Source organism: Pecten maximus, chromosome 11 (assembly GCF_902652985.1).
Source record: "Pecten maximus chromosome 11, xPecMax1.1, whole genome shotgun sequence".
NCBI lineage: Eukaryota > Metazoa > Mollusca > Bivalvia > Pectinida > Pectinidae > Pecten > Pecten maximus.
In genome coordinates, this window is record NC_047025.1 from 25907953 (window position 1) to 25968900 (window position 60948).

The 60948-nt window shown below is 38.3% G+C and overlaps 2 protein-coding genes across 3 annotated transcripts in view; one reads left to right on the forward strand and one right to left on the reverse strand.

The window, feature by feature from the left end:
- Positions 1 to 13735, forward strand: part of LOC117337233 (ranBP-type and C3HC4-type zinc finger-containing protein 1-like) — a gene marked incomplete in the record, with an annotated part of 127172 nt that extends 113437 nt beyond the window's left edge. Inside the window, 4 exon segments of the mRNA XM_033898106.1 lie at positions 4270 to 4381; positions 6374 to 6652; positions 10288 to 10431; positions 13585 to 13735. Coding sequence (XP_033753997.1) covers positions 4270 to 4381; positions 6374 to 6652; positions 10288 to 10431; positions 13585 to 13665 — 616 coding nt within the window.
- Positions 13736 to 33519: 19784 nt separating this feature from the next.
- LOC117337505 (ranBP-type and C3HC4-type zinc finger-containing protein 1-like) lies at positions 33520 to 60670 on the reverse strand. Of its 2 annotated transcripts, none has more exons than XM_033898513.1 (10): positions 60468 to 60665; positions 59834 to 60211; positions 59137 to 59233; positions 57952 to 58150; positions 57323 to 57603; positions 54759 to 54902; positions 46341 to 46454; positions 41228 to 41309; positions 38864 to 39010; positions 33520 to 35890 (listed from the first exon to the last, which is right to left on the reverse strand). In XM_033898513.1, the coding sequence occupies exons 2-10, from the start codon at positions 60001 to 60003 to the stop codon at positions 35718 to 35720; spliced, it is 1407 nt and encodes a 468-aa protein (XP_033754404.1). In that variant the 5' UTR covers positions 60004 to 60211; positions 60468 to 60665; the 3' UTR covers positions 33520 to 35717. The 2 variants fall into 2 exon arrangements, with proteins under 2 accessions (XP_033754404.1, XP_033754403.1); XM_033898512.1 differs by having other exon boundaries at positions 35664 to 35890; positions 60589 to 60670.
- Between the last annotated feature and the right edge of the window lie 278 nt (positions 60671 to 60948).

A 60948-nucleotide genomic window follows, 5' to 3' on the forward strand; every position in this document is an offset into this window, starting at 1 on the left:
AGAAATCCTTTATCATCTTTGAACACACCAACATCCTTATCATTTATTAGCCCACCATCATCAAATCTCCCTATGTCTGTTGTCTGTCATCTGTCTGTCCTCTGCCTGTCGTCCATCCCTCCCTCTATAAACAATCATTGTTAATCACTATTTCTTGAAAAGCACTGGAGTGATATTCCTAAAACTTCATGTGAAAATTCAATGTAGATTTTTGATCAGGAAAACAAAATGCTCGACATCTTGGATTTTGAGAATTGAAGTTTGTTATCACTACTTATTGAAAAGTGCTGGAGGGATACCCTAAAATCTAAATAATAAGCAGCGAATCGGCATCACAAAGGATTGTAATTGATAAATGTTTAAGCTGGCAAAAATATTTCAGACACCCATCAAAGGGTTCATTTGTAAAAATACTTACCTCTGTTATGTAGTCACTGGATTCTGATGAGTATCGAGTGGTAACCATGTCTCGACTCGGGTTAATACACAAAGCCTTTAAATAACCTCACTAATACCGTATAGCGGGAAATTTTAGCGGGGCTTTAATTTGTCGATTTGGCAGGTCCGTTTATAGATCGCCAAAATTTAACCCGTCACATTTTAACACCGCAAATTGAAAAGACGCGAAAATTTCAATTTCACCAATAGTTTCCGTTCCGACCGTCATTTACCTTTGATAACCTCCGAGAGTAACGAGTGATGTGTAACGATAATACATAACACACTTACCCATAATCAACATGGATAGGATGTATGGACATAACATAATTACATACTGGTAGGTAATGCACATTGTATATGCTCAACGCCAAATTAAAACCCTAGATTTATGGGAAATTGCGAAATTTTAACCCGCCAAAATTTAACTTTCAGTTTTCATGACCAAATCGCCAAAGTTTATGACTGCTAAAATTTCCTGTTATACGGTAATTATCTGACATGCAAAATTCAATTAAAAACTACCATGATATGGACCATTGTTTGCATAAATGATGGAAAGTGTTGTGGGGGTGCTGACCCCTTGAAAGTAATGTTAGGGGTTCAAAAGTCACATCAATTCAATCAATTTCATAATTTTGAACTCATGTATTGGATTTCGTGAGAATGTTAAGTACCGTATTTGACCTAATAAGGGCGCAGGGCGCGGGTAATTGACAGTGGGGGCGCCCTTATTAAGATTAGTTATTCTGAAGTTTTATGAAACAGACTATACCTTATAGCAGAATACCCAAGGTTGTGGAAACGGTAAAATATTCAGTCATAAAAATATTCCAGATGAAGATATCTATTCATTATCATATATTAAGCTTAAACATCACTTGAATACTCCTGTAAACTTGTAAACCATGCCAGCTGATCTTTAGACCAGAGAATGCGTGTTCCACCATTTATGTTCAAATGGAACTCTTTTGTGTTCTATTTATAGAAACAGGTGATTTCCCAGATCATATCAGACATCGTTTTCTTTGACCTAATAATTGATTTACAATGTCTTTTACTAGCTTTCTGTTCTGAACAAAAGTTATTTATCAACAAGAATGAAGTCTTTACTTTATCTTCAAATAAAGATGGTAAGTTAGTATGTGTATGTGTGTTTAGTTTTGGGTGCTCTTTGCACTGACATGTCATCTGTAGCCTGTAGGAGTACACAAAATGTGGCGAAAACATGTGTTCCAGTTACTTAATTTGCTGAAGAAAATTGAACACATAAAGTAGCAAAATATTTCACATGAATTATTACTTTTGAACACCATTTTGACACTCAGTCAAAAGATTTATTTCCTTGAAAAAAGGTAGGGGCGCCCTTATTAGGGCAGGTGCCCTTATTAGGTCAAATACGGTATATGTGTATATTCTTAACCATGTCAACAATTAATAGGTCACAAGCAGGTAACAAGAAACCTCAGGGACTAAAACATACATCAGCGATGTCTACCACCTACAATTTGAGGAGATTATTATGAGACAATGTTGGATAATGTTAGAGATTGTGAGGGACTTGGATAATGTTAGAGATTGTGTGAGAATGTTGGATAATGGTAGATATTGTATGAGAATGTTGGATAATGTTAGAGAGTGTGAGAGAATGTTGGATAATGTTAGAGATTGTGAGAGAATGTTGGATAATGTTAGAGATTGTAAGGGAATGTTGGATAATGTGAGAAATTGAGGGAATGTTGGATAATGTGAGAAATTGAGGGAATGTTGGATATATATATATAATGTTAGAAATTGTGGGGGAACGTTTGATAATGTTAGAAATTGTGAGGGAATGTTGGAGATTGTTAGAGATTGTGAGAGAATGTTGGATAATGTTAGAGATTGTATGAGAATTCTGGATAATGTTTGAGATTGTGAGAGAATGTTGGATAATGTTAGAGATTGTGAGGGAATGTTTGATAATGTGAGAAATTGTGAGGGAATGTTGGATAATGTTAGAAATTGTGAGGGAATGTTGGATAATGTTAGAAATTGTGAGGGAATGTTGGATAGTGTGAGAAATTGAGGGAATGTTGGATAATGTTAGAGATTGTGAGGGAATGTTTGATAATGTGAGAAATTGTGAGGGAATGTTGGATAATGTTAGAGATTGTGAGAGAATGTTGGATAATGTTAGAGATTGTATGAGAATTTTGGATAATGTTTGAGATTGTGAGAGAATGTTGGATAATGTTAGAGATTGTGAGGGAATGTTTGATAATGTGAGAAATTGTGAGGGAATGTTGGATAATGTTAGAAATTGTGAGGGAATGTTGGATAATGTTAGAAATTGAGGGAATGTTGTATAATGTTAAAGATTGTATGAGAATGTTGGAGAATGTTAGAGATTGTATGAGAATGTTGGAGAATGTTAGAGATTGTGAGGGACTGTTGGATAATGTTAGAGATTGTGTGAGAATGTTGGGTAATGTTGTGAGGGAATGTTGGATAATATTAGGTAATATGTCTGATACTTCCTGTTGATAGGGACTGTCTCCAGGTAATATGTCTAATACTTCCTGTTGATAGGGACTGTCTCCAGGTGATATGTCTGATACTTCCTGTTGATAGGGACTGTCTCAAGGTAATATGTCTAATACTTCCTGTTGATAGGGACTGTCTCCAGGTAATATGTCTGATACTTCCTGTTGATAGGGACTGTCTCAAGGTAATATGTCTAATACTTCCTGTTGATAGGGACTGTCTCAAGGTAATATGTCTAATACTTCCTGTTGATAGGGACTGTCTCAAGGTAATATGTCTAATACTTCCTGTTGATAGGGACTGTCTCCAGGTTATATGTCTAATACTTCCTGTTGATAGGGACTGTCTCCAGGTAATATGTCTAATACTTCCTGTTGATAGGGACTGTCTCAAGGTAATATGTCTAATACTTCCTGTTGATAGGGACTGTCTCCAGGTAATATGTCTGATACTTCCTGTTGATAGGGACTGTCTCAAGGTAATATGTCTGATACTTCCTGTTGATAGGGACTGTCTCAAGGTTATATGTCTAATACTTCCTGTTGATAGGGACTGTCTCAAGGTGATATGTCTGATACTTCCTGTTGATAGGGACTGTCTCAAGGTGATATGTCTAATACTTCCTGTTGATAGGGACTGTCTCCAGGTAATATGTCTAATACTTCCTGTTGATAGGGACTGTCTCAAGGTAATATGTCTGATACTTCCTGTTGATAGGGACTGTCTCAAGGTTATATGTCTAATACTTCCTGTTGATAGGGACTGTCTCAAGGTGATATGTCTGATACTTCCTGTTGATAGGGACTGTCTCCAGGTGATATGTCTAATACTTCCTGTTGATAGGGACTGTCTCAAGGTTATATGTCTGATACTTCCTGTTGATAGGGACTGTCTCAAGGTTATATGTCTAATACTTCCTGTTGATAGGGACTGTCTCCAGGTAATATGTTTGATACTTCCTGTTGATAGGGACTGTCTCAAGGTAATATGTCTAATACTTCCTGTTGATAGGGACTGTCTCCAGGTCATATGTCTGATACTTCCTGTTGATAGGGACTGTCTCCAGGTAATATGTCTAATACTTCCTGTTGATAGGGACTGTCTCCAGGTAATATGTCTAATACTTCCTGTTGATAGGGACTGTCTCCAGGTAATATGTCTAATACTTCCTGTTGATAGGGACTGTCTCCAGGTAATATGTCTAATACTTCCTGTTGATAGGGACTGTCTCCAGGTAATATGTCTAATACTTCCTGTTGATAGGGACTGTCTCCAGGTAATATGTCTAATACTTCCTGTTGATAGGGACTGTCTCCAGGCAGCTGTACAACACAATGAGGAGCCTGTTATCCGATGTCCATACATGGATTCAGAAACTGTCTGTAATGCCCCACTCCAACAGCGTGAGATCAAATCGGTATGAGGAAGTAGATAAGTGCCAAATTAAATCACTGATATGTTTTGTGTTTCAACTAATGCCAGTGTTAACAACTGTTTGAAAGATTCCATGATCAGGTCAATGAATCATCCTTGACTGAAGTTGTTATGAATTGATATAACACTAGCTACTGTACACATGTTGGTACATGTAGATTCTCTCAACAGATGGTGGTGCAATATGAAACCTTGTTATTTAAAGGAGGATTTTGCACTGAACAATTGATCCTTGGTCACAGTAACCAAATGTATTTATCACTAAGGCCAGGACCCACTGTAGTTAACCATTAGGTCAGGACTCACTGTATTTTACCATTAGGTCAGGATCAACCATATTACACCATTAGGTCAGGACCCACCATATTACACCATTAGGACAGGCCCACCATATTACACCACTAAGTCAGGATCAATCATATTACACCATTAGGTCAGGACCCACCGTATTACACCATTAGGTCAGGATCACCCATATTGCACCATTAGGACAGGCCCACCATATGACAACACTAGGTCAGGACCCACCATATTACACCATTAGGTCAGGATCCACCATATGACAACACTAGGTCAGGATCAACCATATTACACCATTAGGTCAGGACCCACCATATATACCATTAGGTAAGGACCCAAAATATTTACCATTTGGTCAGGACCACAATATTTACTACTAGATCAGGACCCCTCATATTACACCATTAGGTCAGGACCCATCATATATACCATTAGGTAAGGACCCACCGTATTACACCATTAGGTGAGGACCCACCATATGACAACACTAGGTCAGGATCAACCATATTACACCATTAGGTCAGGACCCACCATATTACACCATTAGGTCAGGACCCACCATATTACACCATTAGGACAGGCCCACCATATTACACCACTAAGTCAGGATCAATCATATTACACCATTAGGTCAGGACCCACCATATTACACCATTAGGTCAGGATCCACCATATGACAACACTAGGTCAGGATCAACCATATTACACCATTAGGTCAGGACCCACCATATATACCATTAGGTAAAGACCCAAAATATTTACCATTTGGTCAGGACCACAATATTTACTACTAGATCAGGACCCCTCATATTACACCATTAGGTCAGGACCCACCATATATCCCATTAGGTAAGGACCCACCGTATTACACCATTAGGTGAGGACCCACCATATTACACCATTAGGTCAGGACCCACCATATTACACCATTAGGACAGGCCCACCATATTACACCACTAAGTCAGGATCAATCATATTACACCATTAGGTCAGGACCCACCATATTACACCATTAGGTCAGGATCCACCATATGACAACACTAGGTCAGGACCCACCATATTACACCATTAGGTCAGGATCCACCATATGACAACACTAGGTCAGGATCAACCATATTACACCATTAGGTCAGGACCCACCATATATACCATTAGGTAAGGACCCAAAATATTTACTACTAGATCAGGACCCCTCATATTACACCATTAGGTAAGGACCCACCGTATTACACCATTAGGTGAGGACCCACCATATGACAACACTAGGTCAGGACCCACCATATTACACCATTAGGTAAGGACCCATCGTATTACACCATTAGGTGAGGACCCACCATATGACAACACTAGGTCAGGATCAACCATATTACACCATTAGGTCAGGACCCACCATATACACCATTAGGTCAGGACCCACCATATATACCATTAGGTCAGGACCCACCATATTACACCGTTAGGTCAGGACCCACCATATTACACCATTAGGTCAGGACCCACCATATTACACCATTAGGTCAGGACCTAGGGTGCGAAAAAAGCCGTGAGATGACCTCCTACAGGGCATCGTTAGATCGTGTATTGCAGTGTATCGTAGGGTATTGTAGAGGAGTAGAAATTACAAGTCTAATTTTAATTAGATTGACTTGTTGCTGTACTGTACTTCCTGTTTTAGCTGGTGCCAGTGGAACTGTTTGAGAAGTATCTCCAGCGAAGTCTGAGTACTGCTGAGAGCCAGGAGAGGAACAGTTTCCATTGTAAGTCTCCGGATTGTCCAGGCTGGTGTATCTATGAAGATATGGTCAACTTTTTCCAGTGTCCAGTATGTAACCATGAGAACTGCCTTACATGTAAGGCCATCCACACTGGACTAAACTGTAAACAGTACCAGGACGACTTGCAGATCCGTGCCAAGAATGACGAGGATGCGAGGAACACTCAGCAGATGTTAGAGGTAGTGTTCCTGTCCTTATACACAGTCTTACAGGTAGAGAGGTAGTGTCCCTGTCCTTATACACTGTCTTACAGGTAGAGAGGTAGTGTCCCTGTCCTTATAGACTGTCTTACAGGTAGAGAGGTAGTGTCCCTGTCCTTATACACTGTCTTACAGGTAGAGAGGTAGTGTCCCTGTCCTTATACACAGTCTTACAGGTTGAGAGGTAGTGTCCCTGACCTTATAGACTGTCTTACAGGTAGAGAGGTAGTGTCCCTGTCCTTATAGACTGTCTTACAGGTAGAGAGGTAGTGTCCCTGACCTTATAGACTGTCTTACAGGTTGAGAGGTAATGTCCCTGACCTTATAGACTGTCTTACAGGTAGAGAGGTAGTGTCCCTGTCCTTATAGACTGTCTTACAGGTTGAGAGGTAATGTCCCTGTCTTATACACTGTCTTACAGGTAGAGAGGTAGTGTTCCTGTCCTTATAGACTGTCTTACAGGTAGAGAGGTAGTGTCCCTGTCCTTATACACTGTCTTACAGGTAGAGAGGTAATGTCCCTGTCCTTATAGACTGTCTTACAGGTAGAGAGGTAGTGTCCCTGTCCTTATACACAGTCTTACAGGTAGAGAGGTAGTGTCCCTGTCCTTATACACTGTCTTACAGGTAGAGAGGTAATGTCCCTGTCCTTATAGACTGTCTTACAGGTAGAGAGGTAGTGTCCCTGTCCTTATACACTGTCTTACAGGTTGAGAGGTAGTGTCCCTGACCTTATAGACTGTCTTACAGGTTGAGAGGTAATGTCCCTGACCTTATAGACTGTCTTACAGGTAGAGAGGTAGTGTCCCTGTCCTTATACACTGTCTTACAGGTTGAGAGGTAGTGTCCCTGACCTTATAGACAGTCTTACAGGTAGAGAGGTAGTGTCCCTGTCCTTATACACTGTCTTACAGGTTGAGAGGTAGTGTCCCTGTCTTTATACACTGTCTTACAGGTAGAGAGGTAGTGTCCCTGACCTTATAGACTGTCTTACAGGTAGAGAGGTAGTGTCCCTGTCCTTATAGACTGTCTTACAGGTTGAGAGGTAGTGTCCCTGTCCTTATACACTGTCTTACAGGTAGAGAGGTAATGTCCCTGTCCTTATAGACTGTCTTACAGGTAGAGAGGTAATGTCCCTGTCCTTATAGACTGTCTTACAGGTAGAGAGGTAGTGTCCCTGTCCTTATAGACCGTCTTACAGGTAGAGAGGTAGTGTCCCTGTCCTTATAGACTGTCTTACAGGTTGAGAGGTAATGTCCCTGTCCTTATAGACTGTCTTACAGGTTGAGAGGTAGTGTCCCTGTCCTTATAGACTGTCTTACAGGTGGAGATATAGTGTCCCTGTCCTTATACACTGTCTTACAGGTAGAGAGGTAGTGTCCCTGTCCTTATACACAGTCTAACAGGTAGTGAGGTAATGTCCCTGTCCTTATAGACTGTCTTACAGGTAGAGAGGTAGTGTCCCTGTCCCTATAGACTGTCTTACAGGTTGAGAGGTAGTGTCCCTGTCCTTATACACTGTCTTACAGGTAGAGAGGTAGTGTCCCTGTCCCTATAGACTGTCTTACAGGTAGAGAGGTAATGTCCCTGTCCCTATAGACTGTCTTACAGGTAGAGAGGTAGTGTCCCTGTCCTTATACACTGTCTTACAGGTAGAGGGGTAGTGTCCCTGTCCTTATACACAGTCTTACAGGTAGAGAGGTAGTGTCCCTGTCCCTATACACTGTCTTACAGGTAGAGAGGTAGTGTCCCTGTCCTTATACACTGTCTTACAGGTAGAGAGGTAGTGTCCCTGTCCCTATAGACTGTCTTACAGGTAGTGAGGTAATGTCCCTGTCCTTATAGACTGTCTTACAGGTAGAGAGGTAGTGTCCCACTCCTTATACACTGTCTTACAGGTAGAGAGGTAGTGTCCCTGTCCTTATAGACTGTCTTACAGGTAGAGAGGTAGTGTCCCTGTCCTTATAGACTGTCTTACAGGTAGAGAGGTAGTGTCCCTGTCCTTATAGACTGTCTTACAGGTAGAGAGGTAGTGTCCCTGTCCTTATAGACTGTCTTACAGGTGGAGAGGTAGTGTCCCTGTCCTTATAGACTGTCTTACAGGTAGAGAGGTAGTGTCCCTGTCCTTATAGACTGTTTTACTGGTAGAGAGGTAATGTCCCTGTCCTTATAGACTGTCTTACAGGTAGAGTCCCAGTCCTTATACACTCTCTTACAGGTAGAGAGGTAGTGTCCCTGTCCTTATAGACTGTCTTACAGGTAGAGAGGTAGTGTCCCTGTCCTTATAGACCGTCTTACAGGTAGAGAGGTAGTGTCACTGTCCCTATACACAGTCTTACAGGTAGAGAGGTAGTTTCCCTGTCCTTATACACTCTCTTACAGGTAGAGAGGTAATGTTCCTGTCCTTATAGACCGTCTTACAGGTTGAAAGGTAATGTCCCTGTCCTTATACACTGTCTTACAGGTAGAGAGGTAGTGTCCCTGTCCCTATAGACTGTCTTACAGGTAGAGAGGTAGTGTCCCTGTCCTTATACACTGTCTTACAGGTAGAGAGGTGGTGTCCCTGTCCTTATAGACTGTCTTACAGGTTGAGAGGTAGTGTCCCTGTCCTTATAGACCGTCTTACAGGTAGAGAGGTAGTGTCCCTGTCCTTATAGACTGTCTTACAGGTTGAGAGGTAATGTCCCTGTCCTTATAGACTGTCTTACAGGTTGAGAGGTAGTGTCCCTGTCCTTATAGACTGTCTTACAGGTTGAGAGGTAATGTCCCTGTCCTTATAGACTGTCTTACAGGTTGAGAGGTGGTGTCCCTGTCCTTATACACTGTCTTACAGGTAGAGAGGTAATGTCCCTGTCCTTATAGACTGTCTTACAGGTAGAGAGGTGGTGTCCCTGTCCTTATAGACTGTCTTACAGGTAGAGAGGTAGTGTCCCTGTCCCTATAGACTGTCTTACAGGTTGAGAGGTAGTGTCCCTGTCCCTATAGACTGTCTTACAGGTAGAGAGGTAGTGTCCCTGTCCCTATAGACTGTCTTACAGGTAGAGAGGTGGTGTCCCTGTCCTTATAGACTGTCTTACAGGTAGAGAGGTAGTGTCCCTGTCCCTATAGACTGTCTTACAGGTTGAGAGGTAGTGTCCCTGTCCCTATAGACTGTCTTACAGGTAGAGAGGTAGTGTCACTGTCCTTATACACTGTCTTACAGGTAGAGAGGTAGTGTCCCTGTCATTATACACTGTCTTACAGGTAGAGAGGTAGTGTCCCTGTCCTTATACACTGTCTTACAGGTAGAGAGGTAGTGTCCCTGTCCCTATAGACTGTCTTACAGGTAGAGAGGTAGTGTCCCTGTCCTTATACACTGTCTTACAGGTTGAGAGGTAGTGTCCCTGTCCCTATAGACTGTCTTACAGGTAGAGAGGTAGTGTCCCTGTCCTTATAGACTGTCTTATAGGTTGAGAGGTAATGTCCCTGTCCTTATAGACTGTCTTACAGGTTGAGAGGTAGTGTCCCTGTCCTTATAGACAGCTAAACCTGCCTTTAAGGTCTCTTATATATAATGAAATCCTGTCTGATCAGGTCACCTGTTTCAGCAATACATATACCTGTTGTATTTTACAGAACTTGGTGAAGTCTGGTGATGCAATGAACTGTCCAGGCTGTAAAGTAATTGTGCAGAAGAAAGATGGTTGTGACTGGGTCCGATGCTCCATTTGTAAACTGGAGATATGCTGGGTGACAAAAGGACCAAGATGGGGGCCTTTGGTGAGTATATTAAGGACTCTGTATATTCAATAAGAGACCAAGATTGGACACTTTGTTGAGTATATTAAGGGCTCTGTATAGACAATAATGAACTAAGATGGGGGCCTTTGGTGAGTATATTAAGGGCTCTGTATGGTCAATAAGGGAGTGCCTTTGGTGAGTTTATTAAGGGCTCTGTATAGTCAATAAGGGACCAAGATGGGGGCCTTTGGTGAGTTTATTAAGGGCTCTGTATAGTCAATAAGAGACCAAGATGGGGGCCTTTGGTGAGTATATTAAGGGCTCTGTATAGTCAATAAGAGACCAAGATGGGGGCCTTTGGTGAGTATAATAAGGGCTCTGTATAGTCAATAAGAGACCAAGATGGGGGCCTTTGGTGAGTATATTAAGGGCTCTGTATAGTCAGTAAGGGACCAAGATGAGGGCCTTTGGTGAGTATATTAAGGGCTCTGTATAGTCAATAAGGGACCAAGATGGGGGCCTTTGGTGAGTATATTAAGGGCTCTGTATAGTCAATAAGGAACCAAGATGGGGGCCTTTGGTGAGTATATTAAGGGCTCTGTATAGTCAATAAGAGACCAAGATTGGGGCCTTTGGTGAGTATATTAAGGACTCTGTATAGTCAATAAGGGACCAAGATGGGGGCCTTTGGTGAGTATATTAAGGGCTCTGTATAGTCAATAAGGGACCAAGATGGGGGCGTTTGGTGAGTAAATAACAGAGATGGTGAGTTTTAGGTCATAAAGAGTCCAGAAAGTGTAGTCAATATGATACTAGTATAATAGGGCCAAGTCACTTTCTGTAGTGGGTGTTTGGTAGAGGTCTACTGGGTAGTCAATAAGTTACTAGTATAATAGGGCCAAGTCACTCTCTGTAGTGGGTGTTTGGTAGAGTCTACTGGGTAGTCAATAAGTTACTAGTATAATAGGGCCAAGTCACTTTCTGTAGCGGATGTTTGGTAGAGGTCTACTGGGTAGTCAATATGATACTAGTATAATAAGGCCAAGTCACTCTCTGTTGTGGATGTTTGGTAGAGTCTACTGGGTAGTCAATAAGTTACTAGTATAATAGGGCCAAATCACTCTCTGTAGCGGGTGTTTGGTAGAGGTCTACTGGGTAATCAATAAGATACTAGTATAATAGGGCCAAGTCACTTTCTGTAGCGGGTGTTAGGTAGAGGTCTACTGGGTAGTCAATAAGATACTGGTATAATAAGGCCAAGTCACTTTCTGTAGCGGGTGTTTGGTAGAGGTCTACTGGGTAATCAATATGATACTAGTATAATAAGGCCAAGTCACTTTCTGTAGCGGGTGTTTGGTAGAGGTCTACTGGGTAGTCAATAAGTTACTAGTATAATAGGGCCAAGTCACTTTCTGTAGCGGGTGTTTGGTAGAGGTCTACTGGGTAGTCAATAAGTTACTAGTATAATAAGGCCAAGTCACTTTCTGTAGCGGGTGTTTGGTAGAGGTCTACTGGGTAGTCAATAAGATACTAGTATAATAGGGCCAAGTCACTCTCTGTAGCGGGTGTTTGGTAGAGGTCTACTGGGTAGTCAATAAGTTACTAGTATAATAGGGCCAAGTCACTTTCTGTAGCGGGTGTTTGGTAGAGGTCTACTGGGTAGTCAATAAGTTACTAGTATAATAAGGCCAAGTCACTTTCTGTAGCGGGTGTTTGGTAGAGGTCTACTGGGTAATCAATAAGATACTAGTATAATAAGGCCAAGTCACTTTCTGTAGCGGGTGTTTGGTAGAGGTCTACTGGGTAGTCAATAAGTTACTAGTATAATAAGGCCAAGTCACTCTCTGTAGCGGGTGTTTGGTAGAGGTCTACTGGGTAGTCAATAAGTTACTAGTATAATAGGGCCAAGTCACTTTCTGTAGAGGGTGTTTAGTAGAGGTCTACTGGGTAGTCAATAAGTTACTAGTATAATAAGGCCAAGTCACTCTCTGTAGAGGGTGTTTAGTAGAGGTCTACTGGGTAGTCAATAAGTTACTAGTATAATAAGGCCAAGTCACTTTCTGTACTGTAGTGGGTGTTTGGTAGAGTCTACTGGGTAGTCAATAAGTTACTAGTATAATAGGGCCAAGTCACTTTCTGTAGCGGATGTTTGGTAGAGGTCTACTGGGTAGTCAATAAGATACTAGTATAATGGGGCCAAGTCACTCTCTGTAGCGGGTGTTTGGTAGAGGTCTACTGGGTAATCAATAAGATACTAGTATAATAAGGCCAAGTCACTTTCTGTAGCGGGTGTTTGGTAGAGGTCTACTGGGTAATCAATAAGATACTAGTATAATAAGGCCAAGTCACTTTCTGTAGGGGGTGTTTGGTAGAGGTCTACTGGGTAATCAATAAGATACTAGTATAATAAGGCCAAGTCACTTTCTGTAGCGGGTGTTTGGTAGAGGTCTACTGGGTAATCAATAAGATACTAGTATAGTAAGGCCAAGTCACTTTCTGTAGCGGGTGTTTGGTAGAGGTCTACTGTGTAATCAATAAGATACTAGTATAATAGGGCCCACGTCACTCTCTTTAGCGGGTGTTTGGTAGAGGTCTACTGGGTAGTCAATAAGATACTGGTATAATAGGGCCACGTCACTCTCTTTAGCGGGTGTTTGGTAGAGGTCTACTGGGTAGTCAATAAGTTACTAGTATAATAGGGCCAAGTCACTTTCTGTAACGGGTGTTTGGTAGAGGTCTACGGGGTAGTCAATAAGATACTGGTATAATAGGGCCACGTCACTCTCTTTAGCGGGTGTTTGGTAGAGGTCTACTGGGTAGTCAATAAGATACTGGTATAATAGGGCCACGTCACTCTCTTTAGCGGGTGTTTGGTAGAGGTCTACTGGGTAGTCAATAAGTTACTAGTATAATAGGGCCAAGTCACTCTCTTTAGCAGGTGTTTGGTAGAGGTCTACTGGGTAGTCAATAAGATACTGGTATAATAGGGCCACGTCACTCTCTTTAGCGGGTGTTTGGTAGAGGTCTACTGGGTAGTCAATAAGATACTGGTATAATAGGGCCAAGTCACTCTCTTTAGCAGGTGTTTGGTAGAGGTCTACGGGGTACATAACCAAATCTGGCTAGTCACTATTACAGCTTGTTTGTTTGTCTCTGTTCTAGAGTACAATGACTTATTGTTTTGTTTTGCAGGGTACTGGAGACATCAGTGGAGGCTGTGGATGTCGTATAGGAGGACGGCGATGTCATCCACAGTGTAACAATTGTCATTAACTTCATGTTATTTATTTCTACAACAGAAATTTCATGTTCATCAACATTAAATTATCATTGTCATTTCTAATATGTCTTAGTTTTTCTGTTTGTCTGTCTACCACCATTTATGTATGGGTGGTTTATAGAAACAACAGTTACACTATAAGTGTAACAAGATACAGGTGTGTTGTTTATAGAAACAACAGTTACGAAATGAAGGTTACAGAAATGAGAAATAAAAGAAAACATAACTACTTGTGACAGAAATATATGCTGAAACCTTTTCTTCAAAAGTTTTTTTGGTTACCACACAAATTAACAAGAATTCTCAAGTCTTGTATGAAGAACAATGTCATGACTTTCATAGTAAATGTATATTATAAGTTATGATTTCTTTGGATATGTAATATTCTCTTCTGATTAGTCAAAGGTGGCTGATGTGGGTGTTATTTTATCAAGTGATTTTTAGTGAATTGTAATGTAGTGACGTGGAATACAAGTCTAGAGAGCACTCCTAATTACAGGTATATCTTCAGATCTTATGGTCTTTTCTTTGGTTGATAAATCCAGGTATCCACCTCAGTTAAATTAACATCAATATCAGATAGTTACCATAACATACAGTGAAGGAGGACAATGCTATTGGATTGCTCAGCAACTGTCTGGTGAACCTAGTAGTATGGGATAACAACAAAACCCATGTACTGAGCCGGTTAATCAAATCTTCACTCAACCTTTGTACACTTCACAATAGCATTGATATTTCTACACCTATACATGAAAAGATATCTTTTTATAAAAATGTGTTTCTTGTTTTTCACGATTGGTGTCCTGTCGATATATACAAGTTAGATTTTGAAACTGAACACCACTTTAAGATCATCTCAGATCACCATCATATCAGATGAAGGACTGTTAAAACCACATTTCACCCAAGGTCCCTCATTCAATCCCCCTAAAAATTAAGTCTCTTACTACTATGACCAAAAATAAAGTCTATTACTGCTATGACCATAAATTAAGTCTCTTACTGCTATGACAAAAAAAATAAAAGTCTCTTACTGCTATGACCAAAAATAAATTCTCTTACTGTTATGACCAAAAATAAAGACTCTTACTGCTATGATATGCTATTACTGCTATGACCATAAATAAAGTATCTTACTACTATGACCATAAATAAAGTCTGTTACTGCTATGACCAAAAATAAATTCTCTTACTGTTATGACCAAAAATAAAGACTCTTACTGCTATGATATGCTATTACTGCTATGACCATAAATAAAGTATCTTACTACTATGACCATAAATAAAGTCTGTTACTGCTATGACCAAAAATAAATTCTCTTACTGTTATGACCAAAAGTAAATTCTCTTACTGTTATGACCTCAAATAAAGACTCTTACTGCTATGACCAAAAAAATAAAGTCTCTTACTGTTATGACCTCAAATAAAGACTCTTACTGCTATGACCAAAAAAATAAAGTCTCTTACTACTATGACCATAAATAAAGTCTCTTACTACTATGACCAAAAATAAAGTCTCTTACTACTATGACCAAAAAAATAAAGTCTCTTACTGTTATGACCACAAATAAAGACTCTTACTGCTATGATAAAAAAATGAGTCTCTTACTACTATGACCTAATATAAAGTCTGTTACTACTATGACCTAATATAAAGTCTTATTTTGCTTACTTTTCCATCTGCCAAGTGACCATAAATAAAGCTGGCTGTACACAGAGATCGAGATAAAACTGATATACTTACGGTTTCCTTTGTAGACAATGAAGGTTGATTGGATTAGATTTTTTATACATGTTCTGTCTTTAAGTCTGAAGCTGTGCTTGTTTAAGGACATGTCTAAAGCCATGCCCATCAAGACTTGTTTCAATTCAAGTCTGAAGCCATGCCTGTTAGAACTTGGTAAATGAAGTCTGAAGCCGTGGCCTTATTGGTAAATGTTATAATTTAATTATGTTGTATTATTTGATATTAATGACATTGAACTTATTTCAGACTCCATACCGATATATATACTTCAATATAAGTGTGTTGATTACTTAAATTTCTAGCCCACATCATCAGATGGTGGGCTATGCAAATCGCCCTGTGTCCGTAGTCCGTACGTCCCTTCATAAACAATTTTCTTATTGCTATATCTCAGAAAGTACTGAAGGGATCTTTCTAAAATTTCATATGTAGGTTTCCCTTGGTCTCTAGTTGTGAATATCACATTTTGGGACCGATCATAAACAACATGGCCGACAGATGGCAGTCTTGGATTTTGACAATTGAAGTTTGTTATCGTTATTTCTCAGACAATTATGAAAGGATCTTTTTCAAATTCTATATGTAGGTTTCCCTTGGTTCTTTGTTGTGCATATCGAATTTTGGACCAATCGGAAAACAACATGGCCGACAGGTGGCCATCTTGGATTTTGACAATTGAAGTTTGTTATCATGCACTATTTTTCAGAAAGTACCGACAGGATCTTTCTCAAATTTCATATGTAGGTTTCCCTTGGTCCCTTATTGCGCATATTGTATTTTCGGACGATTGGAAAAAACATTGCTGACAGGCGGCAATCTTCGATTTTTCACAATTGAAGTTTATCGCTATTTCTCAGGAAGTACTGCAGGGATCTTTCTCAAATTTCGTATGTAGGTTTCCCTTGGTGCCTAGTTATGCATATTGCATTTTAGGACCAATCGGAAAACAACATGGTGAACAGGCAGCCATCTTGGATTTTGACAATTGAAGTTAGTTACCGCTAGTTCTCAGAAGTACAGGAGGGATCTTTCTCAAATTTCATATGTAGATTCCCTTGGTCTCTAGGTGTACTTATTGCATTTTGGTACCAGTCAGAAGACAACATGGCCGACAGGCAGCCATCTTGGTTTTTGACAATTGAATTCATATTTCATAATATGTAGGCTCTCCTTGATCCCTAGTTATACGTATTCCTGTAAAGGACCAACCTGACATAAACATAGCCAACAGGCAACCATCTTGAATTTTGACAATTGAAACTGCATTGTTATAACAATTTATTAAAGCACTAATGTCCATTATGGGTCTTTCTCAAATTTGAAGTTCCCCTTGGTCTCCAGTTGTGCATGCAAGTCTGATTGAAAGAACTGAATTCAATGGATGACAGAGAGTGTGGCTATTTTGGATTTTGACAGATTGCTCCTGCTATGTAGTGTTATATAAAGTTATTAAATATTTTGAAGAAAGAGTGATAGAAGGAAAAAGAAGAGAAAATATCAGTGATTCGGTTGACTGATATGGATTATTCCATGGTAGGCACCAAGATCCCTCGGAGATCTCTTGTTAAAGTTTGTGCTTTACCACAATTAGGATATTCACCATCACTCCTCAGCCATTTCTTATTTAAACAAAACACCTCAAAGGTGCTTCAACAGCCGACAGTGTATACACTGCTCATCACTGTGAATAATGCATAAAATGGACCCACAGTATAAAAATATATCTAATGAACACCAGCATGTGTAGAAATAACAGCAAGATCACAAGATTACCAACCAAATATAGAGGCATAGTAAATAGAACTTCTTCCTGATGTGATTAATTACTTATTCACTTGAAATAAAAATGAGAAACTCAAATTTTCGGAGGGCAGTAATAGCATAACATATGTATCATTAGTGATCAATTACAAGAGATCCCAGAGGGGTTTTGGCTACAGCATTGAATGTTCTTTATCGTTCTATGTCAGACTTATTTAATCTTCTCTCTATGTTTCCCTTCTTTCTTCATTATCTGATAACAACAACAAGTGTAACCTCCATGTGAAGTTTGAGAAATATCCCTCCAGTTCTTTTCAAGAATTAGTGATAACAAACTTCAATTCTCAAAATCAAAGTTGGGGGTCTGAATGTTGGCCATTTTTTTTCTCTGATCAAAAATCAAATTTGAATTGGCACAACTGGGGACCAAGGGAAACCTATGCTTGAAGTTTGAGGAATATCCCTCCAGTACTTTTCAATAAATTGCAATAACGACCATTAATTCTCAAAATCTGAGATGGCCACCAGTCGGCCATTTTTGTTCCTGTTTAAAATTCAAATTATATCGGCACGAATCGATGCTGTGATGCTCCATTCGCTCGCTCTGCTCCTACTATCTGTACTTGTGTGAGTGTATGTGTGTATGCACTTTACCTAAAACCCTAACTATAATTTCTCCCACTGACTGCTGAACCGTGTCCTGTCTCTGACCTCGTGTGTATTGTCGGACGTCTAGACCTCGTTACGTCCAGTTATGTCCACAACCGTCTGTAGTCGTTAAGTGATGGTCATTTAATGTTTAAAACTCTGTAATCAGGTAATCAGAGTAGTAGTAACACTGCCACCATGTGAGAATGACATTCTATAAGCTAAACAATACCTGCCTTGTGGAATGAATATTGACCAGCCATATAATATTACATCCATGTGGTGATCAATGAGACTAGTATAATGAGCCAGGGTTTGATTTGACAGGCTGTCACTTGGGTTTATAAAAGAACTTACTGGCTTTATAGTTCAATACTAATGAGCCCAGAAAGTAAATGATTCCAGTACCTTGATTAAATGAAAACTATGATTCATTACATACATTTATTAATTGTGCTAAATATTTACATTAAAAATACAAGTCTTTGTCCTGTGGTTCTGTTGGGGCCTGTGTCCAGCTGGCGGTTAATCAGCTACTCCCCTACAGTGCCTGGGAGGGAACGTGTTTCACCCTGGGCGGTGATAACTATTGGTCACTCCCACTGATGAAACCTATATGGTCAACTGTAAAGACTAGGATCACATATACCCCTCTAAGTGTAAAGGAATTAAAACTACACTTTATTACTGTCTAGTTATCCAAGAAACATGGAGAAAGTTTAATGTTGTGAACAAGTTCAAAGTGAAATTCCTCTAGAAGGATAAGCAATGGAAATTTAGAATGGCAACACCATGACATAGCACGAAAAATCTTATTCGGTACTATTTCAAGGATATCACAATATATATAAAGCAGTCACTGTACACTACACAATCATCAACTAAATTATATATTGTCAACATTTTAATCCCCGATTAATGCAACATTATAACACTCCACAGTAACCACATCAATCCCTCATCCATATGACACATTAGTACTCTACAAAAAACACATAAATCCCTCATCCATATGACACATTAGCACTCTACAAAAAACACATCAATCCCTCATCCATATGACACATTAGCACTCTACAAAAAACACATAAATCCCTCATCCATATGACACATTAGCACTCTACAAAAAACACATAAATCCCTCATCCATATGACACATTATAACACTCCACAGTAACCACATCAATCCCTCATCCATATGACACATTAGCACTCTACAAAAAACACATAAATCCCTCATCCATATGACACATTAGTACTCTACAAAAAACACATAAATCCCCCATCCATATGACACAATTTATAAAAAAGCTAAAAACACCAATAACCCACAACACTGGCTTGAGTATAAACAATCAAGAAATTATGTTATTGACCTGGTTCGTAATGCAAAAAATGACTATTTTAAGCACTTACAAACTTCTTTATCTAATAAGTCAATACCTCCCAATAAATGGTGGAAAATTGCTAGGTCAGTCACTGGAATTAACAATAAACAATCTCAAATACCACCACTTACACATAATCACAGAACAGTACATCATCCAACTGAGAAAGCTGAGATACTTAATAATTATTTTACTTCTATCGCAAACTCTTCTGATAATCTGCAAAATCTTGATACTTCCAGTAATGATGAAAATCACACACCTTTTATACTTGATAATATATATGAATCTGAACAGGATGTGGAAGATCAAGTAACATTGTTAAATGTAAATAAACCATCTGGTCCAGATGGAATTATACCAAAGGTTGTGAAAAATCTCAAGTCAAGTATTATCCTACCTTTACAATTACTTATTAATAAAACCTTACAGACTGGGGAAATACCAGATAACTGGAAAATGGCAAATGTTAATGCAATTTATAAGGGTAATGGCACCCGAAATGAACCAACTAATTATAGACCAATATCAATTACCAATTGCTTTAGTAAACTATGTGAAAAGATAATATTTAAATATTTGTACAATTTTGTCAAACAACATAATATCATTTCAAATCATCAATCTGGCTTTACACCAAAAGATTCTACTGTAAATCAACTGTTGTCTATTTATCATACTATCACTAGTAATTTAGATATAGGAAATGAGCTACAATTTATATTTTGTGATATAAGCAAAGCATTTGATAGAGTTTGGCATGAGGGGCTATTGTATAAACTAAAAAAATGTGGAATTACAGGGAAATTATTAGAATGGTTTCGGAATTATTTAAAGGATAGAAAACAAAGAGTCATTACTGAAGGACATTACTCTTCTTTCCGTTCTGTCAATGCAGGGGTTCCTCAGGGTTCAGTACTGGGTCCTCTGTTATTTTTTATTTATATAAATGACATAACTAATGATGTTAATAATTCTATAAAACTGTTTGCAGATGATACATCATTATTTGCCATTATTGATAATCATAATAAAATTATTGCTACTGACTTACTAAATGAAGATCTACAAACTATCAATATTTGGGCAAAACAATGGGATGTTATATTTAACCCCTCAAAAACTAAATCAGTTTTATTTACCAGAAAAAGAAATACTACACACTTACCACTATTTTTTGCTGACACAGCAATAGAAAATAATGACTCACATAGTCACCTTGGTGTTTTATTTTCAGCTGATGGTACATGGAATAATCATATTCACAATATCTACCAAAAAGCCTGTAAACGTCTTAATATTTTGAAATATCTTAAATATAAAATTGATAGAAGTTCACTTACTTCTATTTTTACTGCTTTTATTAGGCCTATACTTGATTATGCTGATGTGATCTGGGATAATTGCTCTCAGCAATGTAAAAATTTATTAGAATCTATTCAAATTGAAGCTGCTCGTATTATAACTGGCCTACGTAGGGGAACCTCACATGAAAAATTGTATAATGAGCTAGGATGGGAAACATTGGAGTCCAGACGGAAGAAACATAAATATCTGCTGATGTACAAAATAATACACAATGATACACCTTCCTATCTTACTGAGATTGTAAACGTTTTTAAAAATAATATTGATGAACAGAACTACCCTTTAAGAACCATCAGGGCTTTCAACCCACCACTATGTCACTCTGAAAATTATTTTCATAGTTTTTTTCCCTCCATGGTACGAGAGTTTAATGACCTTGATTTTGATACATTAAATGCACCAACCATTACAAAATTTCGAAACTTGATACCAGCGGGTAATGATATAAGAAATACTACTTCCTCAATCTTTAAATATAAAGGAAATAGAAATAAAAACATACTTTTGTGTCAATTGAGAAATGTAGCAAGCCAATTAAATTATGATCTTTATAAAGACCACCTGATAGAATCGCCTGTTTGTAGTTGTGGATTTGGACTTAAAACTTCATTTCATTTTTTCTTTTTATGCCCTAACTATATTGTGCATAGAGATACTCTAATAAATTCTCTACATAAGCAGGAATATTTTCATATTGACATACTCCTAAATGGCTCTGACAGTTACAGTGATGATATAAACACTCATATCTTTGATAATGTAATTAGATATATTAAAAACACAAATAGACTATTACATTAGTCATTAAGTCAAAAGTCGGGGTCTGATTCAAGTCTTTAGTACTGGAAGTCTATTATATGTCTATTAGTTGGTCCTAAGGGTAAAGGTCAGCCTAAACCAGTGTAACTTAAATTAGGAATTAGTGGTTCATTAGTTCATGTATATTTTTTATCAAATTTTTTATCAAATTAAGATCTTAGTAAAAATTTATTTGTCATTTATCCTTGTATATAGTTGATGAGATATTATGAACATCTTAAAAATTTTGTTCATGTCTGTGCAGTTTTGCGCAAGAATCTGTGTAGGTGACCCTGTTTTGGATGAGTAATACTAAACCATTTAATACTCTGAGTTTATAATTACCGTAATTATTCTAAGCTGGAAAGAAAAAGTTAAAAACACATATATGTGCATAGTGTCTGCCTGGGTTGGGGGGCAGGTGTGTATTCAGCCATGAGTGGATGACTACTGGGTGTAAGCACCTCATGAACATTTTTGTCGGAAACTCTTGGTTTGACTAGGCACCTGCCTCCCATCCAGGCAGATAACATTGCAATATCAAACAAATCTATAAATTCTAATCATAATAGTAATGGAAAACCCACTGTTTATATACATAGAGTATTTGAATTTCTTTCACCTGTACATATACATGTATAACATGTGCGAGTGTGTGTGTGTGTGTGTGTGTGTGTAATACTATATATTACTCTACATTGTATGCTATTAATACCGGATGTTTTTATTTTGTTAATATTATTATAATACGGAGAGAACTTAAAATAGGCTTAAGCCTGATGTTCAATCCAATTGTTTTTTTTAAAAAACAATAAAATTTGTTGAAATGAAATATGACACAATTGTACTCCATAGTAACCACATTATAAATCCCTCATCAATATGTCACAATACAAGCACAACAAGTGACCAAGAGGAATTTACACATGAAATTTGAGGAATATCCCTCCAATTCTTTTCAATAAATAGCGATAACAAACTTCTATTCTCAAAATCCAAGATGGCTACATGTCAGCCATTTTGTTTTTCTGATCAAAACTCTAAATTGAATTGGCATAACTAGGGACCCAGGGGAACCTTCACATAAAGCTTGAGGTATATCCCTCCAGTACTTTTCAGGAAATAGCAATAACAAGGATTGTTTGAGTACAATGGACCAACCACAGACGCAGGGGGATTTGAAAAGTCATCATCTGATGATGGTGGACAAAAAATATAAAACACTGTGCCTATTCTTGTTTTCAATCTGTCATAGTTACCCACTACTATCTATTGGAAATTACCATTTTTAATTAACATCATTCTATTTATCTGTCACCCAGACTGAATTCATACTGATAATAAATACATTTCGACAACCATTAAATGTTGGGATAACGGTGTCAGAAAGAGAATGAAGGCTAGACAATTTACTTTTCACCTGAAGCCTACTTAAACAATAACTGGCCTCTGGTGTGTAAAACTCAACTTAGAGAAAGCTGACAGAGTTATCCCCCTTTCTTTGTTAAAGACATGTTCACTCAGATTTGTATTTAAAAGTATTGCAGCTTCTATGACATGTCAAAGAAGTTCTGCATAAGCGATTCTACTTACAGTCGCTAAATAAAACAGAATGGTTTCAGACTAAAAGTTCATGATTTTATCATTCAACTTTTTAATCTTCATGCTGCACATGATTATGATGGACAGAAATAGTAAATAAATAGTGGTTGGCATATAAACCAACAATAAGGCAAGATAAAAGATAAGAACTTTTGGATTTCAAAAGACTTTTTATGCAATACCACACAGAATCGGAGTACAAGATAGCTTAATTATATCACTGGATTTTATACAGCATGTCCAGTGTCTGTAAAGGTTACTCAAATTTTACCACATGTACTCTTCTTACACACTATCTCGAATTACAAATCATCTTTAGAATAAAACCAAATACTCAGCCTTGCTCCACAAACATCGCTGTTACCCCTGGAAACTCAAAGATGAGTTCTTTCCTGGAGGGGGAGTATGTAACCCTGGTAAATACTAGCCGAGCTAGAGAGATCACTAGCTCGATCGGTTGAGTGTAAGACTAGTAAGCCAGAGGCCCCGGGTTCGATACCTAGCAGAGGCAGTGATTTCAATTTAGTTAATCATGCGCTCTGTTACATTAATATACCTGTATTTCAAGGTTCATATTGCTTAACAGATTTCTTGTGAAATCCTCCAATGTGAAGGTCACAGATCTGTTGTGTGTCTGTGTTTTCCCTATGTAAAGGTCACAGATCTGCTTTGTAGCTATGTATCCCTAATGTGAAGGTCACAGATCTGCTGTGTAGCAGTGTATCCCCTATGTGAAGGTCACAGATCTGCTGTGTAACTGTGTATCCCCTATGTGAAGGTCACAGATCTGCTGTGTAACTGTGTATCCCCTATGTGAAGGTCACAGATCTGCTGTGTAACTGTGTATCCCTAATGTGAAGGTCACAGATCTGCTGTGTAGTTGTGTATTCCCAATGTGAAGGTCACAGATCTGCTGTGTAGTTGTGTATTCACAATGTGAAGGTCAGAGATCTGCTGTGTAACTGTGTATCCCCAATGTGAAGGTCACAGATCTGCTGTGTAGCTGTGTATTCACAATGTGAAGGTCACAGATCTGCTGTGTAGCACTGTATCCCCTATGTGAAGGTCAGAGATCTGCTGTGTAGCAGTGTATCCCCTATGTGAAGGTCACAGATCTGCTGTGTAGCTGTGTATTCACAATGTGAAGGTCACAGATCTGCTGTGCAGCTGTGTATCCCCAATGTGAAGGTCACAGATCTGCTGTGTAGCAGTGTATCCCCTATGTAAAGGTCACAGATCTGCTGTGTATCCCTAATGTGAAGGTCACAGATCTGCTGTGTAACTGTGTATTCCCAATGTGAAGGTCACAGATCTGCTGTGTAGCAGTGTATCCCCTATGTAAAGGTCACAGATCTGCTGTGTATCCCTAATGTGAAGGTCACAGATCTGCTGTGTAGCTGTGTATTCCCAATGTGAAGGTCACAGATCTGCTGTGTAGCAGTGTATCCCCTATGTAAAGGTCACAGATCTGCTGTGTAGCCCCAATGTGAAGGTCACAGATCTGCTGTGTATCCCCAATGTGAAGGTCACAAATCTGCTGTGTAGCTGTGTATCCCTAATGTGAAGGTTACAGATCTGCTGTGTATCCCAAATGTGAAGGTCACAGATTTGCTGTGTAGCAGTGTATCCCCAATGAAAAGGTCATAGATCTGTGCAGCTGTGTATTCCCAATGTGAAGGTCACAGATTTGCTGTGTAGCTGTGTAATCTCAATGTAAAGGTCAGAGATCTGCTGTGTAGCCGTGTATCCCCTATGTGAAGGTCACAGATCTGCTGTGTAGATGCGTATTCCAAATGTGAAGGTCACAGATCTGCTGTTTATCCCTAATGTGAAGGTCACAGATCTGCTGTGTAGTTATGTATTCTCAATGTAAAGGTCACAGATCTGTGTAGCTGTGTAATCTCAATGTAAAAGTCAGAGATCTGCTGTGTAGCTGTGTATCTCCAATGTGAAGGTCACAGATCTGCTGTGTAGCAGTGTATCCCCTATGTGAAGGTCAGAGATCTGCTGTGTAGCTGTGTATCCCCAATGTGAAGGTCACAGATCTGCTGTGTAGCTGTGTATCTCCAATGTGAAGGTCACATATTTACTGTGTAACTGTGTATCCCTAATGTGAAGGTCACAGATCTGCTGGGTAGCTGTGTATTCACAATCTGAAGATTACAGATCTGCTGTGTACCTGTGTATCTCCAATATGAAGGTCAGAGATCTGCTGTGTATCCCTAATGTGAAGGTCACATATCTGCTGTGTAGCTGTGTATCCCTAATGTGAAGGTCACAGATATGCTGTTTGGTTGTGTATCCCCAATGTGAAGGTCAGAGATCTGCTGTGCAGCTGTGTATTCCCAATGTGAAGGTCACAGATCTTCTATGTAGCTGTGTATCTCCAATGAGAAGATCAGAGATCTGCTGTGTATCTGTGCATCTCTAATGTGAAGGTCACAGATCTGCTGTGTATCTGTGTATCCACTAGTTCAAGGTCACAGATCTGATATGTAGCTATGTATCCCTAATGTGAAGGTCACATATCTGCTGTGTAGCTGTGTATCCCTAATGTGAAGGTCACAGATCTGCTGTGTAGCCCCAATGTGAAGGTCACAGATCTGCTGTGTAGCTGTGTATTCCCAATGTGAAGGTCACAGATCTGCTGTGTAGATGTTTATCTTCAATGTGAAGGTCACATATCTTCTGTGTAACTGTGTATCCCCAATGTAAAGGTCACAGATCTGCTGTGTATCCCCAATGTGAAGGTCACAGATCTGCTGTGTAGCTGTGTATTCCCAATGTGAAGGTCACAGATCTGCTGTGTAGATGTTTATCTTCAATGTGAAGGTCACAGATCTGCTGTGTAGCTGTGTATTCCAAATGTAAAGGTCACAGATCTGCTGTGTAGCTGTGTATCCCCAATGAGAAGGTCACAGGTCTGCTGTGTATCCCTAATGTGAAGGTCACAGATCTGCTGTGTATTCCTAATGTGAAGGTCACAGATCTGCTGTGTAGCTGTGTATCTCCAATGTGAAGGTCACAGATCTTCTGTGTATCTGTGTATCTCCAATGAGAAGATCGGAGATCTGCCGTGTAGCTGTGTATTCCCAATGTGAAGGTCAGAGATCTGCTGTGTATCCCCAATATGAAGGTCACAGATCTGCTGTGTATCCCTAATGTGAAGGTCAGAGATCTGCTGTGTAGCTGTGTATCCCCAATGTGAAGGGCACAGATCTGCTGTGTATATCCAATGTGAAGGTCACAGATCTGCTGTGTAACTGTGTATTCCCAATGTGAAGGTCACAGATCTGCTGTGTAACTGTGTATTCCCAATGTGAAGGTCACAGATCTGCTGTGTGACTGTGTATTCCCAATGTGAAGGTCACAGATCTGCTGTGTAGCTGTGTATCTCCAATGTGAAGGTCACAGATCTGCTGTGTAGCTGTGTATCCCCAATGTGAAGGGCACAGATCTGCTGTGTATATCCAATGTGAAGGTCACAGATCTGCTGTGTAACTGTGTATTCCCAATGTGAAGGTCACAGATCTGCTGTGTAACTGTGTATTCCCAATGTGAAGGTCACAGATCTGCTGTGTAACTGTGTATTCCCAATGTGAAGGTCACAGATCTGCTGTGTAGCTGTGTATCTCCAATGTGAAGGTCACATATCTGTGTAGCTGTGTATTCTCAATGTAAAGGTTACAGGTCTGTGTAGCTGTGTAATCTCAATGTAAAGGTTACAGGTCTGTGTAGCTGTGTATTCTCAATGTAAAGGTTACAGGTCTGTGTAGCTGTGTATTCTCAATGTAAAGGTTATAGGTCTGTGTAGCTGTGTATTCTCAATGTAAAGGTTACAGGTCTGTGTAGCTGTGTATTCTCAATGTAAAGGTTATAGGTATGTGTAGCTGTGTATTCTCAATGTAAAGGTTACAGGTCTGTGTAGCTGTGTATTCTCAATGTAAAGGTTACAGGTCTGTGTAGCTGTGTATTCTCAATGTAAAGGTTACAGGTCTGTGTAGCTGTGTATTCTCAATGTAAAGGTTACAGGTCTGTGTAGCTGTGTATTCTCAATGTAAAGGTTACAGGTCTGTGTAGCTGTGTATTCTCAATGTAAAGGTTATAGGTCTGTGTAGCTGTGTATTCTCAATGTAAAGGTTACAGGTCTGTGTAGCTGTGTATTCTCAATGTAAAGGTTACAGGTCTGTGTAGCTGTGTATTCTCAATGTAAAGGTTACAGGTCTGTGTAGCTGTGTATTCTCAATGTAAAGGTTATAGGTCTGTGTAGCTGTGTATTCTCAATGTAAAGGTTACAGGTCTGTGTAGCTGTGTATTCTCAATGTAAAGGTTACAGGTCTGTGTAGCTGTATATCCCCAATATGAAGGTCACAGATCTGCTGTGTATCCCTAATGTGAAGGTCACAGATCTGCTGTGCTATGTATTCTCAATATGAAGGTCACAGATCTGCTGTGTAGCTGTGTATCTCCAATGTGAAGGTCACAGATCTGCTGTGTAACTGTGTATCTCCAATGTGAAGGTCACAGATCTGCTGTGTAACTGTGTATTCCCAATGTGAAGGTCACAGATCTGCTGTGTAGCTGTGTATCTCCAATATGAAGGTCACAGATCTGCTGTGTATCTCCAATGTGAAGGTCACAGATCTGCTGTGTAACTGTGTATTCCCAATGTGGAGGTCACAGATCTGCTGTGTAACTGTGTATTCCCAATGTGAAGGTCACAGATCTGCTGTGTAGCTGTGTATCTCCAATATGAAGGTCACAGATCTGCTGTGTAGCTGTGTATCTCCAATGTAAAGGTCACATATCTGTGTAGCTGTGTATTCTCAATGTAAAGGTTACAGGTCTGTGTAGCTGTATATCCCCAATATGAAGGTCACAGATCTGCTGTGTAACTGTGTATCTCCAATGTAAAGGTCACATATCTGTGTAGCTGTGTATCCCCAATGTGAAGGTCACAGATCTGCTGTGTAACTGTGTATCCCCAATGTGAAGGTTACAGGTCTGTGTAGCTGTGTATTCTCAATGTAAAGGTTACAGGTCTGTGTAACTGTGTATTCTCAATGTAAAGGTCACATATCTGTGTAACTGTGTATCTCCAATGTAAAGGTCACAGGTCTGTGTAGCTGTATATCCCCAATATGAAGGTCACAGATCTGCTGTGTATCCCTAATGTGAAGGTCAGAGATCTGCTGTGTAGCTGTGTATCTCCAATATGAAGGTCAGAGATCTGCTGTGTAGCTGTGTATCTCCAATATGAAGGTCACAGATCTGCTGTGTATCCCTAATGTGAAGGTCAGAGATCTGCTGTGTAGCTGTGTATCTCCAATGTGAAGGTCAGAGATCTGCTGTGTAGCTGTGTATCTCCAATATGAAGGTCAGAGATCTGCTGTGTAGCTGTGTATCTCCAATGTGAAGGTCACAGATCTGCTGTGTATCCCTAATGTGAAGGTCACAGATCTGCTGTGTAGCTGTGTATCTCCAATATGAAGGTCAGAGATCTGCTGTGTAGCTGTGTATCTCCAATGTGAAGGTCACAGATCTGTGTAGCTGTGTATCTCCAATGTGGAGGTCAGAGAAACATTTCCTTAATTCTGATCTGAACAGAGATACAGATTTAAAAATTACAATTATTACGATGTGACAAAATGTCTCCAGCAATCAGAGGTTTATTTTGTTGAATACGGTAAATGCAGGCATTATACAAAAACCTGTATGTTACTTTCTTTTTGGGGTTTTTTCAGAACATATTGAAAACAACTCTACCTTTTTAATAATGAATCTTCTTTTATGTGAACTAAGATTATCAAGAATAAAAGAACAATTTCAAGCAGGTTTTTGATCACCACACCGGTAATGGATGACTGTTAGCTGTGTTTTCAAACGGTGACGGGATTTTCCAAATAACTTCATCATAACACCGCAGATATGAACCGGATCTGATGGAATAGTGACACAACTGTCGGTAAATACAAGGACTCACTCATTTTGTCGATACATTGGCTTATATGTGAATAATTGACACCTGTAATTTGATTGTCCGTATCATGATTTGCACGAGCATTACATGTCCGTATCATGATTTGCACGAGCATTACGTGGCCATTGCACCATACAAGTATACGTGTATACGTCCTACAGACTTCTATCGAATTAAGAACTAATTATGCCCACTATTGAATTATCGAATAAAGTGGTAAAGAGTATTGATACCTTGAGTGCCATTCGTGATCCTAAACAAGTTGATGAAATTGTAAAACGTCTATTGAACAATGACCTATATAAGACGTCCCTACAGACTGCCCTTGGTATCACTGACTTGAAGCTACAAGTTAACTTGAAGATCGTATGGACGACCTTGAACAATATTCAAGACGCAATTGTTTGAAGTTCAGGGGTATCGTGGAGAGTAAAGATGAGGATACTGACCAATTAGTAATAAAGGCATGTTATGAGACTCTGGGCCTTATGATTACTAGTACAGACATTAGTCGTTCCCAGGGTGGGAAAGCCCAATCAAAACTACCCCCCCCGAGATATCATCGTTAGATTCATCTCTTACAGAGTCCGCACCCTGGTCTATGAGAAACGATTTGATCTTTTCAATAATCGAGACCTGCGTGATCAACAAGGAAAGATCCCATTTTTCTTAAATGAGGCGCTTACTAAAGTTAGACTTGACGTCTTCACAAAGGCGAGATATCTTAAAAAACAAAACATGATCTCTGGAACCTGGACGCAGGATGGCAGAATTATAATCTGTGGCAATGACAACCAGAAGACGTCAGTCACTACAATGGATGATCTACGGGCATATCCTGACCCCCCCTCCCAAAACCCAAAACAGACCTCGTACACTTCAAGACCACCAGAATAGTAATGGTACCTCCTAGAGGGTCAACAATCATGCACGTGACACTCTTATACCTTCAACATCGGATGACGATGCTTTCGCGGCTGTTCCCACTATCAACCAGTGTACCTCTGACGATGCCAGTGTATATACATGTACCCTGTGACCTATTATGATGAATTACATATATAATTTGTAATTAATGCTTTCTTAAACCATTCTCTATATCCTTGTTAACTACAATCTTCTTATGTCATTTATCCGTCTGTTTTGTATTGTGATATAGAAGACAATGTGTTTATATTCAGATTACATCCTACATGTATACATGTGGTTTCCTTATGTAATGTCAATTTTTTTTTTATTTCTTTTTTTTTATTTGCTTACATCATACTATCCTAACAATAGTGTATTCTATGTATGTGTTAGGTACACAGTTTCATTCATACATGCTATAATGATTCAGCCAAGCTGAATATGACGCATGAATAACTTAATTGATAAATACTATACAGTATCCATGTACATGTACATGTATAGCTACATGTATCTCCTATATATTTTATAATGAATCTATAAATTGATATACACATATATAATCATAATAATAATTGCATTATGATGTATTATTATTTTCCCAAAACCCTTGTACCTTGTATTATATTTTTCTTTCTGTAATAGCGACAATGTAAATTTCATATCCAACTCAAGCAAATCACATTTTTGATTTATCAAAGGGAGATCACTCTTCTAGTCATAGCGGCATCGAAATCATACCGCATACTGCAGTATACTATGCAGTAGCTTGTACATTACTGTCAAATCTTAATACCATCTTTATTTAATTTAGATCAACATATAATAGATAACACTTTCCTTTTCAGTGTCCGAAACGATTTAATTACCTGATATTTTCTTTGCTATGATGAACATTGAAATTATACTAGTAACTATAATTTTGAAAAAGTATCCGGATCTTTAGTATCCGTACGATTTCTGCTTTACTATACAAAATCAAGATCGCTCAGGTGTTTTACTTGCACGAGTCCGTATAGGAAGTATTTCAAACTCCATATTTACTTTGAACACGGAAAAATCCCTGACCCATCCGAAGTGTTGCTGGAAACTTTTAAGGTAACATTGATGTATATAGCATTATTGTACATACTTAGTCTCATGCTTCTCATGTTCTTTTCTTCAAAATTTGTGCCAATCAGATCTTTTCCCCTGTTGTGACCATTTTTGTAACATAGATGTCTCGTCTACTGTAATCCACTCCATGCATCAAGTAACAAAATTTGATCTATTATATAATGGTTAAGTCTGTTAAAGTAACTATCATACTACATGGAGTGTTCTTCGGTAGATATCAGCATCTATCCACTCATGTTTGGCCTCTTTTTGATAATTCCAACGTTTGCAGTCGCATTTACATGTACCATAAACATTTACTTCATTTCTCCACTAATGACCAATTCTCACTTATTCTTTTGTTATTAATGATTTTATGTATGGATATTGAAAGTAATCCGGGTCCCTTTTGCAGTCTTGATATTACCTGTCTGAACGTTCGCTCAATACGTAATAAACTGGATATCCTTGAAGCTGAACTTAGCGATAAAGATATTATATGTCTATCCGAGAGTCATCTTAATGGAACTATAAATGATAATGACTTATTACTAAGCAAATTCTCAAAACAACTTTTTAGAAGAGATCGAGGTCTGCGTCCTGGGGGAGGCATTATTATATACCATAAGGACAATATCTTTATGAAAAGAAGAGCAGATCTGGAGTGTAATGATTTAGAAATATTGTGGACAGAGGTGTCTTTCGGCAACAAAAATATTCTTCTAGGTTGTATATATAGACCTCCTGACAGCAATGTCAGCTATTGGAATAAGCTTGATGATTTACTTGATCATGTTTCTGATGACTCAAGACATGCTAACACTAATATAATTATAACTGGTGATATCAATGTAAATATGAATAATATCCAGACAAATTCTCACCTTAGCAGACTTCTCTCAAAATATGATTTGATTAATTTTGTAAATGATCCTACAAGAATTACTCCAGACTCTTCTACTTCAATTGATGTTGTCTTCACTAATAATAATACTATTGTTAAAGATGTACATGTACTTGTATCTCCTCCAATTTGTAGTGACCATTCAGTAATAAACTTCAGTATATGTTACTCTGTATTTAAACAACATGCATACTCGAAAGATATTCTACTCTATAAGAATGCTGATGTTACCAGAATGAACCGTATGATTGATAGTATCAACTGGGTAAGTATAATGAGCAGCATGACGTAAATGATTTTAACAAAATACTTATTGACACTATAAATAAAGCTGTAGATGTTTGTATACCCAAGAGGATTATTACAGTTAGACCAAATGATAAGCCATGGATGTCAAACGAGGTCAGGCTAAAAATTAGACAGAGAAATAGAGCTCATAAAAAAGCTGTACAGAGTAATAATCCTGATCATTGGGCACATTTTAGAAATGTTAGAAATGAACTTATTACCTTAATACGTAGGGCTAAATCTGTATACATAGAAAATCTAGAAAATTCTCTTAACAACCAGTCTACTTCTGCATCAAAATGGTGGAAAACAGCAAAAGCAATCTTGAAAATTGATGACAAATCACCTATCATTCCTCCATTAAATTGTAATAACTCCATTTTATTTCATCCACTTGATAAAGCTGAATGTCTTGTTGATTATTTTACATCTATTTCAACTTCTTCTGATTACATTGATCCACTGCCTCCTGTTCCAGAATCCCCAAATACTCTCAATAATATTTCATTTCAAGAACAGGAGATAGTGGATCAGCTGACTGTATTGAATGATAGAAAGCCTGCAGGATCTGATGAAATTGTACCTAAAATTATCAAACTCCTCTCACCATCACTAGTAACTCCCCTTACTTTATTATTCAATAAAACTATGTCTACAGGCTCTATTCCTCTGTCTTGGAAATTAGCTAATATTAATGCTATATATAAAGGTAAAGGTAATAAATGCGATGTATCCAACTATCGTCCTATTTCTATCACATGTTGCTTCAGTAAGATATTAGAAAAAATTGTTTTTAAACATTTATATAATCACTTAATACAATATGAAATTATTACAAAATATCAGTCTGGATTTATCCCAGGTGATTCTACTGTCAACCAACTACCATCATTGTATAATACAATTATTCAAAAATTAGATGAAGGACTTGAAATTAGATCAATATTCTGTGATGTTAGCAAAGCATTTGATGGAGTCTGGCATCCTGGTTTACTACTTAAACTTGAAATGTATGGCATCAAAGGTAAGCTCCTTAATTGGTTTAAGGATTATCTTTTAAACCGTAAACATAGGGTCATGACAGAAGGTTTCTGTTCATCACCACGTCAGGTAAGTGCTGGTGTCCCCCAGGGATCAGTCCTCGGCCCTTTTCTATTTCTTATTTACATCAATCATATCACTGAATGTATAACTAATGAAAAAAGATTATTTGCAGATGACACATCTCTCTTTAGAGTAATACATACCACTCCATTAGATGCTGCCAACAGTCTATCTACTGACTTAGTAAATGTTGATGTATGGTCCAAAAAATGGGACATTAAGTTTAATCCAAATAAAACTGAATCATTAACTTTTAGTCGTAAAAGGAATATAATTAGTCCTGATATTTTATTTCAAAATGAAATCGTATCAAATGTTACATCACATAAACACCTTGATGGCAGATGGTAAATGGCATCATCACATTGACTATATCTATAATAAAGCATGTAAACGTCTTAATTTACTAAAGTCAGTAAAATATAAAATGAGTAGAAAAACCTTGGTGACTTTGTATACTTCTTATATTAGACCCATTTTAGAGTATGGTGATATTATTTTTGATAACTGTACGCAAGAAGAAGCAAAACTTCTTGAATCAATACAAATAGAAGCTGCCCGTATTATTACAGGACTGCGTAAGGGAACCTCTCATTATAAACTTTACTGTGAACTTGGTTGGGACACCCTTGCTGCAAGACGGAAAAAACATAGATTAATACTCCTTTACAAAATTCTCTGTGGAACTACACCAACTTATCTGAATGAATTAATTGAGCCGTACTTTACTAATGCAAATCCATATTTATTACGTAATGATAGAATGTTTACTATTCCATTATGCAGAACCAATATCTACGCAAAAAGTTTTATTCCAGCCACATTGAAAGATTATAATGAACTTGCAGCAAGGTGTGACCTTACCAGTATTACATCAATTTATCAGTTTAAAAAACTTTTAAATATGCATTTAAGTGACATCAGATTCGAAAATATTAATTATGCCTATTTTAATGCTGGTACCAGGAAAAACAATATACTTCTTTGTCAATTAAGAAATAATGTGAGTAATCTTAACTCTGACTTACACAGAGATCATCTTTCTGAATCTCCAGTATGTACATGTGGAAACGCCCATGAAACAGAAGAACATTTTTTCTTAACTTGTAGTAAATATGAGGAACCCCGAAGAATACTAAGAACAATTATTCAATTTAAATCATAATCATTATAATTTAAATATATTTTTGTCTTGCTGTGAAACTTGTAATAAACTAACTAACTTAAATATATTTGATAATGTCATTGAGTTCATTAGAGCCACCAATAGATTTTTACTATAGATTAAACCCCATTATTGTTCTGCGATCTGCAATTTCTTTCTTTCCTTATTAAGCCCTATATATGGTCACCTACCCCTCCCCCCTTTTTTCTGATTGGCATGAAATTTGTAATACTTAACATATTATAATAATATATTCCAAGTATTACATATGAAATATTACATAGCTCTGAATCAAATCAATTGATTATGAAATAAGTAAGGACAATATCAGTCCACTAATACCATTCTACTAAATTTCTTTTCTTCCATATTCTACAATATATTTGTCCATGACTGAATATAGTATCCATAACTTAATCCAAAAACTCATGGGTGGATGACCAATGGCTAGTAAGCCAGTATGGACTTTTTAGGTCTGTATCCCATGGGTGGATGGATTATGTCTTGGATAATGTATTCTAAATCCTCCAAAATTTATACAAATTGAAAATACATTTAAGACAAGCCAACTGTTATTAATAATAATCATAGAATTGTCCTTACTACTCAAATTACATATTCATACCATATTATATTATATATGTACTAAGTAATATCTTTATTGCATTGGAATTACTTAATTCTATTAAATTAACAATTTTATATAATTATATATGTATATACACTTTGTTACAAGGAGATAACTTATATAGGCATATGCCTGTTGTTAAATCCTTTTCTCTATTGAATAAAATTTTGTGAAATTGAAGCAGGTTTTAGTTAGTACAACCAATGGAAAGGTTTACCAGTTGTGCGTCATCTTTTAGTTACAACAGTATCATCTGTCAGATGAGTACTAGTCATTTAAACTTCCACACAAATTATTAACTGGTAGTCATTGGAGGCGCAGTGGTCTACATGGCCGAAGATGGAGTCCAGGTAAGGGCACTGTGTTGTATCCTTAAACAAGATACTTTACTCTGTTGTGTTCTGGGCGAGTCAGCTGTAAATGTGTATGTGGTAGGGCAGCGCTGGACATGTCGTGTGTAAGCTGTTAACACAATAATTGCAGCTCTGGTTGTATGCTCCTCATGGAGTTGAGAAAGACACAAGCAAGTGTTTGATGAAGCCCTGGAACTTTACACATAAATGACGACCATCTGTTAGAGATAAACAATAACGTTTTATCTCTGTAAGTGTGACTTCTGTTATATCTTTATTATCTAAAATTACAGTTTAAAATGTTCAGTCAAATTCAAATTCAGCATCTGTATGCAGGTCATTTAGGAATGTTTGTGTATCATACAGAGCTTTGATTTTAGACTGAGATTCATCGTAACTCCGCTCCCACGTATTGAATGCCTCAAGTGAAATAATTCCTTCGTTAAACATCACCTCAAACAATCGTTGCAGAATTCCTGCAAAAGACACAAAAGAAATATACACAATATAGCGAATTTAGAAAGAAAATAAATGATTTGATGCACATAATATAGCTTGAAGTTCTGTTCAAGTTTCTACAATTTGATAATAGTATGGACCATACCTCTCTTTACTCATTTTATGCGACAGGAGCTTACCGGTATGGACTTGGCAAGTAAATAGTGATAATAAGCTGTGCTATCTACTTCATTATTTATTTTTAAGACAATTTTGAACAAAAACTTTCATACTGATACTGTATATATATATTGGGAGTTATTGCTCCAACCTTGGAGTCTTTGTTTTTTGAACTACATAAATATGGACAGTAATTGTTCCAACCCTGGAGTATATGTGTATATCTTATGGACCAATCAGAATTCTTGTTAAGTCCCTGTGCATGTAGACATTCAACTACAGTGGACCCGCGATAATCCTGACGCCGATAGTCCGGAAAACTCACAGTCCGGACGGAAATGCACGGGAACGGATTTCCGTAACGTTATTTGTACTCACCAGTCCGGAAATTCGGATTCGGATTCCGGAAGCCCATTTTGGGAACGGAACGTACTTTTTATTAGTAAATTTCCCTCACTAATCCGGACGATTTTTTCACCACAAGGAGAAAAAAATGTCGGGGCAAGTCACCCGTGTCGACATCTGTACAGACTATCGCTTGACACTGCGTAGTCATAGCGACCGCTGCCAGGTCATAGCCCCGGGTGTTTACCTGTGTTACAATGTGTAGCTTTTGTTTTTATAACGGTACATTGCTTTTTCTCTACGACCTAGATGTTACAGAATTTATGCACAAACATACAGTACGTTTTAATTTAATCAATCTCAAATACATGTAATAAATTGATGATCGGTAGGCTTGTATTGGGTAAACACGGATATCGGCTTTGTAACACCGTTACGTGAAACGACGACTCATTGAAAGATGCATGTTATTAATTGCATACACATTTACGTATTAAGCAGTGATCACAAGAACTGGGTTGATTACACACAAATTAGTCAATAGTCGTCTGATACTTAACTAAGCGTCACATTGTTAAGTGAATACGGGTTTAATAATTATATCGGACATCTTGGGTAGTTCTCGCTGGTGTCGCGTACTTTTAAATAGATAGCTTGGGGTTTCTGGTACGTAAAAATCATAAAAAAAAACATGAACTGACGGTAAGTTGTAAAATCCGGGTATTTTATTTAAGGTATTTAACGTTTGTAATTTGTACTTGTTTGTGAACCTCCGGGACGTGACACATGTGTGTTGTTTGTAGGTCACATATGCCCGCTATAAATAAAACAACTTTCACTTTACATGTTCTTTTATAAATATAGTTTATTTTGTACTTTCTACAAAACAAAACAAGAATCATATCAGAAACATAAGTATATTTATTGTTAAAAAGTCTGACAATTAGACGTGTTTATGAAACGTCACGGATTGTATATAATCAAGGGAGATAACTCTTACACGACAATTTTTTGACCTGGTACACGAAATTCGGCAGTCCGGAAAACTCGTAATCCGGACGGTTTGGACTGGGAACGAAGGTGTTCGGATTATCGAGGGTCCACTGTATACATATGCATTTGTGTCCAAAAAGAAGTCAGACTTCATTTTTTTACAGTAATCGTGCAACTTCATACATATGATATATTTATAAACATCCTGTTAACGTTAATATTTCAGTCCTCTGAGATCAAAAACATGTTCACTGTTAATATAGAAACTAATCACAGATTTTCTTAGGTCATCTGACCCGAAAAAAGATGACCTACTGTCATCATGTTTTGTCTGTCAACGTGTGCCATCTTTTCCTTTAAAACACCATTCCTCCTAAACTGCAGAGTGAATTTCAACTAAATTTGATCTGAAGCATTATTGGGGAAAGCAATCATCTCTTAAATAAACTAGAGCTGTCGTCCAGAGGGCCAACTCATACATGTACCCCCGCCCCTCCACTGCCCCTCTGGTGAAGATTTTCCAACAAAAACCTGTTTTTAGTGAACCTAAATTTGCTGGGAAAAAACCTGCATGCATATGTACACATTATGAGTTCCTAACATTCCTGTGTATTTCAAATGAACTTTGTTGATAGCTATATAGGAATTGTCTGAGTTGTCTTGACAAAGTTTTCCACAAGAATATGGGTATTGAAACCAAAAATTCTGCAGAGAAATAGTGTAATTTGACTTGAAGCAGTTCACAGGTTTATGAGGAGTTGACTGGACAAAATTCCCCCTCACCCAAAAAACGAAGTATAATGACCTGGTTACCATGGTAACCACAAAATTACAACATGATATAGATTACGCACATCTACAATGTATAAGAGTTATTGCCATAAAGTTTCATTGAAATTCCCTCAGTAGTTTAGGAGGAGTAGCCGGTACATTGTTGTGTCTACAGATGAACGGACGACCTGATTCCAGTATACCCCTTCCCTAACTTTGTTGTGGAAGGCAATCATTTCTTAAATAAATGAGCCTGGTTCAAACCATGGGGACAGAGGGGTGGGGCCTCAAAAGGGGAGTTTTGCTGAAATTTTACTTCAAAACACTACTCCTTCTTCATGCCCCAGTGGATTATAACCTTTGATCTGAAACATCACTTGAGGAAAGCCTCTTTTGATTGTTAAAACTATCAGTAACTCTACACTATGGTGTATAGTTGCTTACTCAAATCATCACCACACTCCTTTAAAAATAAGATATCTATTTGTAAAAGTTCTTTTCTTGTTTAATGATATCTTTCTCTTTCTCTCTCTCTGTTTTACTGAATAAACTTGATTAATGACTCTGCTGAAAAGTGCCACTCAACCACCCAATTATTAAAAATTTTGTTTTTAGCACAATGCAAAACATATTTTTCCTTAATTTTGTTTTGTTTTCTGCCTCTTTAGTTGCCTATACATCAGTGATATACTGATATGATACGCCATAGATAAGATGCTGACCTTCAGGGTAGTTGAGTTTGTGGAACAGATTCTGTAAGGCAAACAGAGCCTCTACCATCCTGGACTCCTGGTTATCCAGCACCTCCAGTAATAACAAATCACGGTCCAAGATCTTGTGCTGATCCACAAAGTGTACAGTGTCGATCTCTGAAAACATTAAGTTTTTACTTAATGTCTACAAAAAATATTGTTTATCATATGTCTGTCTCATGGTTGCATGTTAGTCCCAAATTAAAATGGTTTTGAGAAACATTAATGAGATACCTCAGTTTTGATAACCATGACAACATTCTGGGGAAATATGAGTAAAACCATCTGGTAAAAATTACTAGCAGACTAACTTAAACAGATCCAGTACTTTAGGATAAGTTTTCCAGACAATGTTTTATGGACAAGACATATAGATGGATGGACCGACAGGTAGGTTGTCCATACAAGGTTTCATGGACAAGTTAGACAGATGGATAGACTGACTGATGGACAGACAGATAGGGTGTCCATACAAGGCTGGAGTGTCAGATGGACCGACAGATCGAAAGACAATTAGAATGATTCCCATTACTACCTGTTGAACCCTATCTGTGGATGAATTATAACACAATTGTAATAAGTATCAAATGGTACATTATAATCCAATACAAATAAACCACAGTTTCAGGGAGTAAAATGTTTCCTCTCATTGGACAGTTCGCTTACAAAAGTAGGTGAGATTCAGGCCATTCAACCACACTGACTTGTGCATGTGCGTCCAGCTTAGTTTTTTTTTTCACATAATAATAATTCAAACTTGTGATATCTGCATAAATTATAATATCAGTATGATTGAATGCAAAATAAATTGATTATATTTGTGGTTGACTAAGAAGCTTTAGGTTAGAAAAACTCCAAACCAGTAAGGTCAAGATGTCCAATATTTCTGACTACTGCATCACTTTGTCTTGAATAATTCAAGAATACATGTGTGACAATTTTGTATCTACAACACCTAGCAGGCTGCTACAATGCTAGATATTATTTCAAACTGAAATTACATATCTACATATTTAAAGAGCCCTAGTCGTGAGGTAAACCACAATCGTAAATCAAACTTCAGTATTTAAACAACACAGATGTTAAGATTGTGGATTTAGTGGCAACAGTATTAGTACTATCAGTCGACCTCATGATGGCGGTACACAAACACATCAAAGTAGCGATAATTTTATCTGTAATCTGAACTCCTACTTCTGTTGCTTTTTAAAAGAACATTAACGTTCGGTTATTGCATTAACGTTCGGTTATTGCAATCAAGAACTAGACTGAGAAATATAACCATATTTGGTAACCACATTCACCAAACGCCACCTACTGTCTGTTTCAATGAAATATGGCTGCCGCCATGGTCGGTATAATAGGGGTATATCTTCTCATATAAAGATTTATCAACATCAAATGATTCCTGAACAAAAGGACTCAAGTTTTTATTTTGAAGTATTATTTAAGCATTGAACGGCTTTCAGTTGGCATTCATAGTCAATATGAATGCCAACTGAAAGCCGTTCAATGCTTATATTTACCATCTGCGATTTTTTATTTGTCGTGCGATTTTTTTTTGAAATTTTCAAATTCAAATTTCAGTTGGCAGTTCATAAGCTGGTGAACTCGCAACTGAATTGGTAGGGTTATATAGTGGCAGTGCAATACAATGGTAAATATACATGAGTACATGCATGAGTACAGTTTCAATACGATACATTCCTAATTCAGGCCTTGATTAGCAGCTCTAGTTTTGGTTTTCAGTAATTCTTTATGCGTGTTTCATCATATTAAGTTGAAATATACCTAACTAATGATGGAACTAGCCTAAATTTAGTGCATATTAGAAGTTGGCATCAATAAGGTCACAGAGTCCCGACTGTATTATAACTGATGATACCTTCCCGCAAAAAAGAAGACATATTTTATTTTTATCCATCCAAGATAGATCAACATACTTCCAATTAGGACTAACAGAAACATGTGTACAATCATATCAGAACAGCTGCTTACATTTCAAATTATTTGCAATTAATTCCTAAATCAATATCGGTCAATTTATCAATTTTAAACTTAGAAGATTACTGATTTTGCATTAAACAATAATGTTCGTTTACAGTACTTACAGTACTTTGATTTTTTTTTATCAATGTTGATATGTGTAAATACAAAATAATGTGCCAAATCTATTTTTTATTTCCAGTGTTGTCGATATTTAATTCAAACTCCGCATACTTTAAGCAAGTCACTGCCAATGTAACATGAGTGGGATACAGCCTTCTGATTGCGTCGGTACAATTGAATACAATTAACACCTGTATCAGGAAATCAAAGCTGCTGAAGACTTACTATTGATGGCATCTTCACACACACACGTCACTACCGTCCTGATAAACTCCTTACTTCTCATCACCTGGGCATTGTATGCCATCTGTATAATAACAAACATTACCTTGTTTAAATATATCTGTATTTTAGTATTTCATTCATACAACAAGAGGCCCAGAGGGCCTGAATCGCTCACCTGGATTTCATGAGATATGAAACAAGAATGATGATTAAGAACATTTGTCACTGGTATTGCTATGTCAATATATCATAGGCATTTTATATGGGTACGTGAGGATTTGATGTCAAAAAATGCATTTATCCATGAAAAAAAATGGACTTTTGGCACAACCCCATAGGGAAGCTACCACACAAATGTGAGTGATATCCATTGCTTAGTTTCAGAAAAGAAGTTGTTTAAAGCAATTGACCCCTTTTGACCCCGCCTTCTGCACCCCGGGGGGAGTGGGGGTCAGTTCCTTCCTTTATAAAATTTTGAATCCCTACCCAAAAATATGCTACCAGGCAAATATGAGCGATATCCCTTGCTTAGTTTCAGAGAAGTTGTTCATATCAATTCAGCCAAATTGACCCCTCTTGGCCCCGCCCTTCAGGCCCCCGGGGGGTCAGCCTCACCATTTGTACAATTTTGAATGCCCACCCAATAGTGATGCTACCAGGCAAATATGAGCAATATCCATTGCTTGGTTTCAGAGAAGAAGTCGTTCATACTAAGAGAGCCAAATTGACCCCTTTTGGCCCTGCCCCTCAGACCCCTTGGGGGTCAGCCCCACCCTTTGTACAATTTTGAATCCCCACTCCATAGGGATGCTACCAGGTAAATATGAGTGATATCCATTGCTTAGTTTCAGAGCAGAAGTTGTTTATATCAATTCTGTAAAACTGACCCCTTTTGGCCCCGCCCCTCAGACCCAAGGGGGTCAGCCCCGTCATTTGTACAATTTCAAATTCCTACCCCAAGGTGATGCTTCCAGTAAAATATGAGAGATATCCATTGTTTGGTTCCAGAGAAGAAGTCAATTATATGAATATAGCCCGATTGACCACCTTTGGCTCCGCCCCTCAGGCCCCTGGGGGGGTAAGTCCCATCATTTGTACAATTTTGAATCCCTACCCAAAAGGATGCTACCAGGCAAATATGAGCGATATCCATTGCTTAGTTTCAGAGCAGAAGTTGTTTATATCAATTCAGCCAAATTGACCACATTCGGCCCCACCCCTCAGGCCCCTGAGGGGTCAGCCCCATCATTTGTACAATTTTGAATCCCCACCCCATAATGATGCTACTAGGCAAATATGAGCGATAGCCATAGCTTGGTTTCAGAGAAGAAGTCGTTTATATCAATAGCGCAAAACTGACCCCTTTTGGCCCTGCCCCAGAGGCCACCAGGGGGTCAGCCCCATCATTTGTACAATTCTGAGTCCCCTACCCATAGGAATGCTTCTGACCAAATTTGGTCAAATTCTGATGTGTGGTTATGAAGAAGAAGTCAATTGTTGACGGACGGACGGACGGACGACGGACGCAACGGTATGACATAAGCTCACCTTGGTCCCCATCTCTCTTAATGGTTACGGAAGTTTTCTGAATATTGCTTTATCTCCAAATGGTTAAAGAAGTTTTCTGCACAGTGCTTTAATTACTCTCTTAAAGGTTACGGAAGTTTTCTGTATAGTGGTTATCTCCAAATGGTTTAGGAAGTTTTCTGAATAGTGCTTTACTCTCTTAATGGTTAAAGAAGTTTTCTGAATAGTGCTTTATCTCAAGGAAGTTTTCTGAATAGTGCTTTACTCTCTTAATGGTTTAGGAAGTTTTCTGAATAGTGCTTTATCTCTTAATGGTTAAGGAAGTTTTCTGAATAGTGCTTTATCTCAAGAAAGTTTTCTGAATAGTGCTTTATCTCCGAATGGTTTAGGAAGTTTTCTGAACAGTGCTTTATCTCCAAATGGTTAAAGAAGTTTAGTGCTTTATCTCCAAATGGTTATAGAAGTTTTCTGAATAGTGCTTTATCTCAAGGAAGTTTTCTGAATAGTGCTTTATCTCCAAATGGTTATAGAAGTTTTCTGAATAGTGCTTTATCTCCAAATGGTTAAGGAAGTTTTCTGAAAGTGCTTTATCTCCAAATGGTTTAGGAAGTTTTCTGAATAGTGCTTTATCTCCAAATGGTTTAGGAAGTTTTCTGAATAGTGCTTTACTCTCTTAATGGTTAAGGAAGTTTTCTGAACAATGCTTTATCTCCAAATGGTTAAAGAAGTTTTCTGAATAGTGCTTTATCTCCAAATGGTTAAGGAAGTTTTCTGAACAATGCTTTATCTCCAAATGGTTATAGAAGTTTTCTGAATAGTGCTTTACTCTCTTAATGGTTAAGGAAGTTTTCTGAATAGTGCTTTATCTCCAAATGGTTAAGGAAGTTTTCTGAATAGTGCTTTATCTCCAAATGGTTACGGAAGTTTTCTGAACAGTGCTTTACTCTCTTAATGGTTAAGGAAATTTTCTGAATAGTGCTTTATTTCCAAATGGTTAAGGAAGTTTTCTGAATAGTGCTTTATTTTCAAATGGTTACGGAAGTTTTCTGAACAGTGCTTTACTCTCTTAATGGTTAAGGAAGTTTTCTGAATAGTGCTTTATTTCCAAATGGTTAAGGAAGTTTTCTGAATAGTGCTTTATCTCCAAATGGTTAAGGAAGTTTTCTGAATAGTGCTTTATCTCCAAATGGTTAAGGGAGTTTTCTGAATAGTGCTTTATCTCCAAATGGTTAAGGAAGTTTTCTGAATAGTGCTTTATCTCCAAACGGTTAAAGAAGTTTTCTGAAAGTGCTTTATCTCCAAATGGTTAAGGAAGTTTTCTGAACAATGCTTTATCTCCAAATGGTTAAAGAAGTTTTCTGAATAGTGCTTTATCTCCAAATGGTTAAAGAAGTTTTCTGAATAGTGCTTTATCTCCAAATGGTTAAGGAAGTTTTCTGAATAGTGCTTAATCTCCAAATGGTTAAGGAAGTTTTCTGAATAGTGCTTTATCTCCAAATGGTTAAGGAAGTTTTCTGAATAGTGCTTTATCTCCAAATGGTTAAGGAAGTTTTCTGAACAATGCTTTACTCTCTTAATGGTTAAGGAAGTTTTCTGAATAGTGTTTTATCTCCGAATGGTTAAAGAAGTTTTCTGAACAATGCTTTATCTCCAAATGGTTTATCTCCGAATGGTTAAAGAAGTTTTCTGAACAATGCTTTATCTCCAAATGGTTAAGGAAGTTTTCTGAATAGTGCTTTATCTCCAAATGGTTAAAGAAGTTTAGAGCTTTATCTCCAAATGGTTAAAGAAGTTTTCTGAATAGTGCTTCATCTCAAGGAAGTTTTCTGAATAGTGCTTTACTCTCTTAATGGTTAAGGAAGTTTTCTGAACAATGCTTTATCTCCAAATGGTTAAAGAAGTTTAGTGCTTTATCTCCAAATGGTTAAAGAAGTTTTCTGAATAGTGCTTCATCTCAAGGAAGCTTTCTGAATAGTGCTTTACTCTCTTAATGGTTAAGGAAGTTTTCTGAACAATGCTTTATCTCCAAATGGTTAAAGAAGTTTAGTGCTTTATCTCCAAATGGTTAAAGAAGTTTTCTGAATAGTGCTTCTCTCCAAATGGTTAAGGAAGTTTTCTGAATAGAGCTTTATCTCCAAATGGTTTAGGAAGTTTTCTGAATAGAGCTTTATCTCCAAATGGTTAAGGAAGTTTTCTGAATAGTGCTTTATCTCCAAATGGTTAAGGAAGTTTTCTGAATAGAGCTTTATCTCCAAATGGTTTAGGAAGTTTTCTGAATAATGCTTTACTCTCTTAATGGTTAAGGAAGTTTTCTGAATAGTGCTTTATCTCAAGGAAGTTTTCTGAACAATGCTTTACTCTCTTAATAGTTAAGGAAGTTTTCTGAACAATGCTTTATCTCCAAATGGTTAAAGAAGTTTTCTGAATAGTGCTTCATCTCAAGGAAGTTTTCTGAATAGTGCTTTATCTCCAAATGGTTAAGGAAGTTTTCTGAATAGTGCTTTACTCTCTTAATGGTTAAGGAAGTTTTCTGAATAGTGCTTTATCTCCAAATGGTTAAGGAAGTTTTCTGAATAGTGCTTTATCTCCAAATGGTTAAGGAAGTTTTCTGAATAGTGCTTTACTCTCTTAATGGTTAAGGAAGTTTTCTGAAAAGTGCTTTATCTCCAAATGGTTACGGAAGTTTTCTGAATAGTGCTTTACTCTCTTAATGGTTAAGGAAGTTTTCTGAATAGTGCTTTATCTCAAGGAAGTTTTCTGAATAGTGCTTTATCTCCAAATGGTTAAGGAAGTTTTCTGAATAGTGCTTTATCTCCAAATGGTTTAGGAAGTTTTCTGAATAGTGCTTTACTCTCTTAATGGTTAAGGAAGTTTTCTGAATAGTGCTTTATCTCCAAATGGTTAAGGAAGTTTTCTGAATAGTGCTTTATCTCCAAATGGTTAAGGAAGTTTTCTGAATAGTGCTTTATCTCCAAATGGTTAAGGAAGTTTTCTGAATAGTGCTTTACTCTCTTAATGGTTAAGGAAGTTTTCTGAATAGTGCTTTATCTCCAAATGGTTAAAGAAGTTTTCTGAATAGTGCTCATCTCCAAATGGTTAAGGAAGTTTTCTGAACAATGCTTTACTCTCTTAATGGTTAAGGAAGTTTTCTGAACAATGCTTTATCTCCAAATGGTTAAGGAAGTTTTCTGAATAGTGCTTATCTCCAAATGGTTAAGGAAGTTTTCTGAACAGTGCTTTACTCTCTTAATGGTTAAGGAAGTTTTCTGAATAGTGCTTTATCTCAAGGAAATTTTCTGAATAGTGCTTTACTCTCTTAATGGTTAAGGAAGTTTTCTTAATTCTCTGAAAGGTGATCATGAAAGCTTTCAATCTTCATTTCACTTAACTCTACCTTTTAGATTCCTTTCAACATTTGCATGTTTCTCAAATCAGTTTCAATGGCAAAATTTCTGTTTCAATAGTACATAGCAGCAAGACAACATTCCACTACACTGAGGGTAGAAGGGTTAGTTCTGCTTGAAGAATCTGATGGATCTATGATTATTTCCTTCCAAATACCTTCTCCCCCGTCTTTACAACAAACCTTCATCCAACTGATTAAATCAAGAGTTGAGGTTTTCCTTTTCAGCAAAACTTTTATATTTTTATATACTCCAGTCATTGGCAAGCTCATAAGTCCTTTTCCTCCATCAGCAGCCTTTATAATGGAAAACAAATACATGTATAAACATACATTGACTTAAATATGACCTAGCTGACATGTTCTTTTAGTCTAATTGGGTGAGACCTGCTTCCTAACATTATGTAAGTCACAGTGCTGTTAGGTCTTCAATACAAGTTACAGACTCCTTCTAACTAAAGGGCCATCTGTAAAAGTGACCAACATTTTTCACAGAGTGATATTTACTGTTTAAGATACCTGTAACTTCATGAATCCTGGTACATGCATTGCTCAAGTGGTCTAGTATGCCTTTTGGTATGGAGTGGTTTGCTTTGGTTTAAACAGAAAAATGAGAAATACAAACCATACCTCATCACCTATAGATCAGTCGACTTTAGTTCTACTACAGTAACACACCTCATCACCTATAGATCTGGGGACTTCAGTTCTACTACAGTAACACACCTCATCACCTATAGATCTGGGGACTTCAGTTCTACTACAGTAACACACCTCATCACCTATAGATCGGTCGACTTCAGTTCTACTACAGTAACACACCTCATCACCTATAGATCGGTCGACTTCAGTTCTACTACAGTAACACACCTCATCATCTATAGATCGGTCGACTTCAGTTCTACTACAGTAACACACCTCATCACCTATAGATCTGGGGACTTCAGTTCTACTACAGTAACACACCTCATCACCTATAGATCTGGGGACTTCAGTTCTACTACAGTAACACACCTCATCACCTATAGATCTGGGGACTTCAGTTCTACTACAGTAACACACCTCATCACCTATAGATCTGGGGACTTCAGTTCTACTACAGTAACACACCTCATCACCTATAGATCTGGGGACCTCAGTTCTACTACAGTAACACACCTCATCACCTATAGATCTGGGGACTTCAGTTCTACTACAGTAACACACCTCATCACCTATGGATCGGTCAACTTCAGTTCTACTACAGTAACACACCTCATCACCTATAGATCCGGGGACTTCAGTTCTACTACAGTAACACACCTCATCACCTATAGATCTGGGGACTTCAGTTCTACTACAGTAACACACCTCATCACCTATAGATCGGTCAACTTCAGTTCTACTACAGTAACACACCTCATCACCTATAGATCGGTCGACTTCAGTTCTACTACAGTAACACACCTCATCACCTATAGATCGGTCGACTTCAGTTCTACTACAATAACATACCTCATCACCTATAGATCGGTCGACTTCAGTTCTACTACAGTAACACATCTCATCACCTATAGATCTGGGGACTTCAGTTCGACTACAGTAACATACCTCATCACCTATAGATCGGTCGACTTCAGTTCTACTACAGTAACACACCTCATCACCTATAGATCGGTCGACTTCAGTTCTACTACAGTAACACACCTCATCACCTATAGATCTGGGGACTTCAGTTCTACTACAGTAACACATCTCATCACCTATAGATCTGGGGACTTCAGTTCTACTACAGTAACACACCTCATCACCTATACATCTGGGGACTTCAGTTCTACTACAGTAACACACCTCATCACCTATAGATCTGGGGACTTCAGTTCTACTACAGTAACACACCTCATCATCTATAGATCTGGGGACTTCAGTTCTACTACAGTAACACACCTCATCATCTATAGATCTGGGGACTTAAGTTCTACTACAGTAACACACCTCATCACCTATAGATCTGGGGACTTCAGTTCTACTACAGTAACACACCTCATCACCTATAGATCTGGGGACTTCAGTTCTACTACAGTAACACACCTCATCACCTATAGATCTGGGGACTTCAGTTCTACTACAGTAACACACCTCATCACCTATAGATCTGGGGACTTCAGTTCTACTACAGTAACACACCTCATCATCTATAGATCTGGGGACTTAAGTTCTACTACAGTAACACACCTCATCACCTATAGATCGGTCGACTTCAGTTCTACTACAGTAACACACCTCATCACCTATAGATCTGGGGACTTCAGTTCTACTACAGTAACACACCTCATTACCTATAGATCGGTCGACTTCAGTTCTACTACAGTAACACACCTCATCACCTATAGATCTGGGGACTTCAGTTCTACTACAGTAACACACCTCATCACCTATAGATCTGGGGACTTCAGTTCTACTACAGTAACACACCTCATCACCTATAGATCTGGGGACTTCAGTTCTACTACAGTAACACACCTCATCACCTATAGATCTGGGGACTTCAGTTCTACTACAGTAACACACCTCATCACCTATAGATCTGGGGACTTCAGTTCTACTACAGTAACACACCTCATCACCTATAGATCGGTCGACTTCAGTTCTACTACAGTAACACACCGCATCACCTATAGATCTGGGGACTTCAGTTCTACTACAGTAACACACCGCATCACCTATAGATCTGGGGACTTCAGTTCTACTACAGTATCACACCTCATCACCTATAGATCGGTCGACTTCAGTTCTACTACAGTAACACACCTCATCACCTATAGATCGGTCGACTTCAGTTCTACTACAGTAACACACCTCATCACCTATAGATCTGGGGACTTCAGTTCTACTACAGTAACACACCTCATCACCTATAGATCGGTTGACTTCAGTTCTACTACAGTAACACACCGCATCACCTATAGATCGGTCGACTTCAGTTCTACTACAGTAACACACCTAATCACCTATAGATCTGGGGACTTCAGTTCTACTACAGTAACACACCTCATTACCTATAGATCGGTCGACTTCAGTTCTACTACAGTAACACACCTCATCACCTATAGATCTGGGGACTTCAGTTCTACTACAGTAACACACCTCATCACCTATAGATCTGGGGACTTCAGTTCTACTATAGTAACACACCTCATCATCTATAGATCTGGGGACTTCAGTTCTACTACAGTAACACACCTCATCACCTATAGATCGGTCGACTTCAGTTCTACTACAGTAACACACCTCATCACCTATAGATCGGTCGACTTCAGTTCTACTACAGTAACACACCTCATCACCTATAGATCTGGGGACTTCAGTTCTACTACAGTAACACACCTCATCACCTATAGATCTGGGGACTTCAGTTCTACTACAGTAACACACCTCATCACCTATAGATCGGTTGACTTCAGTTCTACTACAGTAACACACCGCATCACCTATAGATCGGTCGACTTCAGTTCTACTACAGTAACACACCTAATCACCTATAGATCTGGGGACTTCAGTTCTACTACAGTAACACACCTCATTACCTATAGATCGGTCGACTTCAGTTCTACTACAGTAACACACCTCATCACCTATAGATCTGGGGACTTCAGTTCTACTACAGTAACACACCTCATCACCTATAGATCTGGGGACTTCAGTTCTACTATAGTAACACACCTCATCATCTATAGATCTGGGGACTTCAGTTCTACTACAGTAACACACCTCATCACCTATAGATCGGTCGACTTCAGTTCTACTACAGTAACACACCTCATCACCTATAGATCGGTCGACTTCAGTTCTACTACAGTAACACACCTCATCACCTATAGATCTGGGGACTTCAGTTCTACTACAGTAACACACCTCATCACCTATAGATCTGGGGACTTCAGTTCTACTACAGTAACACACCTCATCACCTATAGATCTGGGGACTTCAGTTCTACTACAGTAACACACCTCATCACCTATAGATCTGGGGACTTCAGTTCTACTACAGTAACACACCTCATCACCTATAGATCTGGGGACTTCAGTTCTACTACAGTAACACACCTCATCACCTATAGATCTGGGGACCTCAGTTCTACTACAGTAACACACCTCATCACCTATAGATCTGGGGACTTCAGTTCTACTACAGTAACACACCTCATCACCTATGGATCGGTCAACTTCAGTTCTACTACAGTAACACACCTCATCACCTATAGATCTGGGGACTTCAGTTCTACTACAGTAACACACCTCATCACCTATAGATCTGGGGACTTCAGTTCTACTACAGTAACACACCTCATCACCTATAGATCGGTCAACTTCAGTTCTACTACAGTAACACACCTCATCACCTATAGATCGGTCGACTTCAGTTCTACTACAGTAACACACCTCATCACCTATAGATCGGTCGACTTCAGTTCTACTACAATAACATACCTCATCACCTATAGATCGGTCGACTTCAGTTCTACTACAGTAACACATCTCATCACCTATAGATCTGGGGACTTCAGTTCGACTACAGTAACATACCTCATCACCTATAGATCGGTCGACTTCAGTTCTACTACAGTAACACACCTCATCACCTATAGATCTGGGGACTTCAGTTCTACTACAGTAACACACCTCATCACCTATAGATCTGGGGACTTCAGTTCTACTACAGTAACACACCTCATCACCTATAGATCTGGGGACTTCAGTTCTACTACAGTAACACACCTCATCATCTATAGATCTGGGGACTTAAGTTCTACTACAGTAACACACCTCATCACCTATAGATCTGGGGACTTCAGTTCTACTACAGTAACACACCTCATCACCTATAGATCTGGGGACTTCAGTTCTACTACAGTAACACACCTCATCACCTATAGATCTGGGGACTTCAGTTCTACTACAGTAACACACCTCATCACCTATAGATCTGGGGACTTCAGTTCTACTACAGTAACACACCTCATCACCTATAGATCTGGGGACTTCAGTTCTACTACAGTAACACACCTCATCACCTATAGATCTGGGGACTTCAGTTCTACTACAGTAACACACCTCATCATCTATAGATCTGGGGACTTAAGTTCTACTACAGTAACACACCTCATCACCTATAGATCGGTCGACTTCAGTTCTACTACAGTAACACACCTCATCACCTATAGATCTGGGGACTTCAGTTCTACTACAGTAACACACCTCATCACCTATAGATCGGTCGACTTCAGTTCTACTACAGTAACACACCTCATCACCTATAGATCTGGGGACTTCAGTTCTACTACAGTAACACACCTCATCACCTATAGATCGGTCGACTTCAGTTCTACTACAGTAACACACCTCATCATCTATAGATCTGGGGACTTAAGTTCTACTACAGTAACACACCTCATCACCTATAGATCTGGGGACTTCAGTTCTACTACAGTAACACACCTCATCACCTATAGATCTGGGGACTTCAGTTCTACTACAGTAACACACCTCATCACCTATAGATCTGGGGACTTCAGTTCTACTACAGTAACACACCTCATCACCTATAGATCTGGGGACTTCAGTTCTACTACAGTAACACACCTCATCACCTATAGATCTGGGGACTTCAGTTCTACTACAGTAACACACCTCATCATCTATAGATCTGGGGACTTAAGTTCTACTACAGTAACACACCTCATCACCTATAGATCGGTCGACTTCAGTTCTACTACAGTAACACACCTCATCACCTATAGATCTGGGGACTTCAGTTCTACTACAGTAACACACCTCATCACCTATAGATCGGTCGACTTCAGTTCTACTACAGTAACACACCTCATCACCTATAGATCTGGGGACTTCAGTTCTACTACAGTAACACACCTCATCACCTATAGATCTGGGGACTTCAGTTCTACTACAGTAACACACCTCATCACCTATAGATCTGGGGACTTCAGTTCTACTACAGTAACACACCTCATCACCTATAGATCTGGGGACTTCAGTTCTACTACAGTAACACACCTCATCACCTATAGATCTGGGGACTTCAGTTCTACTACAGTAACACACCGCATCACCTATAGATCTGGGGACTTCAGTTCTACTACAGTAACACACCTCATCACCTATAGATCGGTCGACTTCAGTTCTACTACAGTAACACACCTCATCACCTATAGATCTGGGGACTTCAGTTCTACTACAGTAACACACCTCATCACCTATAGATCGGTTGACTTCAGTTCTACTACAGTAACACACCGCATCACCTATAGATCGGTCGACTTCAGTTCTACTACAGTAACACACCTAATCACCTATAGATCTGGGGACTTCAGTTCTACTACAGTAACACACCTCATTACCTATAGATCGGTCGACTTCAGTTCTACTACAGTAACACACCTCATCACATATAGATCTGGGGACTTCAGTTCTACTACAGTAACACACCTCATCACCTATAGATCTGGGGACTTCAGTTCTACTACAGTAACACACCTCATCACCTATAGATCTGGGGACTTCAGTTCTACTACAGTAACACACCTCATCACCTATAGATCTGGGGACTTCAGTTCTACTACAGTAACACACCTCATCACCTACAGATCTGGGGACTTCAGTTCTACTATAGTAACACACCTCATCACCTATAGATCTGGGGACTTCAGTTCTACTACAGTAACACACCTCATCACCTATAGATCGGTCGACTTCAGTTCTACTACAGTAACACACCGCATCACCTATAGATCGGTCGACTTCAGTTCTACTACAGTAACACACCTCATCACCTATAGACCTGGGGACTTCAGTTCTACTACAGTAACACACCTCATCACCTATAGATCTGGGGACTTCAGTTCTACTACAGTAACACACCTCATCACCTATAGATCTGGGGACTTCCGTTCTACTACAGTAACACACCTCATCACCTATAGATCTGGGGACTTCAGTTCTACTACAGCAACACACCTCATCACCTATAGATCTGGGGACTTCAGTTCTACTACAGTAACACACCTCATCACCTATAGATCGGTCGACTTCAGTTCTACTACAGTAACACACCTCATCACCTATAGATCGGTCGACTTCAGTTCTACTACAGTAACACACCTCATCACCTATAGATCTGGGGACTTCAGTTCTACTACAGTAACACACCTCATCACCTATAGATCGGTCGACTTCAGTTCTACTACAGTAACACACCTCATCACCTATAGATCTGGGGACTTCAGTTCTACTACAGTAACACACCTCATCACCTATAGATCTGGGGACTTCAGTTCTACTACAGTAACACACCTCATCACCTATAGATCGGTCGACTTAAGTTCTACTACAGTAACACACCTCATCACCTATAGATCGGTCGACTTCAGTTCTACTACAGTAACACACCTCATCACCTATAGATCTGGGGACTTCAGTTCTACTACAGTAACACACCTCATCACCTATAGATCGGTCGACTTCAGTTCTACTACAGTAACACACCTCATCACCTATAGATCTGGGGACTTCAGTTCTACTACAGTAACACACCTCATCACCTATAGATCTGGGGACTTCAGTTCTACTACAGTAACACACCTCATCACCTATAGATCGGTCGACTTCAGTTCTACTACAGTAACATACCTCATCACCTATAGATCTGGGGACTTCAGTTCTACTACAGTAACACACCTCATCACCTATAGATCGGTCGACTTCAGTTCTACTACAGTAACACACCTCATCACCTATAGATCGGTCGTCTTCAGTTCTACTACAGCAACACACCTCATCACCTATAGATCTGGGGACTTCAGTTCTACTACAGTAACACACCTCATCACCTATAGATCTGGGGACTTCAGTTCTACTACAGTAACACACCTCATCACCTATAGAGCTGGGGACTTCAGTTCTACTACAGTAACACACCTCATCACCTATAGATCTGGGGACTTCAGTTCTACTACAGTAACACACCTCATCACCTATAGATCTGGGGACTTCAGTTCTACTACAGTGTCATACCTCATCACCTATAGATCTGGGGACTTCAGTTCTACTACAGTAACACACCTCATCACCTATAGAGCTGGGGACTTCAGTTCTACTACAGTAACACACCTCATCACCTATAGATCTGGGGACTTCAGTTCTACTACAGTAACACACCTCATCACCTATAGATCGGTCGACTTCAGTTCTACTACAGTAACATACCTCATCACCTATAGATCTGGGGACTTCAGTTCTACTACAGTAACACACCTCATCACCTATAGATCTGGGGACTTCAGTTCTACTACAGTAACACACCTCATCACCTATAGATCTGGGGACTTCAGTTCTACTACAGTAACACACCTCATCACCTATAGATCGGTCAACTTCAGTTCTACTACAGTAACACACCTCATCACCTATAGATCTGGGGACTTCAGTTCTACTACAGTAACATATTACCTCATCACCTATAGATCTGGGGACTTCAGTTCTACTACAGTAACACACCTCATCACCTATAGATCGGTCGACTTCAGTTCTACTACAGTAACATACCTCATCACCTATAGATCGGTTCACTTCTGGTCTCCCTATGGTGGGGATCTGGTACGAGTCTGGACGATCATAGGCACACATGAGGCAAGCTTTTGTTTGTTGTTTATTGTGAAATGTGCATGCTGGACAACTCCATTCACCTTCCTTAAACATATCAATCCAATAAAAAAAAAATTATCAGTTTAATCATCAATAAACAATTACATTCTTTCCATCCTTGTCATAAACAGTCTCTATTTAATCCCTGTTAGACTTGAAATTATAATTTTCAGTGAATTGCTTAAAGACATACTAACATTATTTCATCCAAGTTACATTTGCACAAGTAAAAGACTATTATAAATATGTACTTCATATTCATAAGAAAACAAGGAGCCGCAAAGCCTGGCATTATCCCCCGCGCCCCGCAGTTGGTATGAAAACCCAAATACATGTATAAATTAAGCTCAAAGTAAGAGTTATTAAGGAAACAGTAATTTTGGTATTTTTGATTAAGTCTCCATGGTGACAGAAAAAATACCGAAAATGGAAGGTCCGCAATAGCAAAAGGCACAACTAGTCTGATATATTCAGAAAGTTTCAAGGAGCTGCGTTGAACAGTTTTGGAGTTATAGCCAAGAAACAAAAGGAAACAGTAATTTGGTATTTTTAATTCAGTTTCCATGGTGACAGAAAAAATACCAAAAATGGAAGGTCCCCAATAGCAAAAGGCACAACTAGGGCACTAGTCTGATATATACAGAATGTTTCAAGGAGCTGCATTGAACGGTTATGGAGTTGTAGCACGGGGGGAAAAAGGAAACAGTAATTTGGTATTTTTGATTAAGTTTCCATGGTGACAGAAAAAATACCAAAACTGGAAGGTCCCCAATAGCAAAAGGCACAACTAGGGCACTAGTCTGATATATACAGAAAGTTTCATGGAGCTGCTTCGAACGGTTTTTGAGTTATAGCCCGGAAACAAAAGGAAACAGTAATTTGGTATTTTTAATTCAGTTTCCATGGTGACAGAAAAAATACCGAAAATGGAAGGTCCGCAATAGCAAAAGGCACAACTAGGGCACTAGTCTGATATATAGAAAAAAGTTTCAAGGAGCTGCATTGAACGGTTATGGAGTTATAGCCCGGAAACAGTAATTTGGTATTTTTGATTAAGTTTCCATGGTGACAGAAAAAATACCTAAAATGGAAGGTCCCCAATAGCAAAAGGCACAACTAGGGCACTAGTCTGATATATACAGAATGCTTCAAGGAGCTGCGTTGAACAGTTATGGAGTTATAGCCCGGAAACAGTAATTTGGTATTTTTGATTAAGTTTCCATGGTGACAGAAAAAATACCTAAAAACGAAGGTCCCAATAGCAAAAGGCACAACTAGGGCACTAGTCTGATATATACAGAATGCTTCAAGGAGCTGCGTTGAACAGTTATGGAGTTATAGCCCGGAAACAGTAATTTGGTATTTTTGATTAAGTTTCCATGGTGACAGAAAAAATACCAAAAATGGAAGGTCCCAAATAGCAAAAGGCACAACTAGGGCACTAGTCTGATATATACAGAAAGTTTCAAGGAGCTGCGTTGAACGGTTATGGAGTTATAGCCCGGAAAAGAATCTCGGACGGACACACGGAGGGACGCACGGACGGACGGATGGGCAGAGCCCAATTTAATATCCCCCGCAAACGCGTTTCGCGGGGGATAACAAGTATGCCGGATATTGCTAAAGCCTACCGGCCCAACTAAAAATAGTAATAGTGACCATGACCTTTACTCAAAAACCCGGAACCTCCGACTTGATCTGTCTGAGGTTGCATACCAACTTGGATTCACCAACATACCTTGAAGCATGGCTGAGAAAAGTTCAGAAAACTGACTGAGTGAACAGACAGATGGCAGGATAGGAAACCTATGATATAAACTTCCCTATCCGATGGATACTTTCAACCAGTACATTTTCACAGCCGAACCAATCAATGACATTATCTATGATGCTATGGCCGAACTAGTCAGTTAAATTGTTAATTCCTATAACAGCTTCTTATCATGATACAATCATAGAATTTTTGTCTTAAAAATACCATTTTAGTTTTCTAATACAACCAACACTAGTCTATGTAGTTTGATCTCTAAGGCCCTGTATGGCTGTGGTTTACACTCAATAACATTTAAACGAATTTCTAATAAGAAATCAACGAAAGAATCACATTTTGTATATCATTTTAGACCAATCAGATAAATAATCTATTCTCTTATGTTTAACATGAAACACTTGTTGATGTACATGATGCCTGCTGCAATTCTCCTCATCTGAGCTTCAAATTAACTTTACACAAATAAAGCCTGAGCCTAAAGGGACATTGTGTACGAAATTTGAAGAAGATTTATACATTTCTTCTTAAGAAATTGCAACAGAAATAGAACTTGATAAGAGTTTTTTTTTTATAAATACTACCAATTCAACGTAACTAGGACTGTTTAAGGATGGAGATAGGTGTGTCCGCAAACAAACTGAATTTAAACAGCCCACCATCTGATGATGTTGGGCATAAAAAATACAACCTGTACCTCTAGCCCTTTGTCTTGGGCAGCAATGGGATCCTGGATGGGTTCGTACAAATCAGGGGGATGCTGACTTGGCTGCTTTGGCATCTGACCTGACATTGATGGTGACCCTTGACCTTCCTGTGACCTTGGTGGCCAAGATATCTCTTCACTCAGGTTTAATTGTGATTGGTTGAGAGAGGACCTATCACTTCCCTGGCTCTGACTTGATCTCTGCCGACTTGGAGGGAATGAGCGCATCGAGGCATTAGACATGGGTGTTTCTGGAGTAGGAGGTCCTCCATCTGTGTAAAAATCATGTATTTACAGTATAAATACTTTAGAATAGTAAAGAAGAAACAGATGAAAAAGATATTGACAGCACTTGTTATCCTATTATTGATATGATTTGAATTAGATGTCGTATGATATTTGATGAATGTGTTGAATGTGTGTCTAATGTCATGCCTAATGTATAAATACATTCTGTATGTTAAAAAAAAAAAAAAAAATTAAAAAAAGTTATGTCTTGAAATCTAGATCTTCACTGATTACTTGAAATCAAGTTCTGCCCTGATCATCTAGAATAAAGATCTGACTCGATTACCCTTAATCTGACCTAATTAATGCCTCCAACAATGACCTATAAATACCTGGATTCATGATGAGAAGTTCCAATTTCCTGTCAAACTCCTCCTTTTTTAGTCCAACAGATTTGGCTGACATGAGATACAGATACACGGTATCCCCGTCCCGGACACCCAGTCTCCTCAGGGATTCCTGGTCAGACCCAACACGCTTGTTTATCACCCACTTTTGTACCTCCTTGGGAAATCTGTACTTCAGCAACATCTAGGGAAAGATTGAAGAGTCACACAATAAAATCTGGTTACTAATGATGATATTTTAAATAAATCTAAATTCAAACGAGAACTGTTGCCAGGATGGCTGACTAATATCCCCGCAATCTGCACAAGTCAATAGTAAATTGGAACTGTTAATTAGAGGCTAACTAAGATAACCCATGCATGCTGATATTTCTGAAATTCAGAATGTCTGAAATATGTGTTGTTCACAATAAAGAGAATTCAGTGAGCAGTTGCCATAGCAACCATAATTTTGAGAAAAAGAAAGTGGCATGCACACACGGTCCTCTATATTTGTGTTAAGTTTCATTGAAATCGGCCCTTTGGTTTAGGAGGAGTTGTCGACCGGACAAACTTAACGTTATGGTTCTCATCGGAAAACCTGTTTATAGTGACCAGTTGCCATAGCAACCATAATTTTGAGAAAAAGAAAGTGGCATGCACATCTACACATGATCATTAATATTTGCATGAAGTTTCATTGGAATCGGCCTATCGGTTTAGGAGTCGTCCGGACAAAATGTGTCTACAGACAGACGGACGGACGGACAGACAACCCGATTCCAGTATACCCCCTTAACTTCGTTGCAAGGGTAAAACAATTGCTTGGCACAAATATCCATAAAATAGCCAAGTATATAGGAAGGGAAGTAACTCTCACAAGAAACACTTTTTTTCAAGTGCATGTCATCATGATCATTAAGAAACAATGTTTGTTATACTGTATGGTGTGCTTAATAGGAACATATTTTTTTCTGGTATTATTTTCAAGGGACAGATCTTGAATTTTACAAACAATTTAAAAAACTATGTAACATATACATTGTACATAAAACCTAGTCATTAACATCTAAAGAAGCAAAAAGGACTCTTGAAAAGTTTATGTCAAAATCAACCTAAATTATATGAAGATCATTTTAATGAAAGTAAGTAAGTAACAGTGTAAGAGGCACATATCTATGCTATTCTTACTTTTCCTTTCAGATGTTGAACAGTATCACTGAGTTTCACCTTCAGTAATAAAACAAAGTCCCCAGATCTGTTACGGTCTTCTACATGAACCTTGATACTGAAAAACATGCATAAACATATTTACTGAAATATAATTATATATTTACCCATGTCCTGTACATTACCTTTTTTTACTCCCGTGGTAAAATTAAAATGTTACCTAAGATTTAAAGTATTCATGTACTAATAAATGTACAAGTTATAATATCAATTTACATGTTATTTAATCATCTGCAATTTGGTTCAACAGGATGAATGCACTGAGCAGAATAATACAATTCATAAATTTGAAAGAATTAAAGCATGTGCATTTTTTATTTGACAAAATAATGTTCAATCATGTTATTTAATTGCAATTTGGTACGGCTACTACTACAGGATGAATGTGCTGAGCATAATACAATGCAAATCTGAAATATCCATAAATTTGAAACAATGAAAGCTTAAAGCATGTCCATTATTTATTTGACCAAATAAATAATCTATTTTGAAATCAAACTCACGTTCAAGTAAAAATCTGATATCTGGACATTAAAGGAAAACAAAATACCGGTATAATGGAGTCAATGGACTAAGAATGAAAATGTATTTAATATATTAAGCCTTCATTAAAGTCTCAATCTTTAGATAAGTTACAATATTGCTTTTACAAAATTACCTGATTTCCTGTTCTTTTCCAATGCCATTCACACTTTTTGTATCCAAATCAATGACACATTGTACCTTTGCCTGTGACAAATCCCTCACACACATTTTTGCCTTTTCCACATCTCCATTCTTAAATGCATCAGCAAGTTGTAGTCCTAAGTTGTCTGTGTCTTCCATCATTTTCACTTACCATCTCCCAATAAGCAACCGATGTTTATCACTCACGGCATGTCTAAAGCTTTTCTTTAGCTGGTTAAAACTGGCAAAAACATAACTTTTTTAACCTAACAACCATATTGTATGGCTTTCTCAGTCAATGATATACTTATGTTATTTAATATCACGTGTCTTCGCTTCTGTACATAGAATGTCACAGGAAATGCGAATTCTGAAATGAACGGAGAAAAGAGACATGTCATAACAGTTATGTCAGAGACCTTTATACTGCATATAGAAACCTACATACGTGACTTAAAACGAAAGTACTTTTGTACATTTGCATTGAGTTGATCAATAAGTATACTGTACGATTCGGAAGACGACAATCAACGAATATTCAACAACTCATCATTAATACAGATTAATTACAAACAAACAGTTATGTTTAGTCTAAACAGCCAGTTCAGAAAAAGATTTATACAAACCTTGGGAGAATAATTTCTATGAGAGTGAAATGAAAACCGAAACTACGGTATATATCAGCGTCCACGACTTCCAAATATCTCTGCAAGCAAATGACGAAACAAATATAAGGAATATCCTTACGTATATCGTGAATTAGTAGCCTCGGTACTCCCTCCGCTGTGACGAGGAACTGCGAAAAGGGGAAATTTTGGCTATTTTTAGCGATTAGGTGGTAGAGAATTTGTGTATCCCGAGCCGAGCCCGAGCCGAAGACCCGAGCCCGAGCTTTGGATATTTTCGTTTTTCTCCTTCATTACTGAATGGATTAAAGTGATTTTTTCTACAAAGATTTGATTTCAGGTTTTAAATCAATCCGTGTAAGTGGATTTTCTTAAAATGTATTTTAACGTCCTAAATCGACGATTTTCATTTTTTAGGGGGAGAATTTGTGTAGCCCGCAATCAAGCGTGACTATTCATGTTTTTTGCTGATTATTTCCGA

What these genes read in the sequence shown, in the direction of transcription:
- LOC117337505 (XM_033898513.1), bottom strand. Translation starts at nt 60,003, where the DNA reads ATGATGGAAGACACAGACAACTTAGGACTACAACTTGCTGATGCATTT. An exon ending in TTCAACATCTGAAAGGAAAA is followed by an intron (nt 58,151 to 59,136) that starts GTAAGAATAGCA and finishes ATCTTTCCCTAG; the next exon opens with ATGTTGCTGAAGTACAGATT. An exon ending in CAAACTCAACTACCCTGAAG is followed by an intron (nt 35,891 to 38,863) that starts GTCAGCATCTTA and finishes TGTCTTTTGCAG; the next exon opens with GAATTCTGCAACGATTGTTT.